This window comes from Pagrus major, chromosome 1 (assembly GCF_040436345.1).
Source record: "Pagrus major chromosome 1, Pma_NU_1.0".
In the NCBI taxonomy this organism is placed as follows: Eukaryota; Metazoa; Chordata; class Actinopteri; order Spariformes; family Sparidae; genus Pagrus; species Pagrus major.
In genome coordinates this window covers 38,121,548-38,193,636 of record NC_133215.1, presented here as the reverse complement: position 1 = coordinate 38,193,636, position 72,089 = coordinate 38,121,548, and the positions used below count along the sequence as shown (strand labels likewise).

The 72,089-nt window shown below is 40.1% G+C and overlaps 2 protein-coding genes across 4 annotated transcripts; one reads left to right on the top strand and one right to left on the bottom strand.

Moving 5' to 3' along the window:
• Nucleotides 1–24,265: 24,265 nt before the first annotated feature.
• On the bottom strand, nucleotides 24,266–54,456 carry cep44 (centrosomal protein 44). Of its 2 annotated transcripts, XM_073477633.1 has the most exons (11): nucleotides 54,151–54,456; nucleotides 53,902–53,999; nucleotides 48,871–49,018; nucleotides 46,430–46,567; nucleotides 36,973–37,044; nucleotides 35,854–36,006; nucleotides 34,276–34,401; nucleotides 33,929–34,027; nucleotides 33,698–33,769; nucleotides 27,748–27,785; nucleotides 24,266–24,341 (listed from the first exon to the last, which is right to left on the bottom strand). In XM_073477633.1, exons 2-11 carry the CDS (start codon nucleotides 53,991–53,993, stop codon nucleotides 24,281–24,283), a joined length of 999 nt encoding a protein of 332 aa, XP_073333734.1. In that variant the 5' UTR covers nucleotides 53,994–53,999; nucleotides 54,151–54,456; the 3' UTR covers nucleotides 24,266–24,280. The 2 variants fall into 2 exon arrangements, with proteins under 2 accessions (XP_073333734.1, XP_073333741.1); XM_073477640.1 differs by lacking the exon at nucleotides 27,748–27,785.
• A 264-nt stretch (nucleotides 54,457–54,720) lies between these two features.
• On the top strand, nucleotides 54,721–66,973 carry fbxo8 (F-box protein 8). Of its 2 annotated transcripts, XM_073477662.1 has the most exons (9): nucleotides 54,738–54,809; nucleotides 55,163–55,350; nucleotides 56,103–56,205; nucleotides 57,495–57,578; nucleotides 59,094–59,238; nucleotides 59,842–59,968; nucleotides 60,272–60,390; nucleotides 60,728–60,924; nucleotides 64,423–66,973. In XM_073477662.1, exons 3-9 carry the CDS (start codon nucleotides 56,103–56,105, stop codon nucleotides 64,608–64,610), a joined length of 963 nt encoding a protein of 320 aa, XP_073333763.1. In that variant the 5' UTR covers nucleotides 54,738–54,809; nucleotides 55,163–55,350; the 3' UTR covers nucleotides 64,611–66,973. The 2 variants fall into 2 exon arrangements, with proteins under 2 accessions (XP_073333754.1, XP_073333763.1); XM_073477653.1 differs by lacking the exon at nucleotides 55,163–55,350 and having other exon boundaries at nucleotides 54,721–54,809.
• Nucleotides 66,974–72,089: the final 5,116 nt, after the last annotated feature.

Sequence of the window (72,089 nt, the reverse complement as noted above, 5' to 3'; positions counted from 1 at the left end):
AGAGGACCAACATAGGCCAAGAGGTGGACATGGAGGATTTGGAGGGAGGGGGGGGCACAGGAGGAAAGGAAGAGGAGAACAGGTAGATAAAAAAGAGGAGAGCAGGAAGTAGTGTAGGGGAGGGTAAGGGAAAATAGAGGGAGAGAGGGCAAGTAGAGGAGGAGACGGTCCCCTGGTTTCCATTATTGTTTTTTGGATAGTTAAAATTGTTGTAATTTAGTTGGAACGGGGTATGTGCAATATGTTTATTATAATTTGCTTTACAGTAAGTTCAATACTCTAACAACAAGGAGTAGTTTTAGTAGTAGTGTTTAAAAAGCACATTTGTTCAATAATCAGCAATGCACACAATTTTTTTGTCAACACCGTCAGATGTATGTTTTTGGTAATTTTTTTGGAGAAAAAAAATTATTTCTTCAGTTTATGTTGTTTATGTAATAAAGCACCATCTGATCTACATCCTATTATGTCTTATTTATTGAAGGAATTTGTTTGTACAATATTGAAATTAAAAACAAAGTTTGAAAATGCAAATATTTAGAAATCTGGGTTTTCAGAATAGTGAGAAATCACAACTTAAGTTTATTTATTGTATTTTATTACATATCAGAGTAACTAAACACTGTTACAACATACTTCAGAACTTTAGATTCTTGTTGGATTGAAAGAATGAAATTGTATACTTTTTAGTGTGTCTGACGGAGTTGACACAAATCCAGTTCGGAAGGGAAACGTGTTTATTTGTTAAAAATGTGTTTTTATTTAGAACCTGTTCCTTTACATGGTTAAATAGCTAAGACATTTCTCTACAGAAACATATAACTCTAATTAATATAGTGTGCATTTAAAAAAAAAGTTTTTTAAAACGTGTTTTGTCCCAACTCTCAAGAATCAGTGACTTGCCAATGGCTGCCAGTTAGTTACTGTGAATTTCACAGTAAGTTTCTTACAGTGTGGGCTACATGATCGATACTGATATTCTGCAAATTGAGCACAAGAAATGGACTTATCTTTGTTGTATATTTTAGACAACTTTTTCAATATTTTAACACCTGCACTGAAGCCGCCATAGTTTGCCTCTTTGTTGGATGAAGCTTTGCTTCTGTGTGTTGATGCCCAAGTTCTATAGACTATAGAAGTGTCTATAGCTTAAGCTACAGTTTTGTCCTGTAAATATATAGACTTTGAAATCATAGGCTGCAGTGCTACAGCCAAGATGTGATGTCTGCTTTCTGTCATTCAGTGTACGGACTTTGTTGTTTTTGTCTCTTTCTCCTGACCTTATTGATGCTAAACATTGTTTATCAAGTCATTCAAAGTTTTCAGAGACATGACATTAACAATAAAAAACAGCATAAGAACTAAATTCTGTATAACTCTGTGTAGTGAGGGTCTGCTGCCCAAATGGTGAAAAAGTCTGTCTCATCTCAGGTAACCTAATGAGTCCCAGCCAAAAAACACAGCCACAAAAAGATTTTCTAAAGGTGCCTCACCTAGCAACATAAAGAGTGAAAACACATGTGTTTTGGAGATACTGAGCATATGAGTGATAGCCAACACATAGTTAGTCCATACTATGCTTTTCACCCTTTATTTGTTCGCTGCGATTTCTACCTGCCTCATTTACAGAATTTTCTGTAGATTTTCAGTCAAAAATCTGTAGTGTGACCTAAATTAGCTCCATAAGTAAACAAACAGTAGCTGTAAAACAATAACAGCTGATTAGCCCCAGAAATACCCAAAATGCAATTATGTTGATTCCCTAGTCCTATGGGCTACAGACTACATATTATGTGTGCTGTGGAAATTAATTTCATTCTTGTTTCCTTTAATATTATTGCAGTGCTTGGTATTCATTCTCAACACGTAAAAGTTTAGATGCTGCTCCCCAAACTGCAATTGACTGAATCACCATTTCACTAATGTTAAAGCTGCTGTAAGTATATTTTCTTATTAAAATACAGTAAGTGTCAAATGGCTTTAAATTCACAAACCCATGCCTCTTCCCCTCCTGCTCATGCACTGAAAGAGAAAAGAAATTTTCTGGTATCCCTGTCAACTTTATCCAATCAGGACAGAGAACTCCATAAAGAGGCGGTCCTGTCTGCTCGTGAACGTGCAGAGAGCAGGTTCCTCCTGTTACCTGCAATAGAGTGGTGTAGCAATGATGTATTTTTTTAGGCTAACCCAGATGTTAGCATTGCCATGGTTCCCTCGACAAAAAAACCTATGAGATTTTTTAATCGTATTTTGCAATATTGTCAAAGTTTATGATACTTGCACATTTTGTTGTAAGATAATCTTCACAGATGAACACCATTTTTGTGATAATCGCATCATAAATTAAATTACTAGAAGTAAAAAGCTATTGTTAGGCTATAAACACACTACATTGCGGTCACAAAATTTAAACGTCACCACTAAGGATCTTACTAGACTTTATTGTCATTCAGTGAGCAACAAGTGAACAGAACGAAATTTCGTTTCAGAGGCTCAGCATAGAATTAAAATATGAAAGTATATCAAAAAAATACCACAATAAGAAGAATAAATATCAAAAACAGAAACATACTGAAAGTGCAGATTATTGAAAGTGACATTGTTGAGTTAGGTAGTGCAAATAGTTTGAGGAAACAAGGTATCCAGAATAAACGACAATTGTCACTTAGAGTTCAGCAGTCTGATGACATGGGGGAAAAAGCTGTTACAGAGCCTTGTAGTCCTGCACCGAATGCTGCAGAACCTCTTTCCAGAGGCCAGCACGGAAAACAGTCCATGGTGAGGGTGGGAGGAGTCTCTGATAATATTACCAGCTCGGGACATGCAGCACTTGGGAGCAATGTCCTGAATGGATGGAAGAGAAGTCCCAATGATCTTCTATGCTGTCCTCACCACTCTCCTCACATTCCTCCAATCAGAGGCTTTGCAGCTTCCACACCACATGGAAATGCAGCTGGTCAGGAGGCTCTTTATGGTGCTCCTGTAGAATGTAGTGAGGATGGGCAGGGACAGGAGGGCTCTCCTTATCCTTCGTAGGAAGTGCAGACGCTGCTGTGCCTTCTTGACCAGTGCCGTAGTGTTCACAGACCAGGTGAGGTTGTCTGTGATGTGCACCCCCAGGAACTTGGTGCTGCTGACCACCTCCACAGCTGTGTTGTTGATGAGAAGTGGAGTGTGGCTGGGCTGCTTCTTCCTGAAGTCGACAATGATCTCTTTGGTTTTGTCCACGTTCAGGATCAAGTTGTTTTTGCTACGCCCAGCCCACCAGCTGCTCCAACTCCTCCCTGTACGCCAGGTCGTGGTCATCCCTGATGAGGCCCACCACTGTTGTGTCGTTCGCAAACTTCACAATTTGGTTGGTGGTAGCCCTTGGGACGCAGTTGTGAGTCAGCAGAGTGAATAGCAGGGGGCTCAGGACACAGCCTTGAGGGGAGCCTGTGTTGAAGGTGATGACACTGGAGGTATACTGACCGACCTGCACTGACTGTGGTCTTTCAGTGAGGAAGTCTAGCAGCCAGTTGCACAGGGGGGTGCTGAAGCCCAGGGGTCCCAGTTTGTCTACAAGATGCTGTGGAATGATGGTATTAAGCGCTGAACTGAAGTCCAGGAACAGCATCCGAACCTGAGTGTATTTCTCCTCCAGGTGTGCAAGGCTCAAGTAAAGAGTGGTGGAGGTGGCATCCTCAGTGGAGTGGTTTGGCCGGTAGGCAAACTGGAAGGGGTCAAACGAGGCAGGGAGTCTGGAGGTGATGTGCTCCTTTACTAGTCTTTCAAAGCACTTCATCATAATAGGAGTGAGTGCGATGGGCCGATAGTCATTGAGTGATGTGATTTGAGGTTTCTTTGGCACTGGGATGATGGAGGCAGTTTTGAAACATAATGGGACTTTGGCTTGATCCAGTGAGGTGTTAAAAATGTCTGTTAGGATACAAGCCAGCTGATCTGCACATTCCCTGAGCACCTGCCCAGTTATGTTGTCAGGGCCCGGAGCCTTCCATTAGTTGACACTCCTCAGAGACTTTCACACCTCAGCTATGTCAAGGCAGAGTGCCTTTTCATCCTGGTGGGGAACAGTTTTCACAGCAGGAGTGTTGTTCAGTGCCTCAAACCTCCCAAAGAAGTTGTTTAGTTCATTTAGGAAGTCCACATCATCGTCACACGCAGGAGGGGCAATCCTGTAGTTGGTGATAGTCCGTATGCCTTGCCACATATCCCTGGTGTTAGCAAGATCATGGAAAAAGTCTTGGATTTTTCAACTGTGAGCATGCTTTGCTAGTCTGATGGCACGGTTCAAGTTGGCTCTTGCTGTTCTCAGTGCCATCTCGTCCCCAGACTTGAAGGCTGAGTTCCGTGCCTTTAGCATTTTGCGTACTTCATCAGTCATCCAGGGTTTTTGGTTGGCCCGGGTGGTGATGGATTTGCTAGCGCTGACATTCTCCGTGCATTTCTTGATGTACGCTGACACAGACATGGCATACTCATATTGATGTGATCGTTGTAAGTGGCAGCTGCTTTGAACATATCCCAGTCAGTGCACTCAAAACAGTCCTGTAGTGCCTCCATAGCCCCCTCAGACGACACCCTCACCTGCCTCACTGTAGGTTTTCCTCTGACCAGCAGGGGCTTATATGCTGGAATTAGCATAACAGATAGATCATCTAAAGAGACAAGATGGGGGCGGGGGGCTGCTCTGAATGCATCTTTCATGGTGTTGTAAGCCATGTCTAATGTATTTACTCCCCTAGTTGCACAATCCACATGCTGGTGGAAATGTGGGAGAACTGACTTCATGTTGGCCTGGTTGAAATCCTCAGCGACAATAAAAAAGCCCTCAGTGTGAGTAGATTGCAACTCATGGCCATGGCCTCTTTAGTGTCAGCGCTGGGGGGTACGTACACAGCAGTGATGGAAACTAAGGAAAACTCCCTGGGCAAATAGCATGGTCTGCAGTTTACATTCAGAAGCTCAATGTCCGGTGAGCAATGGCTTGAGACAAACTTAGCTTTTATACACCAGTTGTTGTTGATGTAAATACATAGACCCCCCCCTCGGGATTTACAGCTGAGTGCACAGCTCCTGTCAGCACTAAAAGTAGCCAGTCCCTCGAAGCTGACAGCATTGTCCGGGATTGATGAGTTTAGCCATGTCTCTGTCAGAATTGTTGCGCAGCAGTTCCTCTTAATCTCTCGTTTACTTGTTAATTCCAGCTGTAGATGATCTATTTTGTATTCCAGGGAACGAACATTTGAGAGGAAGATAGATGGAAGTGGCATTTTATAGGGGTTGGCTTTTAGCTTAGCTGTTAGTCCTCCCCGACAGCCACGTTTCCACCTTCGGTCATACCGCCTCTGCTTGCTCCTCTGTCAGCTTGTGATGCTAGGAGCATCCATAGCAACTGGGTCTTTTCGGCGTAGCACTCCAAGGCTATGTAAACACTCCCGAGTAGTCGTGTCTATGAAGCCGAAGTCACTGAATGTTCATAATTCCAGCATGACATGGCGATCATATATTAATTTGTAGATATTTTTGCCGGTAATTGGCATCTTAGACGGCAGATTTTGATATAAATATTCTAAACTATCATGAGCCAGTGTAGCCGCAGCCGGACATGTTCGGTGTGATGATGTTCAATGTGCGTGACAACTTCTGTAGTCTCATTTAGCCACTTGTTTGCAATCGTCATTTTTTAAGACACGTTTGTGCTTTATGATGAAATTGTTGGAAATTTAATGATGTATTTTATGTTGTAGAAAAACATTTGTAAATATGTTAAGCCTGTGGTAAACAGAGACCTTATTTCAGGCATTCAACCAAAATTAGAAAAAAAACTCAGACTGTGATATAGATAGATAGATAGATAGATAGATAGATAGATATTATAGAGATAGAGAGATAGATATATATAGAGAGATCTCTATATATAGATTTATATCTCTCTATATATAGAGATATAAAGTATATATCTCTATATATAGAGATATAAAGTATATATCTCTATATATAGAGATATAAAGTATATATCTCTATATATAGAGATATATTTCTATATAGAGATATATCTCTATACATAGATATATATAGTTATCTCTCTAACTATATATATATGGAGAAAGAGATATGTAATCTTTATATAGAGAGATACATCACTATATAGAGATATACTGTATATAGAGAGAGTTATATCTCTAATGTTTCATGACGTAAAGTGTCTTTCACTCCCATTCAGTCTATGGCCCCGCCCCCTTCTGTATGCGTACACATGCTCTCTGTCTCACTCAAATACACATGCGCACACACACATTCCAGTCCAAGGCCCACAAATTACGCTGCCTCCCCAGGCGGGTGGGAGGGAGTCATGTGTTGTTGAGGTGAGGTCTGAACAAGTGAGTCCTGAGTATTTTGCGGAAGATGGCAAGTGATTCTGCTGTCCTGACATTGGTTGGAAGTTCGTTCCACCACTGAGGGTAGGGGTGGGCGATACTGCAAATTTTGGTATCGATCCGATACCAAGTAATTACAGGGCCAGTATTGCCGATACCGATACTTTTTACTTGAAAATCTGCATGTAGCCTATATAGGAATAATAATGTTCCTTCAGCAGATACACAAAAGGGTTATTATATTCTGCCATATTCATACTTCAGGTTTGAGGTAGGCTATATCTTAATATAAGTATATATTTTTGAGTTCCAGTAAAACAATTAAGATTTATTTCAACTGTCTGAATATATGATAATAGTTTAATCACTCTGCCAAAAATTACATCTCTGACCACCAATTACACTTTGAAAAACAACATTAATTAATGCTGGAAATAACTTTCACTTCTAGAAATTGCTACCTGGATATTGTTGAGGTTTTTGTTGAAAGGCCTCTTTCAGTGACGTCTGTCTCTGTGCCAGGGGTCTGGTTCAGGTTTGGGGAGCTCCCTCCTCCTCCTCCTCCCTCCGTTTGATTTGCAGCTCAGCATTAACTTTTGGGTGTGCTGCTTATACAAGTATTGCTTTCCTGCATACGTCACAGGTAGCAGTTTCTCTGTCTGAAACTGTGAAATAACTCCAAACAGCACTCCTCTTCCTCTCTGCCATCTCGCCAGTCTGTCTCAGGCCTAGTGAACCTGAGGGAGCGGAGTGAGAGAGGTGGAGAGGAGCGCTGCGCATAAGGACTAGATGCTGCGCTCACACAAACTCTGAGGAAATACGAGTGATTTGCTGAACTTATAGAAGAGAAACTACAACAAAAATATCGATCTCATCACGCTAGTATCGATCCGATACCAATACTCACCTTGGTATCGATACTATCGATATTTGGATCGATCCGCCCACCCGTAACTGAGGGGCCAGAACAGAGAAGAGTCGCAACTTTGCTGAGTGGCCTTTGTTTGCTCTCAGCAATGGCGGTACTACTGATGTAGTAGAGCGAAGTGCTTGCGCTGGGGCGTGTGGTCTGACCAGTGTTTGGAGGTAGATGGGTGCAGTTCCATTGATGGCCTTGAGGGCCAGCACCATCGTCTTGAATCGGATGCAGGCCGCAAAAGGAAGCCAGTGGAGGTCACAGAGGAGGGAGGTCACATGGGAGATTTTGGGTAGATTGAATGAGGCGTGCTGCAGCGTTCTGGATACGTTGTAATGGTTTATTTGCGGAGGCTGGGAGTCCAGCCAAGAGCGAGTTGCATTAGTCCAGGATTTTCCGTCATCGAGGATTACGCCCAGGTTCCTCGCAGTCGATGAAGGCGATACTGTGACGTTCTCGACAGTGACTGACAGGCCCATGTGAGGGCAGTCTTTCCCTGGGATGAAGAAGAGTTCAGTTTTACTAAGGTTGAGCTTGAGGTGATGCGCAGTTGTCCAAGCGGAGATGTCTGCCAGACATTCCGAGATGCGCGTTGCAACGTGAGTATTGGAGGATGGGGGAATAGAGGAACAGTTTGGTGTCGTCTGCATTACAGTGGTAAGAGATTCCCTGAGATGTGATTGCAGAGCCTAGTGATCTAGTGTGTAGTAAAAACAGAAGTGGTCCTAGTACTGAGCCTTGAAGGACACCAGTTTCCAGAAAGCAGGGTTTGGACAAGGAGCCATTCCACATGACCTGAAAGGTGTGTCAGGTATGATGTGAACCAGGTAAGAGCAGAGTCAAGTTCAGCCAGAGTGGAGATGAGGATTTGGTGGTTGACTGTATCAAACACAGAGGATAAGTCAAGGAGAATGAGGACTGATGAGTGGGATGAGGTTCTGGTGGTACGGAGTGACTCAGTCACTATGTCACTCTCTATATATATCTCTCTTTCTCTCTTTCTATATATATATCTATTTACATATATATGTATCTATATATATATATATAGAGAGAGATATCGCTCTATATAGAGAGATATACATCTCTCTATATAGAGATGTATATAACTATATATAGAGAGATATACAGATCTCTCTCTCAAATTCAAATTCAAATTCAAAGGGGCTTTATTGGCATGAAAGTTTCAACAACAATGTTGCCAAGCAAAAAAACCCCCCAAAAAACAACACAACTTGTCCAAACACTGGGACAGAACACAACAAACAACAACATGAACACCGACACAACACCAAGATTGATTTACATTAATTATATAGAGTATATCCTGTGTGTGTGCCTGCGTGTGTGTGTGTGTGTATGTGTGTGTGTGTGTGTGTGTGTGTGTGTGTGTGTGTGTCGGTCATTCACTGTCCCTCAGGTTGTGGCATGTTGATACATATTGGGCAGCAAGATATGCCCTGTCTCCTTCTCCCAGGAGTATTTTTAATTTTGAGAGGTCATTCGAAATCTGAAATTACAGTTGAACTTGTTAAAATAAATGTTCCTTGTTTCATTGAATGTTTTACATTGTATGAGAAAGTGCATCTTTGTCTCAACCTCACCTGTCGAACAGTGACCACATGTTCTGTTTTCTTTTGGTTGCCATGATTTTTTGTGTCTTCCTGTTTGGATTGTCAGTTTGTGGTCACTGAGCCTGTACTTGGTTAGGATATGTCTCTGCTTTCTATCTCTGACAGTAGAGAGATATTCTGCTAATTCATAATCTCTTTTTAGGGCTAGATAGCATTCTAATCTACTTTGGCTTTTAGTTTCTTCTTTCCAATGTTCCAGTTAGGTTTCTTTACATTGTGTTATAATTTGCTTTACTCTGATTGGTGGTTGGAGAGCAGTGTTGTTGTGAGGCTGGTCAGACTGTGTCTGAGAGGGGGCAGTTAGCCTCAGTACCAACTGACATAGGGGACTCTTTTCTGGGCCCAGCTCTTGAGTTTGGAGGGCTTTGGAGTGGATGGTGTCTCGGGGGCTGGATTTCAGGTGGTTAAAAAAGTTGAGCGTCCTCTTTTGAATATTAATTATCAGTGGGTATCTGCCTAATTCTGCTCTACATGCATTTGTTGGTGTGTTTCTGTGTACGTGTAAAATGTATCTGCAGAATTCTGCATGTGAAGATTCTGTTTGATGTTTGTCCCAATGGGTATAGCTCTGATGACTGAGTGGACCCCATACTTCACTACCGTACAGCGCAATGGGCTGGATGATACTATCAAATATTTTAAGCCAGATTTTGACTGGAATTTGGAAATTATAAAATTTTCTCTTAATTGCATGTAGGGCTCTTCGAGCTTTTTTTTTTAGTACATTCACTGCCATGTTGAAACTCCCTGATGCTGTAATGGTCAGGGCCAGGGTGGGTAATTGGGAGATTCGGGAGAATTCCTGGTGGGCCGCTTCACTTTCACTTCACTTCTGGGCCGGTCGGGAAAAAAATGTATATATATATGTATATATATATTTTTTTGTTTTAATCTTCTCTTAAAGTACAGTGACACCACAGCCTCTACCTGACAGCGCAGCCTCTGCATGGCAATAGATGGGTTGTACCATCTGAGGGCGATCCCCCCCTCTCAAATAGAGTTGGTTGGGTTCATATAGCCCGTGTTTTTTCCAAATAGTTTTAACGGCAATTAGCTACCGACAGCCGACGTTGCTGTAAGCGTCAGTGACTATGGAAGGTAGGAAGAGGCCAGGAGGGGCTGAAAAGGCCAGATTGAGGAAAAGGAAGGCGTTGGAGGAGGGTGCTGCCAAATGTGCCAAGCTCACAGACATTTTTACGAGAGGACAGACACAAGTGGCCGCTGGTAATGAGAGATAGGCTATAACGGATCTGTGTCACCAGTTGGACAGTTTTGGCTAACTTTTATCAAACTTTCTGTTGAACCTACAAATATAAATGATGGTGTAATGTTTTGAGTTAATTTAATGGTGTAAAACTAAAGTCTAACTTCTTATCTTTGTAACATATATATGGTTTTAACGGCCTAATGTATCTTTGTGTTAACAAGAGTTGTCAAAACGACACTAACACCAGTGAATTAGCTGTGTGCTACTCTTTGCCCTAGTCGGACATCCCGGTCAAACTGATCCGGTAAAGGGCCGCTGTGGCTGCAGGTTTTCATTCCAACCAAGCAAGAACACACATGATCCAACAAATCAACTGTGTAAAGACAATTCAGTTGATTGAATAAGTCGAGTCAGGTGTGTTCTTGCTTGGTTGGAATGAAAACCTGCATCCGCAGCGGCCCTTTACTGGATCAGTTTGAGACACCACTGGCGAGCTGCAGGTCGTCAAATGCTCATTAATGCTGTCAACACATTCAGGACCGTACTTCCTGTCCGTCACAATAAAATGACATGCTTTAACAGCTCCAAAATATACTGTAAAGTCTTCTTAATTTCCATTTTTAATGTAAACCACCAAGTGTTGCCCCAAAAGTTCTTACTGCTTTCTCTCATCAAGGTCACTTTCTTTTACTAATCAGATGTATAAATGCCCATGTACAAATATGAAATTTCACTTGTAGATTCTTGGAAGTGTGTAAGTTAATTCTACTTGAACTTTAGTGGCGATCACCCAGTAAAAGCACCAGTCCTAATCAGTAGCATCGTAATTATTATGCTAATATCAGCCATTGTAGTGTTGTCACCCTTTTTGCAAGCACAATAGCAAATTTATTGAAATATTAAACCATTAAACCATTTGTATCGCCCAATATATGGCAAATCACATAATTTTAAAATATTGTGCAAATAGTGATTAAAAAAACTCCAGTAAATCCAGTAAAATGACTCTTGATGTTTTTTGTGTAGCCTCTGAGCAGCAGATAAGCCAGTCCACTGCTGAAAAGGATGATGAGGAGGCCATGACTGCACAATGGACAGGTAGGATAACAGAGTAAACAATTTGAAGTTATTTCATGTAAGATTAGATAACACACAGCAGAAGTGATGATAGATTCTATATGATATCCAAATATTCAGAATGAAGTTAACATTAGGCTATAGATTCAGAGGTATGCTAGACTAAACAGAGTTCATTGTGCCGCATAAATGCGGTCATGACATCACAGTGTCTGTGCCCTTCTGCCTTTTTATTGCCATGCAATACAGATGAGTCAGATGCTGAGAGAGGAGATAGTGAGACCATATACAGGGAGACAGCAGAAGATCCCAGAGGCTCATGCGGATGCTAGTGTAGATGAGGAGACCGATCATTTTGATTATTTTGCTCATCCTCAACCACAGGATCTAGACATGTTTTTCAATTACCATCCTCAGCAGCCCACAAAACACCCCCTACTGGCTAAAGTTTTTCACAGCAAGCTTGGTACCAACCGCAAGTGGTTGACATACAGTGAAAAAACACAATCACTGTATTGTTCTGTGTGTTTGGCATTTGCACCTGCTGCAAGTGATAGTCCTTTCATAAAAGGAGGTATGAAAACATGGAAACATGTTCATCAGCGGATAGAGGAGCATGAGAAAAGTAATATCCACAGAGATAGTGCTGATGCTTACTTTCTGTTGGCTAAAAGGGCAGATGTAAAAGGCCTTCTGGCTGGCAAACAAATGTCTTTACATCATGAGCAGGTGAAGAAGAAGCGTCAGGTGATGGAACACATTGTAGATGTGATTAAAGTCATAGGCAAATGTGGACTTCGTTAAAGAGGAGATAAAGCAGAGGCTGCTTATACACTCGAAAATACCGCTGTCAATCATGGCAACTTTCTAGAGTTAACACTTTAACACTTTTGAGCCGGTATGATCTGTGCCTTCAACAGCACATGAGCAGTTGTATTGAGCAAAGCAAGAGGCATCATGACACTGGTGCAAAAGGAAAAGGTTCTCTTGTGACTCTTCTCTCAAAGGACATTGTTGGTAAAGTTGTGGATGTTCTCAGCCAGGTGATAAAGAGCACGATTGCAGATGAGGTTAGAGAGGCAGGAATGTTTTTGGTTCAAATTGATACAACCCAAGATGTCACATTAAAGGACCAGTGTGCTATCATTGTCAGATATGTCCCAAATGCCATTCATGAGCAGTTGGTTGCTGTAGTGGACTGTGAAAAATCCACTGGTATCTACAAGTATTTGACAGAGCTACTGAAACACACATTAGAAAAACTCAACATTGACATTGGCACATGTGTGGGCAACTCCACTGATGGTGCAGCAAATATGCAGGGACAGTATAAAGGGTTCTCTGCATTTCTCTCTGAGAAATCTCCGACACAGATTCATGTCTGGTGTTACGCACATGTTCTCAATCTGGTACTGGCAGACACAACAGGCAGTGTTATAGAAAGTGCATCTCTCTTTTCATTGCTTAATGAAGTGGCAGTTTTCCTCAGAGAGTCATATCAGCCTGTGCAGAGGTGGGAAGAGACAAGTGAGGACAAACATCACAGGAGACTGTGCCCAATAGGGGAAACAAGGTGGTGGGCTAAGGATCAGGCTCTCACTAAAGTCTTTGGGTGTTTTGGTAATCCCCAGGATGCATTGTATGTTAACCTGCTGCTGACCCTAGCCTCTGTTGATGGATGGGAGTATGAAGCCAACAGTGAGGGTCAAAGCAAAGGGATACATTGAAAATCTTCAGAAATATGAGATTATCCTCACTGCTCAAACCTTCCTCCGCATTTTCCAACATACATCCCCACTCTCCAAGTACCTACAGACACACGGAATGGATATTGTGACAGCTCAGCATCTGGTTGAGGGGACAGAGGATAACCTCAAAAAATATGTCAGGGACTTTGAGGGAGTGAAAGGAGCAGCTGATGAGTTTGTGAATTGGGCCAATGAAAAGCTGCAAGAGATGGACAACTGTGAGCTAGCTGTGCAGACTGCACTTCCAGAGAAGCATGTCCGAAAAAAGAAAAGAATGCCAGGAGAGCTTTCAGATGATGACACAGTAGCCTCACCTGATGCTGCCTTTGAGGTGAACATCCATAATGTCATTCTGGACACTGCGGCAGGTAGCATAAATAGGAGGTTTTCAGCGAATGCAAAACTTGCCTCAGATTTTGCTTGTCTTGACCCTAAAACCTTTCCTGAAATAAAGGCAAATGGGCTCCCCAACTCAGCGCTTCAGGAAATCAGCAAATGTCTGCTTAGGTTCGATGACAGAGCTACTATTAGCACATCCCAGTGGGAGAGACTGAAGAAGTCCCTGCTCGAAAGTTACACTGTCAGGACAGGTAGTGAGATGGAGAATGGTCAGGAGGATAGTGATGGATGGTCACATATGGAAACAGAGATGGAACTTGAGAGCAGGACCTGTTCTTCCTGCAAAAACTGTGCCATTTGTGTACATCAAATCCTCTGACAGTATAGCCTCCTCACAGGTGCTTACCATGTGATTGGGCTGGCATATAAGTTTCTGTTGACACTTTCCATCACTCAGGTTGCCTGTGAGAGAAGCTTCTCAACCTTAAAGTTTGTCAAAAATAGGCTACGAAGCTCAATGACACAGGACCACATGGAGGCTTTCATGCTAATGTGCACAGAGAAGGAAATCCTTATGTCTATAGACAATGACAAAGTGATAGACAAAGTTGCAGAAACCAGTGCATTGCTTAGGCAGCTATTGATGCTGTAGATACTGTTGGTGCTATTTGCAGTTTGCAAGTATAAACCAAAACAACTTTGCAATATGCCTCTCTGTAAAGAAGAATGATTATACAACTTTTTATTTCAAATGTTTTATTTCAATTTTAAGCCAGCATATTCTTTTAAGTGAAATGGGCTATTGTTTTTTGTTAACTTGGTGACATAATATTTAACTTCTATACATTTCAAACATGTTATGAATAAAAACTACACGATAGTAAGAGCTGAACTGTTGCCTCATTTATTCAATTTCAACCATGAAAAAAGTGGGCCGGTCTTGGGCCTGGAACTCCCGGGCTGAAAAGTGGCCCCACTCCGGCCCTGGTAATGGTTATACCAAGGTAGATATAACTCATGCTATGGTAAATTGGTGTTTGTTCTCCTGACATCTGGGGCGTTTTTGAAAGATCATGACATTAGTTTTCTTCATATTTACTGCCAAGGCCCAGTTCTGACAGTACTTTTCTACTATGTCCAGCTGTTGCTGTAGTCCTTGTTCAGTAGGAGACAGTAGAACAAGGTCATCAGCATAAAACAGAGACTTCACCTCTCTATCTAGGAGGGAGAGGCCAGGAGCAGCACATTGATCCAACTCAACAGCAAGTTAATTTATATACACATTAAAAATAGTCGGACTTAAATTGCAACCCTGGCGTACACCTCTTCTCTGGGTGAAGAATTCAGATTGTTTGTTTCCAATTTTAACAGCACACATATTTTCCAAATACATTGATTTAACCAGATCATACATTTTGCCCATTATACCACAGTGTAGAAGCCTGTAATAAAGCCCTTCATGCCAAATAGAGTCGAAAGTTTTCTTGAAATCAATGAAACAAGTGAATATCTTAACATTTTTTGTTTGCCGTTGTTTGTTGTTTACCGTAGTTTCATTTTCTGGTCAAAATCACTGCTAACTCACGTTAGCAGTAGCAGTAGCCATCCTGCCAGTCGAGAAGAGTCGATCCCCAAGTGCGGCGTAACATGGAGCTTTCTCCTCCATGTTACTCCGCACTGGGGGATCGATGCATCTCGACTGGCAGGACGGTGGCAAACGGACCAAGCTACTGCTAACGTGAGTTGTTCAAAAACCTTCTTTTTAGTAAACTTTGTGTACACAAACAATCTTCTCAATGCTCATGTTCATGTGTAGAGGCCCTGGTGATACTACGAGCAAAGTTTCATGTTGTGTCGAGTCTTCTTAGTGTTTTAAAAATAGGGATTTTGATGCTACCATACAATTGCCCCAGCATGCAATTGAAAATGATTCTGACCCGAAAACTAAACTATGGTAAATCTTAAAAGTGGCTTTTTCATCGTAATTATGCTTTTACACGAAGGTTTGACTCGGGTACATTTACAAAAAAAGCCTAGGTTGCATTTTGGTGAGCGTTACACTTTAAGACCTCTGAGACTGTCCTGTGGTGTCTGGCACCAAGGCGTTTTATAGTGGATCCTCTGGGTCCTGTATGTTGGGGGGTGGGCCTCCATGGATCAGACCTGCAGTGTTTGCAGTGTGTCAGGGCACATTCTTCTGTTGGGGGGCCACTGCCATTGGGTAGTGTTGTTGTGATGAGGGGGTGTACGTGGTCCACAACAGTGTTTGGATGTGTGTTGCGTGTCAAGTGGCATTCACATGAATGGCAGCACCCAAGGTTTCTCAGCAGAACATCGCATTGTGATGAGATGATCAATGTTATTCACGTCATCGGTGTATATATTTATATATATATAGATATATATATAGAGAGAGATGTGGGTGTGTGACGTGACATGGCAGTTTTGCTGTCTTCAGTGTCAAACATGTATAAATAAAAAATATATTTGTCAAAAACCTTCTCAATATTGTGCAGAAAATTATGCTTTATGTGAACATACTCAACATTAAAACAGTTCATCACTCATTTTTTCAGAATTTTCAACCAAACGTAACAAAACTCATATGGTGTGACTGTCCGACACTTGTTTCTCAAAGTAAGAACTTGAATAAAGCTAAGAAAAATAAATGCAAAAATTCTCAAAACAATACAGAAAAATAATACAGATGTCTATTTGTGAGCCTACTCTTTTCAAAGTCTAAGCATAATGTTTTGAGTCAGTTCTGATCAAAAAGATTTTGTCACACAAATCAAAATCATATGGTGTGACACTATTTTGGGATATTTCAACGGGCAACTGTTTTGACATCCTTGGGAATGAGAGGTCCTTCTTCAGCAAGGTTGTTCAGTACTATTAATACCAGACCATGACAGGTTTCTGAGGTGAGTTATCATTTTTACGTTTTCAATAAATCAGATTTTGTTGGCACTCAAAGTTGGACAAAAGTCCCACTTCCAGATGTCTTTTGGTGTGACACATTTTTCATAGAAATGCAAAAGAAATTATATATTTTTTGTCATAATTACATGTAAGTCTGTCTATGCTTTGTTATAGCTAGCATCTTGTTAGCATGTTAATGTGTAGCTACAAGACATGTGTGACATGTCTGCCTGTCACGCCATATGATTTTGATTGTCACACCATATGATAGGAATTGTAATTTCCTGCAGATATAACAATAAATAACAAAGTCCAATGTATGTTGTCCTTTTAAACATTTGTTTGCATCCATCATCACATAAAAGCTGTAATTATCCACAACAGATTGTGTTTAGTTTAGTTGAGTTTTATTCAGTGATACAGATTTCTAGTTTATCAGACAGACACAGCAGACCCCTTCACAGAAACCTTAGAATGCTGTTTAAGTCTAAACAATGTTTTGTCTTCGTCTTAAACCATACATTCCCTTTTCTTTTGTCAGCTTGAGGCAAATAATGACACCCTGCGAGGAGAGAGGAGTTGCTGAGGCAAAGAAAAGAAAAGTAAACGACAACTGTCTGTTTCCATTCGCTGACCAATAGGAAGGTCTGAGGGAGGGTTTTAGAGGGTGCCTTCATTGTTGATTCAAAAGGCCTTGGGGCAGATTTCTTGAAGCCTGGCAATACATGATATATAAAATATCATTGGACTAGAACACTGTAGGCAGTGCAACAAAGAGAAACGCAGTTATGAAATGCAGAGAATCTCATCTCATCTCCAATCCAATCCAATCCAATCCAACTTTATTTGTTAAGCACTTTAACACAACCAAAGTTGACCAAAGTGCTGTACAGAAGAATAAAATTACATATAAAATACAAAAATAAATTAAAAGACAACAAAAACATGAGTAAAAAATAATAAAAGCCACGCAATACAAAGCAATAAAAACCCAGTCCCAGTGGTGCCACCGAAAACCATCACTTCAGTCTTTTTATCATTGAATTTTAAAAAGTTATTTGCCATCCAGGCCTTTATGTCGTCGAGACACTTAAGTAAGACCCTGGCATCGAAATCATCTTTCTTTTTAAGAGGCACATAAATCTGAGTGTCATCCGCATAACAATGAAATGAAATGCCGTGCTTCCTAAGTATGGAACCAAGCGGGAGCATATAGAGAGAGAAGAGGAGAGGGCCAAGAACTGAGCCCTGTGGGACTCCACACAAGAGAGGAGCAGAGGAGGATACAGAGTCACCAAGGCTGACACAGAAAGTTCGATCAGTCAAGTACGACCTGAACCACTCCAGTGCTATGCCCCTGATGCCCACCCACTGCTCCAGTCGTGAGATCAATATGTCATGGTCCACTGTGTCAAATGCAGCAGTTAAATCTAAAAGCACAAGGATAACACAGTCACCAGAGTCAGTAGCTAAAAAGATATCATTAAAAACTCTTAAAAGAGCTGATTCAGTGCAGGATTTTAAAACCAGATTGGAAAACCTCTAGAATATTATGCTCTTCTAGGAAGGCCAGTAATTGAAAGTGCACAATCTTCTCCAGGGTTTTTGAAAGAAAAGGCAGTTTGGAGATAGGCCTGAAATTAGCAAGAACGGCAGAATCTAGACCAGGTTTTTTAATCAGAGGTTGTACTACTGCATGTTTAAAATTTTCAGGGACCACACCTGAGGACAGACGGCTATTAATGACTGAAATAACAGATGGCCCAACAGTGGGAAAAACCTCTTTAAATAGTCGAGGAGGGACAGCGTCATTTGGGGAACCTGAGGGCTTCAAGTGACTAACAATCTCCTGTAAAAAGGACAGAGTCTCAGGCTCAAACTGGTCGAAGACAGCAGAGCAGGGGACAGAGATTGAGGGGTCATAAGCCGTAGGTGAGACAATGGCTCTAATAGCTCTAATAACCTTATCAATAAAAAAGTGAAGGAAATTGTCACACACAGCAGGGGAGGCCTCTATACAGACAGTCTGCGGGGCATTAAGAACAGAATCAATAGTGTTAAACAAAACACGAGGCTTGTGACAGTTTGACAGGATAATATCAGAGAAATGTTTTCTTTTGGCGTCTTTCACAGTTTCCTGATAATGACGCCAGCAGTCCCGTAATATTTGAAAAGACACCTGTAGTTTGTCCTTCTTCCACTTGCGCTCAACTCTACGGCACTCACGTCTGACAGCATGAGTCGTGTCATTTAGCCAGGGCTCAGATTTAGTTTTAGGCTGCCTGTTTTTTAATGGAGCCACAGTGTCTAAAACAGTTTGGCAGGTGGAGTGAAACCAAGAGCTAAGCTCCTCCATGTTGCACACAGACTCAGGAATGATGGAGTTCTGATTGAAAACAGCCGAGAACTGAACAGCAGTGTAAGGGTTAATAATGCGACAGCTCCGAGCAGCAGCGCGGGGTTTAAATGTATCACAGGCAAGAACAGCCTCAAATAATACAGGCATATGGTCAGAAAACACTGCGTCACATATCTCTAGGTTAAGAATGGGCAAACCATAAGATAAGACAAGATCAAGTGTGTGTCCCCGTTCTTGTGTGGGACCAGACACAGATTGGACAAGATTAAAAGAATCAATGAGGTTTAAAAAGTCCTTTGCCATTGGCTTATCAGGACAACACACATGAACATTAAAATCCCCAACAATAAGAACACGGTCATATTTAGGCATGATTTCAGCCAGGAAATCAGAAAAGTCATTTAAAAAGTCCTTATTGTACTTGGGAGGCCGATAAACCACAGCACACAACACTGTGTGAGAGTGACCCAGCTCAAATAAGCTCAGTTCAAAACTGGTGAAAGAGGACGATAGCAATAGCTGCTTACATTTATAATGACTCTTATAGACAGTCGCTATTCCTCCTCCTCGGCCCGACGTCCGCGGGGAGTTAAAATAGCAGCAATCATGAGGTAGAAGTTCGGCGAAAGCGCTGGACTCACCAACATTCAGCCATGTCTCAGTCACACAGAGGAAATCCAATCCTTGTGAAGTGAAGAAATCCTTCAAGACAAAAGTTTTGTTCGCTAGCGATCTAGCATTTACCAGGCCAATTCTGGCAGGAACCGGCGGGTCCGCGGCGTTGGCTGTCCGGGGGGCCCGACACAGAGACCGCAAGTTGCGGTGATTCAAAAGCAGGGTCCGCGGGGCTGGAACACCTCTTCAGGGCCGATGACAGGTACCAGCCAGGCGTCGACAGGTTCCAGCGAGCGTCGGGGAATAACGAGGCCAGGCACGGCTCCAACCTCAGACCAAAAAGGCGTAGAAAAGTACGCGAGACGGGCCTTCAGCTTCACCAGCCGGCCGCTGCGTTTTCCCCGGCGGTGGGGGCGCTTACGCCGAGGAGGTGGAGCCGGGACGCGGAAAAGGTGAGCCGGGACCCTCGCCAGGAGCGGAGGCAAACTTTCACGTCCACCATCATCCAATTTTACTAGATCTTCGGCAGAAAGTCGAAGATCCAGTAGTGTTAGGCGATCATACACCAGTAGAGAGTCGACATCCAGAGCAAGAAGTAAAACGAACAGCATAAACACACACAGCATTGGCAGTGACAGACGGCAGGCCACACACACTGGCGCCATCTTCATCAACACCTTTCAGAGTATCACGTCTCCAACCCTAATTCAATCACGTCTCTCAACCCTAATTAATATTTCCTGCCATATGAGTGATCAGTACTCACCAATAGGTAGGTTAATACATGTTTTGCATTGACACATGGCGACATGATCATATGGTGTGACACTATATCATGTGGTGTGACATTCCAAATTGTGAAAATAACATACCTTTATTAATGATAAAATGTGAAAATGTTCATGTAATACATAGAAAATAGTATGAGCAAGAGTCACAAATATTTTTATAATTTTACAGCAAGGTTTGTCACAATAAATAGAAAATACGTTGAAAGACTGACGACATAGGTCTCACATTGAGCAATGATTTAGAAAATAATACACACGTTTAATTAATTTTCACAAAACTATAATGGATCACAGTTTAGTTATGATAAAGGACTTTGATAAAGTGAGTAACTTAAGAAAGGTATAATCCATTTTCATTTTATATACAATTATTTTCATGTCACACCATATGACGATTTTAGGCACTAATACAACAAATTGTCACATAAATTCTGATTCCAATTGAAAATCTAAAAATAACATATGTTTCTATAAAGATGAGTTAGTAGAACAAAAGTCAATCATTTTTATGCCTGTTATTTGAAGTTTTTGAAAAAACACTTTTTTCTGGTGTATATGTCACTGACCCATATCTCTATGAATAGAGATATACATATCTATATATACAGAGATATATAGATCTCTCTGCAGTGAATAATCGTGCACTTTAACTTGTTACAGGCATTTTGTATTCTTCAGTTAGACAGATATTGTGATGTATCGTTATATGATTATCTTGCAATACATCGATTATCATAGAATTGCTGTATTGTGATATAATCGGTATTTTGGGCCATGTATCGCGTATCGTATCATGCTGTGTGGTACCCTGTAATTCCCACCCCTATCCATGAGTTACTGTAGCATGTAAAAATCCTGTAAGTGGTATTTTCTCTTCAGAATACGTGAGCAGAATCACTGTAGGCTTAGCAAGTTCACATGTAGGAAAGAGGGTCTGGTATGTACTCACTGGAGTAATAGAAATAGATGAAACTGTATCCACTATATGCTCAACATCTTGAAAATGTCCATTTGCATCCAGATGCAAAGTACAAAGGATTTTATCCCGCACATCAACATTCATGTAAAGCAGTCAGTTCATTTATCAGTACCTCAATTTGGCCAGACTTTGGAAAAATGTTCCACTTTTCCACATGAGTTGGATGTTGCTTTAGCTGCAGAGCATGATGACTTATTAACCATATGGCTGGTAGATCCACAACGGTAGCAGGGGTGATAAATACCTGCATTGTGGCCTATGGCGGGGACATTCTTTGAAGCAGGTTTCCTCGGTTGCTCAGTGGTTGTGTGTATGGCTCTCACCGGTGCTGCAGCAGTAGTAGTAGTATCAGAAAGGACGTCAGCGTTTCATAGTCCGGTTTCGATCTGTAAAGCCATTGTAGTAGCTTTAGCCAGATTTAAGTCCAGTTCCAGCAACAATCTTTCTCAAATGTGTGAACTGGCAACACACTCTATCAGTTGATCACAAAGCATTTGCTCCTCCATGTTGCCAAACTCTCATGCTCCGGCGAACTCACGTTGTTGGGCCTAAAAACTGAACTGGTCTATGTGCCCTCTGGCAAAATGTGTGGCATTCTGCAACCACATTAACTTTGGAAACAAAGTGCTTCTGCAGTCCTTCCACAGCAGAAGTGTATGTAGTACCTATATCCGGCTAGGTGTAAAACCATTTTTTTCCTTTTTTGCCAAATGCATGGAGAAGAATGGCATGTTTTCTTTTCTCAGGCCAGCTGTCCCCATAGCAGCAATAACTAGCATGTAGCTTTCAAACATATTTAACCAAATGGGAAAGGCAATGGCTGTGTCACCTGGGCAGGGCATGGACCATGCAGGTGAAGGCACAGAAATGGCCATCCTCATCACAAAATAGTGATATTTTGTACTTGTAGAAAATAAAATGACTAGCTGGAGAAACTGGCTCTGTGCTTTACCTCTTCCTTTATTCCTCTCCTTCTCGTACTCACAAAGCAACTATCACAGTAGATCACATCACCATGTCCTGTAGCGCCCTCTGTCTGTTTCTCATTGTAGTAGCACACAACACTCTTCGTTTTGCTTGACGCACCGTCACGTCTGTGAGGTATCTTTCTCTGTGCAGAGGACTATGGGTCAGAATAGCCAGAAAAGCATGCTGGCTTGCAAAGCCTACTGCAAGTTGTTACCAGGTGGAGTAGGACAGTAGTATAGCTGGCATAAGGAGGAGCACAGGAAGTACATCCCAATTCCCTTATTTGTTGTTTCCTCACTCCTCCCTTAAACCAGAAGTCGTTCTTGTCCTCCATCTTACAGACCATCTCAAAGCTCTTATTTGTGCTCTGAGAAGCGAGGATCGAGGACTTAGGAGCAATCTCAGAGGAGCAATGAGCGAGGACACGCAAGAGCAGACTTCACAGAAGTCTTTTTACCAGCCGACACACCCCTGTAGTGGATATCAGTTATTGATTGGACTTAACTCATACATACCAACATTAGTAGATTTTCATAAGGAGTAAATACAGATAACAGGTTACAGTCAAGTGTATCACCATCAAGTTTTGTTTGCACAAAATGAATAATTAGGATATCAACAGGTGCATCATATCCCGACTAATATGTCCTACAAGGGATTAAGGTTGTGAACATGAAATAGGAACTTGAGTTGCACAAACTGCAAAACCAGACAGCAAAGCAGATGTAGATCCCAGCTGTTTGAGTTTGTCCAGAGATGAGCCTGTGAAAAAAGTGATTATCCAGCTAAACTGTTGCTGTCTGCTTTTAAAAGTATTTAAACTTGTAAAAAGCACAGGATTGGTTATGATGTAGGGCACAGACAGCAGGTAAAATAATGCAGTCATAAGAATTATTGCAATAGAAATAATTGATTTAAAACCATCTGTAAATCCAAGTCAATCACAGTCTAATTTCCAAGTGGAAACCTAAACTATGTTCCTTATAACTTCAATGACATAAATGTCTTAACTGACTATACTGTAAACTGCAAACATAGACACGTTTGCTTTACCATGGTAGTGATGGCAGTGAGTGGCACAGATCACATATCTGGGGCCACAGCACAAAATCTGTGGATTGGGCGGTCCAGGTCATGAAAATAAACATTCCGATTAAGATGGGTTGCTGGTAGGTGAAATAATACATCTTGTTATTGAAGAACACATTACATAACCTGCACCAGAAAATTACATCACTTTACTGTAATGCAGCCTTTAAAACCAGAAAAATACAAATATTCCATACAGCATTGTGATAAAACAGTATCCAAAATCTCAGATAGTATGTAGTTTCATATCACAACAAGAAAAATGTATTGTATATATTGCCCAGCTCCACTTCATGCAAGTGGCTATGTGCAGACAGATCATTACAAAGTCTCTATGACAGCTGATCTAGCTGTGCAGGACCATGCAGAGACCACTGAAGGGGCAGGTGCTCAGAGTTAAAATTACATTAGTATTACTGTATGAAAATAATTGTTTAAACAATTTATCTCTCTTGTGGGTTAGGTTTGGGGTTAGGGTTAGGGTTAGGGCTTGAGCATGTTTGGGTGCTCGGGTCCACTGCCACTGAACAGTGACAAGCTGCACACTCCCTCAAAACATGTGGCATTGTTTTGTGATGAAACGGCACAGTTTGAGAGTTAGACATTTTAAAATGCTAAATCTGCCAACAGCGGCTGGAGCCGTGAGCACTGGACGAGACAGCCGTGGACCGAGCCCAGAGCATCTGGAGGCACACCAGGAGTTGAGTTACTTTTGGGATTAAAAAGTGGATTTGTCTTCACCCTGACCTGCCGTCACTAGCCACACAGGTTCTAAAATCCACTGTAATGTACTGTTATTCTCTCTTAACTGACTGAGGTTGAATGTACTTTAGCCTTCTTAATGACTGTACAGAGAAGAGATTGGGAGAAGAAAACACTTTTGATAATCTGAGTGCTGACTTCAGACTCAGATTGAACACAAAACACAGACAGACACCAGTGTGTTGCCAGTTTTTTACTCGGTATATTGCAGCTAATGTACAGTTTAGTACTGTATCTGTTTGGGGCAAATAATCCCAAGGTCAGACTCAGCGACTAACGTGAGGCTAAATTGGCTAATCTTTATGAATGAACACAGATGGCTTGTTACCCATAGCTAGCTTTGTAATGTACAAATTAAGGTGAAAGGTACATAATTGTAATAATGGGCTTTAATAAACAACAATAGCAATACCACAAATACATAAAAGTGCACCAGAATTGTGGTGTGACATTACAATAAACCCAAGGACAGATGATAATCAATTATTATAATTTATTTGCAGGGTCTTGTGGTGGATTCAGTGTTCTTCAGCAGACAGGAGGTGCTCCGCAGCCTACAAATTTCAGACCCACAAAAAAGCACGCACGCACGCACGCACGCACGCACGCACGCACGCACGCACGCACGCACGCACGCACGCACGCACGCACGCACGCACACACACACACACACACACACACACACACACACACACACACACACACACACACACACACACACACACACACACACACACACACACACACACACACACACACAGAGCTAAATGAATTGTATCCGAATATGTTCTCTCTGACAAGTACAAATCAACATATAAGTTAAAAGTATAATACAGTATATTAAATATAGCAGCTAAACCAGTCGGCAGAATTTTTTTGGGCTGCCAAATAAGTCTGCATTGTTTTTTCCATAGCATTTTATTTACAACTTATATGTGCAGTAAACATTTGAGCCACAAGATAGCTTGTTGGTATATCCAGTGCTAAATCAGAAGCTCTCGGAACGGAGAGAGGGTACTGATCTGGTGGGTAAATCACAAACAGAACATTATTTGTACATTTATTGATCAGAGCATTCACAGTAATCACTCAGTAAGCAGGGAGAGGTGCGGAGAAAACAGCAGTCTACAGTTTGCAGTGTTCTTTCTCTCGGTTTCTCTCTCTCTAATTGACTGTTCCTTCTCTTAATGGTGGGGTGAAACAGAATAACAGCCAAGAGTTTTATTTACAATCATTAAAAGGAAGCAGCAACATGTGAAATGTTCTGTCTGTCCGTCAATTGATTTCCACTGTCCTATGGACAGAATCACACCTGTACACACATAGCCTAAAAACCAACAGAGCCACAGAGGATGCCATAATACATTCAGTCTCAACACACCTTGAAAATCATCAACAGCTATCAGAATAATGTTTTGTTGACTTTGCTCAGCATTCAACACGATTCCACCCATGAAGGTGACTGATAAACTTTACACTCTGGGCTCGACTACAACACTCTGCAACTGGATATTGGACTTCCTCACAAGCAGACCCCAGAGAATTTTGACTGCCACTCACACCTTTTCTACTACTGTGCTCAAAACTGGAACCACCAAGGACTGTGTGACCAGCCCCTACTATTTACTGTGGACACTCATGACTGTACTCCCAGACATTGAGAGAACTCTATTGTGAAGTATACGAATGACACAACCATCATTAGCCACATTACAAACAATGATGAGAGTTCATATCGGAAGGACAGAGTGATGCACAGACGTCAGCAAAACCAAAGGGCTGACTGTTGATTTTAGAAAACAGGACACTCCTGTCTACATCAGTGGAGCTGAGCAGCTGAACAGTTTGGGGTTTTCAGAGAACCTATCATGGTCATCACACAAAAGGCTCTACTTCCTAAGGAAACTTAAGAAGGCTCAATTCTGGAGAGAATTCTTGTCAACTTTTACAAAAGAGCAATAGAAAGCATCCTGACTGAAAACAGCACAAAGTGGTATGGTTCATCACGACCCAGGACAGGAAGGCTTTACGGCGGCTGATTAAAACCACTAGAACATCACTGGTACCCATCTATCAATATCGGTGATATTGGTGAAGTGAGATGTCTGCACAGGGCCCAAAGAATACAAAAAGAAAACACCCAACCAAGCCGCAGTTTGTTCACCATGCTGCACACTAGGGCTGTCAACGAATATTCTAAATTCGAATATATATTCGAATATTTTAAAAAAACGGAGATTCGATTGTGAAAATTAATATTCGACTGTGGAAAAAAAACACATCAGCGACTGCTTTGCGAGTGGGCGCACTGCATGATGGGTCAGGGACAGGTCACTTGCACAGCGTCACTCACTGCTGAAAGTGAGACGCGACAAAAACCGTGGCAGATGCAGATGGCAGAGATATAAACGAATCGGCAGAAAGTAGGGAGTTTGCGCATAAAGAGAGAGGGGGGCGAGTGAGAAAGAGGTCTATGGTCTTAAAAGTTTTACGGTATAGGCCATTAGTTCATTTACTTATTTTGTAACGTGTAGGTATGTTTTCAAAGACATGTTAAAACTAAAATAAAAATACCTATACAAATAGTTATGTCTCGTTGTATTAGTTTGTCCTCCTGTTATTGACATAATGTGCAAATCTAGATATTCGAATGGTTCGAACCTATGTGTTTTTATTAGAGGGATTATTCAAACGTCATTTTGGAGCAATTTTGACAGCCCTACTGCACACTGATAAAAGATACAGGGGTATCTGCTGCCGTACCACCAGACCAGAGCAGCATTAAACCACATGCCAGCATAGTTCATGTGACATTCACAGAACTCACAGCTTCAAGCATGATTGAGTGGTCTGACCGCTCTCTCACTTCTGAAATTAAATAAAATTCATAAATGCAGTAAAATGTGCATTGTTTTACTGAAGAAATTAAAACCTGCCTGTCAAATATGAAGCATTTAACATGTTTATATGTTATCTATCCAAGACATGAAGTAATGTGGAAATGGCAGTGAAAATGGCCAGGGATGTTAATTTGTGCACAAATTCACTCTTCTGGCAATTATAAGGCCTATTGTAAATTGGGTCGAGATGGTTTGTCATTTCATAAACAAAGTTCCCCACAAAAAAAGTTTGAGCTGCACCACCACCTTCTTTGCAAGATCAAGAAATATTCATTCAAAATTTAAGGTTGGAGGGGCAACCGTGGTTGCTATTATCAAGCAAGCTGGATGTAGCAATAAGAACAATGACTAAAATTCCTCTTGGTGAAAGGAATCAGATCTTAAACAGAACTTGCTTTGTATTTGTGTTGGAAGGCCCAAAGACCATCTGACACTGACTTGGAACAGACGTAGGGGTTTAATGATCCATCGATTTAGATTGATACATAGATATAATGATCTAATACTATAAATGCACAGTAAAAACATGGATCCATATCATCATCTTTAGCTTACACCTTTGTTTTGAAATTCCCCCGAGCAATTCTGCATCACCTTTTCCGTCTAAGCACACCTCCTTCCTTAACATTCACACAGATCTAGGCACCAGGCAGGTAATGGCAGGCAGCCCAAAAATAGAGATCTTTATTTACAATTATTTATGTGTTGTTATTTTCTTTATAACCCAAAAGCTGAAAAAATGAAAGTGGTGCCAGCTTCCTCTGTAAGTGATTGGGTTAAATGGGCATATGATATCGTCTCATGTCGATCAAAGGCTCCTGAATTGAACTGAATAGAAATCATATCGTGGTAGACTTTGTGATATTTGCAAATAGCGTATTGTTATCCAAATAATCAATATAATATCGTATCTTGATAATATAATAAGATTATCCAGAATAAAATTAGCCAGATTTTGCTTCTCCTGAGGTCTGCTGAGAAGAACGTTTTCAGAAAGACTCAGACCAGTGCTTAGTATAAAGTATCAAGTGCTTAGTAACAAATTTAATTCCAAACTTACATGTTAGTGATTCTGTCTACCCTGTCCATGAGGTCCTCCTAGAAAAGAAACAGGGGAGACAACATTTTTTTGTTTTTTTTGGGGGGGACACAACACTTCATCATGTGGTAGGGCTGGGTGGTATATCGACTAGATATAGTTTGAAAAAATACAGTTTATATTAATAACATTAACATTATATTAACATTAATGTTTAATGTGTGTTGCACTATATAACCTTATTTTGTAAAGCCATTGCAGTTTATATCTTTCCTCTCTCTCTCACACACTCACTTAGACACCAGTGAGTGCACCTCACTCACAAGTTTTCCTGTAACATTGGGATAGATACAGCACCGCTTCTCTATTTCAATCAGGCTGTTATGTAGCCCACAGTGCACGTTGCAAATGTGTTTATAAAAATGCAGCACAGTGATAAAGCTATGTGAAATAATAATAAGTAATAAGTAGATCTGCAAGTAGTAATCAAAGGGGCCCAAGCTGCGTCTGCGCGAGTTGGACACGCAGCCCTACAGGCGTGGCGCAAGTCAGAGGCTGAGAGCAGATTATCGTTAACAGAGACTCCAGTCTACTGTGTACAGTAGACTGTATAGTGTGAGAATTTCCTCCCATAGCCATCACTTGCAAGAGCAAGTTTATTGTAATTAGGTGTAGGTTATCATCTTATATAGCTGTAGTTATTATAGTGAACATTATCAATGGGACTAGTATGATCAGAAAACTTGGGGAGGTGGGGTTTGAAAGGTATAAAAGCTGGGGAGACTCAGTTACAGAATGGACCAAGAGGGGAGTAAAAAAGTGTAAAATAAAGCAGGCCAGGATACCCTCTACAAAATTTTAAACAAAGTGTAGTTGTAGAGAGCTGATGGGAATTTTTGAGGTGACAGAAGCTCAGCAGTACCTTTTAGAGAGGAGAGTAACTAAGTGAGTAAGTTAGTATTCAACTGTTGTTGATAAAATTCTGAAAATAATAATAATAATAAAAAATAAAAAAATCACATTATTTTGCTGGTCTCAGGTCCCACATTTTTTGTGATCCCTAGTGGCTTTTTGGTGCCAATGCTTGCACAGGCCCTCATTCAAGATTGGCCAACTAAGGTCTTGAGTTTCGTATAATCCAAGTTAGGCTGGTTTCAGACCAAATCAGGTGGTGCGGCAAAAACACAGGTCTTTCCATTGACTTTAGTGAGGGTAGTCCGTTTTGGCTGCGGGGGTGCTTGCCACAGGGGTTGACAACTTTCGGAGAAACACAGCCCGAAGTCGTAGAGGTAGCCAATCACATAAGCTGGCAACCAGACTGCATGACATGAATGACTGAAACCACTGTGGCTTTCCACAGTGGCTTTCAGGAAACTGATCAGAGGGGGTTCCCAACATGTCACATACACGAAACCTGGAGTGACACTCCCACACTTCCAGACCAATTGCACAACCCTGCAGCGTTTCGCTGCACCAACTGATTTGGTCTGAATGTACCCCTTAGTGTTGGGAAGATATGCAATACGTCGTGTTTTGAATGCTAGCTACTGAAAGTTGCGTGGATTATTTGTGCATTATCAAAATTAATTTAATAACTTTGTGTTGTAAGGGCCCAAAGATTCTATGAAAAGTTTCGAGATCAAAAAAGTAGATTTCGCACATTTCACTATTTTGCAAAAATAATTTCTTGGCGGGAATGGGAGTGGCCTATATCGTGATTCAGCTGCATTCAGGGAACGCGTACATGTAAAGCTTTTGAAGGTGAGCTTCAAGGTGGGAGTTGCTGGCCAAAATGTCTTGCCTTGATTTTAGCATCACCTGCTGGCAGACATTTTTGGTGACTGGGGTACGTGCAGGGTTTTGTTGCAGTCCTGAAAGTTTTGCTCAAATAACTTTTAGTGGTCAGGCTGCAGTACAAGTTTTATATAAGGAGGAAAAAATGTAATAAAAATCCTAAGGAAAACAATAGGGTCCCCCGCAGCCCCAAGCCTCCTCCAGCTTGGAACCCTAATAAATAAAGATATTAAAAGAATTTAAAGAATGCATTTTTCCAGTACTATGTTCATTTGCAAGGCAATGGGAAATGTCTCTTTAAAGTCTTCCAACACAGAATTTAATCATCTGAATCATCTATTTGATAGCATTATACTCATACTACCGTTCTCTGGTGATTGTGAAAGGCTTTTCAGTCATATTGCCCAGGCTTAATAAGAAGTTGATCCAGTGGTTGATGTGTAGTGATTGCTTTGATTTCTTGAACTGTTGCCTTGGCGACAGTTAAGAGACACAAAACAAATGTTGTTTTGTCGAATTGTTGCATCAGAACCCTTCTAAGATTGTGCCGGTTTATTATTATTATTATTATTAGTTGTCTGCCGCTTGAGCTCAAATTCCCGTGAGCTGGAATGGGCCAGAAACTTGAAACTTGGCCCAATGATTGGAAATGATGTGCATCAACTTTTATTAAAATATGAGCCCAGTCGGCCAGATGGTGGCACTGTAATTAAGGCTTGAAAATGCGTTTTTCACAAGGCCACGCCCCTCACACCGAAGTCTGATTGACTTGAAATTTTATACACAAGTCCAGCTCAATGTGCTCTACAAAAAAGCCTCTTGGACCATAAAGGTCCGCCTGACTAGATTTTTTGCTAATTTGCATAATGTGAAAAACAGTAAAATGAATAGAACTTTTGAAAGATTGACTCTATCAACACCAAATTTGGTATACAGCCTCGGGGGATGAAAATACAAGTTTCTATTACAAATGAGCCAGATTGGTCAAAAAACATGGCCACCACGGACCAATGAATTTTCGCAATGGGCGGAGCTTAGTAATGATTGGCCATAACTTCTACACCCTTTGCCCTATCATCACAAAACTCGGTGGGCAGGTTCACAACGGGACTGGGAATCTGCCTACCAAAGCATTTTGAGCTCAACCTATAGGGGGCGCTATAAATGCCACACATGCGTATCTCAAAGACCATTGGAAGGAATTTCACCAAATTTGGTATGCATGCTCTAGGGGTGACTATTAACTAATATCTTGACTGCCATGTTGACAGGCGTGGCCTGTTTGTCATTAACCATCATTGTTTGCGTTTTAATAATTTACGGCGAGCTGGAAGGACCTAGAGACACGCAACTTGGTACGTCGAGTATAAATGACGTCCAAATGCTGCTCAAAACATTTGATCCCAATCGGCCTAATGGGGGCGCTATAACATAGAGTGTAAACTTGGAAAGGCTCTCCCCGCCAAGCCATGTGCTATTGACTTGAAATTTTTCGTACACTTCCTCCTGATAGTCCTCTACAAAAAAAGCCTCTTGCACCATGAAAGCCGCTATTACAGATTTTTGGCTGGGTGGCTGGTTTGGGACGAAAGAGGTTAGAACCCGCAGATTGCTGCTTGCGGCTATATTTTTTAAAATCTTTTTTGCCATGATAGATTGATAAGATTGAGTCTATGGGTATTGGATTTCTGATAGGTTCATAACTGGAAGAGTACAAGTTGCTGTAGAAACTATGATAAGTTTGATTTCCTCTGGGTTCTGAATAGTTTTCACCTTGGAATGGAATTATATATTTTTTCTTTTTTGTGTTCGATTGGCTAATTATTTCCCTGTTTTGTTGCTATAGTTAAAGTTGTCATTTATAAGTTGTCGGATTAAAAAATGTGGGTTTTTGTGTGTGATATTGTGGAGTTGTGGAGCAAGTTCATCTTTTATTTCTTCTTTGGGATTGTTCGAGCAATGGTTTGTAAATTGTTTAATCCCTTGTTCTAAACCATTTTCCAGTTTCTGTTGTTTTTTCTTGTAAGATGAATGGGATATGATTTTCCTCAGATAACTGTTTTGCCTGTTTGCCATAGTAATGATGATGAGGTGTTGCATGCATGTAGGTGTGCTCGTGAGAGAGAAAGCCAGTTGTCATCATTAACCCTTCATGTTCATTCATACAACACAGATAAGCAGACGAAGAGCTGTGCGATATGACGATATATATCGTAGTACGATATAAAAATGTCTACCGTAGGATATAACCCTCTGTTGTTTATATCTTAATTTTAACGTGTAGGCTACTTGTTTAGCACTGTTGCTACACTAATGTTAACGTACACTACGGTTGTGATTTAATACGCCGTATAAAGCACAACTCAACGTCGGAATGACCATTGGATATCCAAATTTTGAGTTCAAAACAAGTTCATTGTATGAAGGCGATGTAACTGCAGCAATGCTACTGCTTTGTGGTAGCATTTTTACGTCACCCACAAGGACTCGTTTACGGCACCGGTCGCCCGGGAGTAAACAGAAAGCAGCATGGCGGAGACGGAGGAGAGCGCAATGGAAGACGAAAATAACGTTACTAGTTGCGTAACATCAGACGCGGATACAGAAGCAGAACCCAGCCGCGAGGCCTACTGGCTGTCCTACCCGGTAAAAGCTCGTAATTTTTTTTATATTTACATAAAAGCTTGGAATAGTTTTTGTTTACATATTCTTATTTGTTGTGACAGTCCTGCAAAAGTCACGAATAAAAGGAGAAAGTGCCATTCATTTGCCTTTCATTCACATGGTTATCAAAAATAGTGCTGGGATGTGATTGATTTGAATATATATATATAATTCTAAGAAAAAATACTATATCGGGATATATATCGTTATCGGGATATAAAATTAGCTATATCAAGATATAAAATTTTGTCCATATCGCACAGCACTAAGCAGACGTTAACCCAAAGGAAACTACAGTGAGGTAAGAACAAAAAACACATACATAAATGAAAAGAGTTAGTGGGCTCACTAGCTAATGCATAGCAGTATGCTGCTTGGATAGGTAGGGATATAAGTAGAAGACATCTGTCACAGTTATGTATTATTCTAAGTATTATTATTATAAGTCTGTTCAGAAGAGCCAGAAGAGTTGTGACATAATTGTCCATCAAAATACAGTTTGTCAATCACGAGGACTGCACGTTTGTTGTTCTTCCTGTTCTCCATTAGGATGGGGTACAGTACTTTTCATCTTTTGTTTATTTCATAGGCATATTGATCATTGAGCCCTAAAGTTGTGCCCTTCAACCATTTTTCTGTGCTCTGCCCCACCAAGTCTTTTTTTTGCTTTTATGTCTGTTTCTGTTTTGTTTTTTTTGTTTTTACAGTTTTTGTTTAGTTATGCTATTCTGTTTCTCTCTTCAAACCTGTTGTTATTGCTCCTACAGTTTGTGTATTCTCTTTCTTTCTCAATTGTCTTGACTTGTTTAAGTCTAGTTCCCCCTCTTGATAAGTTGTTAGCCTTAGCTAGCTTTGTAGTTTCTGGCAAGGTGGGCTTGTGAAACTAATTAGGTTAACTTCAGCTCCACCCACATTCCACCTCTTTGACCATTTTTGCCGGAAATTGTTTCTGATGGCTCTTCCATTGGTGTGAGTGAATGCGGGAAAAACAAAAGTACAAAAATGAGGAGGTTGGCACCCAGCATGCCAGCCTCTGCCATCAATGTATGAATATGTGTGTGAATGGGTGAATGTGACCCATGTTGTAAAACACTTTGAGTAGTCAGTTCCATAGAAAAGTGCTGTATAAAAAAACTCCATTTACCTTTTTATTAATGTAAGGAGGCCAAAATCTGGATGGCTAGTTGAATCCTATGTTTTCTGACCTATGCATTCCACAAATATTCTGACTGGATTATCTTGTTTCACAGTTTGTGGGTTGGTAGGCACTCTAGATACCCAAATATCAGTGCAAAAGGACTGAGTTTTTCAAAATATGTCCTCTTTCAATGCACTGCCAGGGGAAAACATCCCCTGAGATTTTTACATCACATCACAGCACAGCAGAACATAATAATACAACCAATATTTCAACTTCAGGCAACAAAATAAGATTTTCATTCAAAAGCTGAAAAAGCTTATGCTTGTTTTTCCATAATGACAGGGGAGTGGTGGGCCCTCGGCTGTGTCTCACCTTTGAAGAATCATACATGGAGCTAGCAGAATAGGAGGAGGCAGATGATGGACATGGTGCTGGGGCTCTTAACTGAGATAGAGAGATGAGACGCAACATTAATGGTTATTTTATATAAAAATAGGCTGAGTCTAGGATTGTTTTAAATACTGGCTTAGTGCAAGTTCAAGCTCAATAACTACATTTTACATTGATGAAATGAAAATGTCTCTACATGTGCACTTGTCCTACCTGTGAATTGCTCAGTTCTAATTTAGTTTCCAATAATACGACTCTGCTCATCAGATTTTCCCAGCTCTCTCTGGATATGGTAATGACTTGTTCTTCATCCTGGAATAGAATGTGATAATTAGAAAAGGTGGCTGCAATTGAATGTTTTATTAAAATGTGCTGTATTTCTGTCTAGTGAATGTAAACTAAGGTAAGGTTAAGGTTACTTTATTGGTCTCCCCCAGGGAGAAATTTGTCTCAGAGATAGGGAAGAAGTTGCAGCACAAAAATGACTACTACTACTACTACTAATACTTAAAAAAGGGGACAAGATTTCAAAGAAGTAGAGAAGAGAATGTATTGTCTACCTTGTCTGTGTGTCTCTGTCTCTCAAGTTCCTCAATGCGTTTCTCCAGAATACTGAGCCTGTGTAGCCCAGGAAGATTCTTTATTTGAGCTTCCAGTGCTGAGAGCCTTTCTTCCACCTCTGGTGACTGAGTGACAGGAAAGACAATAATATTCCATTTTATATTGACATGTGTTCAACCTCCCCTGGAACATTGGGTGGGGTGGATCCAATGGACCTCAGAACTTTACGCATTCAAGTGTTTCGGTACAGAATTTAAACCACATTTCTACAAGTCACAAAGGTTCTCTCCTGATGAATGTATATCAGACCTGGACATTGTATGGCCTGCTGGCTGGTTCAGGCCTGCATGATGATTCTGTCTGGCCTGCAAGATTGACGATGAACTACACCATTTTACTCCTAAAAAATGTATGGAATTACCTAAATTGCTTTTTATTTTGAAGCCTTTGTGTTGTGATTGTGCTTCCTCCTGTCACAGTTGAGGCTGAGACAAAGCTGTTCGCTTAGTTTGTAATGAACATGTGGCTGTATTAAAAGACTACAATGTGAGCCGTCACTTCTGAGACAAAACAAGAGAAATACAGAAATCTGTCAGAAGAAAGGAGGGTGAGGAATTACAAAAGCAGCAAGGGGGCTTTTTTTCATTAATAAAATTAATAAAGATTCATGCAACAAAGGAGGGCCAAAAGAAGCAAGCCATTTCAGGACTTTATCAAAGACTTCACTGTGAATTCCTTGGCAATTCTCTGCCTGGAGAGGACAGAATATTTTCAAAATCTGTTCCTTCTAAGATGAACTGTTACAAGGAGGGTTGAGGACGTCGTGGGAAATCTGGAGCAACAGCTGAAAAGCAAGACGGAGAATTTTAACTTCTGCTTGGCCTTGGATGAAAGCTGTGATGTGCAAAACACAGCCCACTGATCATCATAAAAGAAATGACAAAAGACTTTGAACTCATGGAGGAACTGGCTTCCATGCAATCAGTGAAAGGGACAACAACAACCTGTAAGGATTTATTTGTAGAGGTAAATACATGCATGCAATACAAGTTACTGGCTGTGGTAGTGGCTGCACTGACTCAGTGCACTTCAACGGTAATTTTCCATCCTATGTCACATTTTTAACATGTTTTATTGTTATTTTACGGTCTAATTTCATGTGAAGCACTTGCTGCATGTAATTTAGTTGTTGTAAAGTATTTTGAGTTGCATTACTTGCTTGAAAGGCACTGTACAAATGAAGATTATTATTATTATTATTATTATTATTAAAGTTGAAAGTTTATCCTTGCAGCGGTCAGTGGGTGATTCCAAGATGGGCATGTAGATCTGAAGTAGTACTATCTCTGGCTGTCACCTATTTCAAGCAAATCTTGTACACAGCCCCGTCACGACCTTGTCATTCGGTCGGAACCCACATTGCTGGGGAGACAGACTTGCTTGTGTTCACCAAACGCAAGTGGCTTATGCCGTAGTGAGCATTTATACATGTCTAAACTTCAGCTATACTGAATCTATTAACTAACATCTACCGCAAGATTTCACTTAATCTGTATACTGGTTTAGTAAATGCTTACGTCAAGAAAGTTATCCTTGTCCTCCCGGCATTCTGCCCGCTTTGTGAGCCCTTTACCAGGAGAGCTAGAGGAGAATGCTTCAGCATGGGGGGTATTTGTGGGAAATGTGGAGGGATTTTCTGCGTGATTCACAACAAATGGCCCATCAAACACCTGAAACATATTAAACAAAATGTCATTCAACTGTAGGGTGACCAACCATGTGAACTTGGGAATTTCTTCCCCAGCCTGGCCAATATGGGACCACACTGAGTCAAAAAACATGACTTAACAAACACTCTCTGAGGACATAACAGGAAGATTTATTTTTCAGTGTGTCGTGTGAAAAGTTTCATGAGTTTTTAAGCACGTTTAGCCTTGTGAAAATGAAATTCATTTGGACAAAGAAAAAGAAAATATAAATATGAGCAATTTCAATATGTGCAATATCACTACTTAATATAATTTGCAATACTGCTTCTCATTATTATTAATATTCAATGCATGTCGATTATCAGGTGCAATATTACTTTATTTTTACTACCTTTAATATCACTGCCAATTTTAATGTAAGTGTCATTGCCAATCAGGGGCACCACCAGGGATTTTGGGCCCCATGAAAAATAATCCCACTGGGCCCCATCACCACAGGCCACGCAAACCCTGCGCAACTGCTGTGCTGATGTTTACTGCCAGTGAACTGTGCAAATATAACACTGTGCAGACATACATGCAACAGTCTGCATTCAGTTTGCATACATTTTTTGTTTTGTATTCAACAAGCTACTCAAAGCCCCTCGTGGGATTAATAAAGTCTATATCTGTAGATGTCATTAAACGGCCATAATTCAGTCTACATCAAAGCATCTGACTCGAAGGTATTATTTTAGTAGTGGCTGTGACTTTAATACAGACTGAGTCACTCAATGCTTCAAACTGTCAAACATCCAGTACAGACTATAGGCTGTTTTTGTTTCATATAATTATCATTATGTCAAATAATAAATTGCATGATAAACAGTGTTTGACTGAAAAAGATTTAGTTTTCTTTTTTCGTAATAGTAAAAAAAGAAAGAGATAAATTCTAAAAGACCCAGCAGAGATGCTAACTGACATGTTATTCAACACACTGTTGCTCACCTTCTTGAGATGGTTCATTGGGTTGGGGAGAGGTATGGGGACACAGGGCTGCAGATGAAACTGTTGTTGAGTCTGGTAGGAGGGGAAAGGACAACTGATTTAGTATAATTAGTTTGCTAAATGCCTACCTGCACTGATTAAATGTAGGTTAAAAATGTAACTGTGAAATGTAGCTTATTTCACTGTAGACATCAAGCTAACAGGTTAATTTCAACCACTCACAGACTACACCAACCTTTCTTCAAGAAAAACTGGGTAACATACTGTCGCCCTTTCTTTTCTCTCTCCTGTCTTTCCTTTTTTGGAAACCAGATTTCCTTTTAGGGAGCATGACCGCGGTGCTTCTCTTGGGGCTCACTGCACAACTCTGGCAAGCACCATTGCGCTCATGCAGGACCGTACCATTTCATGCAGATACAGGGGGTTGGTCAATATAGATGTTTACTTTTTGCCAAAAACAAGTAAAGACAAAGAGACTGAGTTTAATTACTATATTTTTAATAAAATATTATATTAATCATGATGGGTTAATACTTAAAAAAAAATGTTTTACCTAATTTTTGGGGCCCCCTGTCAGTCATGGGCCTAACTTTTCCTAACTTGTCCCCCCATACTGCACCAGTGTTGACAATACTACTTTTTTCTTTTTTAGTTAATTTTTGGTTTACTCTTGTACTCAATATGTCCTACTTCTATTGTTATTGTAGTAGGCATTCTTTTTCGATTTGACTCCATATTTCACGAAAATTAAATACTCTTTTTGTCTCAAACTGGGCCCAGGGAACCCACTGGTTGTTACTCATTTTTCTATTGACCTGTACATTTTTGTAGCAATTTCTCGCACATTTTCCTTCGTGATGAATAAAGTTATTTCTTATCATATCTTGTCTCATCTTATTTTATCTCTGAACTTTGTCCAGATGGCAGCAGGGTAAACGGACTGTGGCTGGGGTGGGTTCTGTGCAGACATCTCATTTTACCAGTATCACGGATGCTCTTTAGATGGGTGCCAATGATGTTCTGGGCAGTTCTAATCCAATCGCTGCAGAGCCTTCCTGTCACTGGCTGTGTACGAGCCATGCCAGTTTGTGATGTTTCTAGTCAGGATGCTTTCTATTGCACCTTCTAAAATCAATAAACAGTCAACTTAGCTCTGATGCCAGCCCCACTTATCTCTTGTCTTGGGGCAACTGCATCGCTTTCAGTTGTGTTTGGTCCAGCTCGTCTTGCTGGCCCCTTGGCAGATGCCGCTTGTGGTTTGCTGCACCCCAACGCTTCCTTTTCCGATATTGATGAGTGCATCTCTATCATAGGCAAAGTGTGTATCAGTAGAATGGGGCATAAAGGCGAAAAAATAGAAACATATACCAAAATGTAGCAAAGATTAAAGGAGCTACTGGCCGGTGGTTGGTGTTAATGATCTTTTTCTATGATTTATACTGGGCTATATTGTAAGTGAGGTATATATCTCAATGTATTTCCAAGTCAAAAAGATACTGTATAAATGAATCTCAAATGGACATGGTAACAGAGATAACAGAGATTAAGGTGTAGTTCTTTTGTCTTTGCTTGTTTTGTTGAGGCTTTCTTCAAACATTACAACAAAGCCAGAGGCCTCGCTGACTTGGTTAGTCTTAGTGATGAATGAAGCCAGACCACATTTGGTGAAGTATACCATCTTCTTGCTTCTCCATGCAAAATTAGCCACAAACTCAGAGTTGAGAAACATAGTTTGAATATTGCGGTCATTTCCAAGTATATGAGTGGTGGTCCAAAATGGTTTTCATTATTCAAACCACCTCTGCTCTAAGAGTAGGCATAGAGCCACAATAAGCTTGCAGGTTTCATGGGCACTATATTTAAAAGCGTAAAGAAATACACGAATGTTATGACAGTACAGTACAGTTATTGTTTACATCAAAGTCACACCAAACAGAGTAAACTGTAATGTTAAACACACACACAAAACATTTTATAAATTTGATAGTTATTTATGCAACATGTATTTAGTCCTACAATACGATGAAAGAAAATGTAAGACTTTTTAAAATGAAATTCAATACTTTCTTTTGGGAATATTAAATTCTGTTATTTTTAACACTTTTAAGATCCTGCAGGTGCCCTGCTTACTGTGTTGTCTAGATCGTTGAGTTGTGTAATACTATATGGTACCATTAGTGGTTATAGCAGTTTACACTAAATACACTAAATCCACAAATCTTGTGCATAATAGACAAGGTTTGTTATGTTGAAAAGTAAAATATCAAGTATCAACATGTAACAGTGTCCCGTCTTCAGTAAGTGCGTACATCAGAATCAGAATTCGTTAATTGTCATTGCACAAAAGTAAAATTGAGTAAGCAGTCCTCCTGATGGTGCATTCACACAACAAATTAAAGTGACAGGAGTAGGGCTGCAACTAACAACTATTTTCATAATCGATTAATCGGTCGATTATTTTTATGATTAATCGGATTAAAGGAAAAAAGCAGATTTAAAATAAAATAAAATATTGCTCCTACATTGAATAACAAAGAAAAACACAATATAGGTTTTTATAAAGTGCACACAGGTCTTTACATTTGTTCTCAAAACAAAGACCTGTTCCTGTCTTAAGTTGAAAGGAGCTGACCAGCAACGTTTAAATAATAATAAGAAAAACATCAAACACAAACTTAGTCTTGAACAGGCTTTGCTATACCAAATGGTTTCAACATCAGGCCATGGAGGTGGAACTGGACTATGGAGGAATTGTTGTGAAGGAACACATGCACTCAGTCCACTCACAGGAGCTTTGCATTGCTATGCAAAAATGTAAGCATGTCCACATGCTCTGCACTCTTCTTGGAAGCTTTGTTACCTGCTGTAGAGAAGAGGCACTCAGATGGTGTTGAGGCACCAGGGATGCATAAATAGGACTTTGCCAACCTGGCCAAGGTGGGTTATCTATTCTCATTATCCCTCCACCAGTGTAAAGGATTTTCTTTCCTGGCAATGGGTTTCTCTCCAAAGTATGTGAGGACTTCATGCCTCACTTGGCCATTAGGGTTCCTCAGCTTCTCCTACTCTACTCTACTCTACTCTCTTCTTCACTGCTGGATTCAGAATCGAGGAATGAGTCAAGTAAGGAAACAGGAGTTGTAGGTCCAGCATCTGTAGTTATGGTGGGGGTAGCGGTGGCTATGGAACTGTTTTGGTCACAGACACTAGCCGTTTTTATACTGGACAGCAAGCCGCCAATTTGGCTGTCCTTTTTGCGGCTAGGTCCGCGAATTTAGACAGAGCGCGGCATATTGGGGGTCTGTTTTGGTCCGCCAATATGACGCCTTGGAGGGTACACTTTTAGCCACCTCCATTGCTATGTAAATCCAAGGCGTCGATGTGCCGGCAATTGCGTGACATGGGCGGAGGTGTCGATGACGTGTGCACTGTTGTGCGACCCACAGCCGGGAGTTTTAAAAGCAGGAAACAGGTGACCACAGCTGTCAGTTCATCACTTCATCCGCGGACGTCAAGATGAGCAACTGGAAAGCCGCTGAGATCTGGGAGATGCTAACCATCACAGCCGAGAGAATCATTAACAACCAGATCACGGGGACTGTGAAAGATGGTATTTTGTACGAAAAGGTCGCCGAGGAGGTTAGCCGACGTGGCTTTCGCCGGGAGAAAAAGCAGTTTTTTACGTCACTGTTCACGCCCAACTTCGTGCTTCACGTCACGTCACATGTTTACGCCTACCCCAGTTGCGGCTTTTTTGCAAAGGAGGAATATTACACCTCCGTTTCACATAGACAAGTTGGCAGATTGCAGCCTTTACCTGCCCGCAAATGTAAATCTAAAAAGGGGCTACTGTCACGTTGCTGCCGATTCACCTCCCTCCTCAGTCCAAGTTCTTGTGTTTGCAATTTGGCTTACACATTTAAGACTTGCGTGGGTGTCAGAAACTTCCGTTTTCTGAACCTCAGGTCCAGGGCAGAGGAGAGGATCACTGTGTTCGGTGCCATGTCTGAAAAAATAGTCTCCTTCTTCCATCGCTGTTGAAGCTGCTCCGTAGCAGTGACTTGGAAAGCCTGCACTGCTGCTGACTCCCAGAGAGAGGCAGCACTCTGGGTGGACTTCAATAGTCCCTTCACAAGTGGAGGTACTGCAGAGATTGTGATATATTTCTCCCCACCCTCGATGTTGCGCTGGCATTAAAATTGATAATTTTATAGTTTTCCCACAGAATACCCTTTTATCAGAACATTATTTAATAACTTTTGAAGTCCTATTAGTGGACTTTTGCTTCTACTGTAGATATCTCTCTGATAATGCTGTAGCTAAATTTAAGGAAATAATTCCATCAGCTTTTAATTCAGTGTCATGTCCCAATATAACAGGAGACTCTTATGCTAACTCTAGTCCCTCCTAGATTGATCATCTTGTTGATTGTGTTGCAGGGTCTCTGCGAATGACACTTGACTATTGACTCTACTCTTATAAAGAAAAAAATAAAGCATAGAAGATTAGCTCCGTGGTACAACCCCCAAACTCTCATATTAAAGCAGACATTGTGAAAAATTGAAAGGAAATGGCATTCCATCAAACTGGAAGACGCTCATTTAGTCTGGTTAGAAAGCCTTAAAATTAAAGAAAGCCCTTCGTACTACCAGAGCAGCTTATTATTCAGCATTGATAGAGGAAAATAAGGGCAACCACAGGTTTCTTTCCAGCACTGTAGTCAGGCTGACAGATAGTCATAGCTCTATTGAACATTGTATTGCTCAGTAGTAATAACTTATGTGCTTCTTTAATGATACAATTCTACTTATAAGAGACAAATTCACCACTTTCTGTCCTCAAATGCCAACCTACCAATTTAGCCTCCAACACAGAAACCTTAGAAAAGGCTGTAAAACCAGTTATCTATCTAGACTGCTTTTATCCCATTGGCCTTTACCACCTAACTTCATTAATTTCTTCATTTAAATCATGAGCATGTCTCTTAGACCCAGTCCCAATGAAATTGCTTAAAGAAGTTCTACCCCTAGTTAGCACTTCTCTACTAGACAAGATCAAATGTAGCTGTAGCTAAACCTCTTCTTAAAAAGCCCACTCTTGATCCAGAGGTTTCAGCCAATCATAGACCCATATAGGGATGTAACGATACCAAAAAGTCACCAAAGTAGTCCACAATATGATATTTATAAAGATATTAATAAAACAAAGAAAAAGATGACTTGAACAATGTGCTTTAGTAATAAATCTGATGTGTACAGCATTTATTATTCGGATATAAGTTGGTTGTATTTTTTACTTGAGGCAATTCTGATTTGCTTCTATAGTAAAATAAAAGTAGCTGGCCATGACCTAAGTATGTACAAAAGGTAGCTATAAATTATCTTTGGCAATAAATGATTGGACTTTATAAAATTGCAAAACAATACAGCAGCCAGCAGCAATCCCTCCCTCTCTCTGGTTGTACAGCAGGACTACCAGAGCACCCAGGGGGGTGTGGCACAGGAGGACAGCCAAAAACACGCACTTCGCCGCAGGTCCCACCAATCTCCCTCCCTCTTGTTGTTCAGCTGACTACCAGGGCAAGGAAAATCTCTGTCAGCATTGCGGACAGCCTGCCTGTCCGCTCTACCTAACAGGCATAGAGACACTCTCTTGCAGCGAAGAGCAGTTCCAAAGGATTAGTAACCCCGACAGGGGCAGCAGAAGACCATGAGAGAGGCTGAAGAGCAAAACTACAGCTAAAACGCCACCGAAAACAGACATTACCGCAGCTACTGTGCAAGTTCACAGTTTGAGTCACCTGTAAAGAACACAACCAACCACACAAACCAATCAGAAGCAGTGAAGGGCAGGTCTTATGCGAACAAGTTTGTCTTCCTGACTAGTATGATCAGATGACTAGATGACCTCTGCTGCTCAAACAATACAATGACAAGGATAAATAGTAGAGATTCAAAGATTAAAGATTCAAAGATTTATTTGTCACATGCAATTGAACAAGTACAGCAGCAGTGAAATGAAATTGCAACCACTCCATCAACTGTGCAAAAAAATAGTGCAACCACAAAATAAAATTTAAATAAGAAAATAAAACTGAAAAAGAGATAAAATAAGACTTAAATTTAAATATAAATATATAAATATATATATATATATATATATATATATATATATATATATATATATATATATATATACATACACACACACACAGTTGCAATCAAAATTATTCAACCCCAATTGAATTTCAGGTTTATTGGCAAAATTTAAAATTTTCCAGGTGTTTGCAATAAACAAATTACACAAGAACAGTTTAACTACTTAAATGACACTAATATAACAAGGATTTTATCCAAATTCAACACTAAATCCTACTTTCAATGACTACTGCAGTCTCAAAAATATTCAACCCCCTGAATAGAATTCCTCATAAGAGCACACATTTGCAAATCAGGTGTGGTCTCAAGTACACCTGATGCAAGCAATCAAGGGCTTCATTGCTTGCATCAGGTGTGCTTGAGATAGAACACCTCAAATACCTGGACTGTTGACGGTGACGTTTCATTGCATGTTAGAAATATGGCTGAGTCAAGAGAATTGTCCAAAACGTTCAGAGAAGAGATCATTGCCTTGCACAAACAAGGAAAAGGATACAAAAAAAATAGCAAAGGCACTGAATGTTCCTAGAGATACAGTCGGAAGCATAGTTCGCAAGTTTAAAGTTAAAAGAACAGTGGCTACACTACCTGGACATGGCAGAAAGAGGAAGCTATCAACGGCTGCCACCAGGTGGTCAAAAACCCTCGCTGACTGCAAAATACCTGCAGGAAGACTTGGTGGCAGCAGGCACTGAGGTTTCAGTTTCCACAGTAAGGCGCATACTAAACGCTGAAGGGATCCATGCCCGAACTCCAAGACGTACGCCACTACTACTGACAAAAAAGCACAAGAAAAGTCTGCTCCAATTTGCTTAAAACTGTATAAATAAGCCAAAGAGGTTTTGGGATTCTGTTCTGTGGAGCGATGAAACAAAACTGGAACTTTTCGGGCCTATGGATCATCGGTATGTCTGGAGGAGGAAGAATGAAGCATACGCTGAAAAGAACACCCTGCCTACAGTGAAGTATGGCGGTGGCTCAGTGATGCTCTGGGGCTGCTTCGCTTCCTCTGGCACTGGAAACCTGCAATGTGTGGAGGGCAAGATGGATTCAATCAAGTATCAGGAAATCCTGGGAGAAAATGTCATGCCGTCTGTGAGGAAGCTGAAGCTTGGGCGTCATTGGACCTTCAAACAGGACAGTGATTCCAAGCATACCTCAAAGTACAACAAGGTTTGGTTTCAGAAGAAGTCCTGGATGATACTAGAGTGGCCATCACAGTCGCCTGACATGAACCCCATTGAAAATCTCTGGTGGGATTTGAAAAAGGTGGTTGCAGCACGCAAGGCCAAGAATATTAGTGAACTGAAGGCCTTTGCCCATGAGGAATGGGCTAAGATTCCTCAGGAACGCTGCCAGAAGCTGGTTTCTGGCTATGCATCACGGTTGCAGCAGGTCATAACAGCAAAAGGGTGCTCTACCAAGTACTAAAGATGCTTGTCATGAAGGGGTTGAATAATTTTGTGACTGCAGTAGTCATTAAAAGTGGCATTTTGTGTTGAATTTGGAGAAACCACTTGTAATGTATATATATACACATATATACATATACACACACACACACACATACATATATATATATATATATACATATATATATATATATACATATATATATATACATATATATATACATATATATATATATATACATATATATATACATATATATATATATATATATATATACATATATATATATATATACATACATATACACACACACACACACATATATATATATACACACACATATACACACACATTATATATATATATATATCTATATCTATATATACACACACATATCAGTAGTAGAATGTATCTATATTGATATCCCTTGTTAGACAAAATAACCCTGTGATTAGGGATGTCCCGATCAGGTTTTTTTTACCCCGATCTAAGTCATTTAATATTTAGTATCTGCCGATACCAAGTCCCGATCCGATACTTAGCCCTGACTAATATTTTCCTAGATAATACAGCTGCATTAAGAAAAAAAATCACCTGCATCCAAGCTGTTCTTAATAGCTTTTATATTTTGTTGAAACAAAGTAAATACTTTCATATGGCTCTTTCTTATTCTGCATATCCTATGGCAACATTGTTTTTTTAACAAAAACAACAAGTAAACAAAGTCAGTAACTAAACCCTGATCCTCTACCACAGAGGTGGGCTGGTTATCCAGAGCGATGAATTCAATGACCTTCTCTGTAATATTTGTGGCCATGTCGCTGACTCGAGGATATTTCTCTTTCCTTTTGAAAGTATCCACGATTTTTTTATGCGATGGTCATATTAAGAGCCAGCTTTATGAAATTGACAACCGATCCAAAATGACAAATGACAACCTGTGACCCCATATTACTAACAGAAAAAGAAACGAATGTGAGAAATTAAATAGTTTTCCATTCAGTAATCAATGTACTGTAAAGACCATATCAGGATGTGAGAGGAGGAGGGGATAATCCTCCTTAGGTGTAAGGGTCAAAAAGTCACGTGAAGAGCAATTCTCTCTGCCTGAGGTGTTTACAGGAAGGATGATAAGATGACATTTACATTTCAATAAAACAGCAAATGGTCACTGCCCTGGGAAAGACATGATCAAAACAAACACCAGGGGGTCATTGTTTTGGGAAGAAGTAATTCATGACTGTCGTAAAGTATGCAACCACTGTATTTAAGGCAGAAACATTTGGAAGACTGGAGAGAACACTTCGGGTCTTCTCTCCATGCAGCATGTATTAAAGAGATCTGATTCATCATGCTGAGTCTACAATTCTTCTGAGATTTAGCAACTCTCAACCTCACAAAGGAGAATTTCCACAACACGTACAACTTACAAATATACAACATATACAGATCTAAACTTTTATCTGTTTTGTGTGCATTACTCTCAAAAAGCAGACCATTTGATCTGGTATTAGTTTGTTGAATTTATTGTTTGTTTTTTCATATTAGGTAATGGGACAACAGTCTACTGAACCCCTGTATACTGATTAGCTTGTTGGGTAGATTTTAAAATGATGCTCACTGCAGATTTGCACATTCAGTGATGTTACTGCTACTTACTTTTTTTTTAAAATCAGATGATTTGTAACATTTGTTTGGTGTCACCAAACAGAATTGGCAAAATGAGTGGTTTAATGTGTTTATGATACAATGATATGATACAAAATCTTAGATTGTTCAGTATTGAAAACAAGAAATGTTTTGCTGCCTTTATGCATCCTGCACACAGTGCAGTCCTCAAGACACAACAGTGACACATAAAAATAAACAATTAAAAGGCTCTGTACCTTCATCAGCTGATTGTGTTTCTGCAGGACCAAGTTTATGACATCACAGATGACAGAGATTTTCCTTTGAGAGAAACCCCACTGGAGGAACTGCTGCTTGGTCAATATGGGTTTATAGTGGAAAATATCCCGTAGTACCTACACATACAAAACATACACAAATACACACAGTGGAACAGACCACTACAGGCTATTATATTAATTTTAAGCTTATAGTAAAAATCCACTGTACACAAGTATGTTAGCATGAATTGTGCTCCATAGAGAGAGGGGATGAATGGGGATTAAGAAACTTGACAGCATTTTGTAGCCCTGTGTCTAGGGCTCTTGCAGTAACCGCAAAAATTAAATACTGCAAAATTAACAAGCCAATCGCTGTGGATGTTGTGCAACCATCACCTCCACACCTCATGTTCAGACAAAGGCAACTGCACTGGTGGCCAAACCGAATGTCACTTCGCCCCTCCAGGAATACTAAGGCATTCAGCCAAATGAAAAAGGGGAGCGAGCTAATTTAGGTAAGGCAATATGTAAAATCCGCACCAAAAAGTCTTTATAGAAAATTGCAAACTACCCTCCAGCTATCAAGGTAAAAGGGCTTGCCGAGATGTTTAAAAATTTGTTTTTGTTGTCAAGTAAAAATAAACTGAAACAAATACTAAAAATGTAGCCTAGATTATTTCATACAAAATTGATATGAAATATTGCGCACTCTGCAATTTTTTTTATTAAATTACTTTTGCTTCATTTAAGAGCAATAGTAATATACAAAAGAGAAAATAAGACAAACTTCTTAAACAAACAACTAATTGGTTTCTGTTTCAGAAAAATCAACATTTTTATTGCTTTAATTGAAATAATATTTGTTTTTGCAGTGTGGACTCAAACAGTTAATAAATCACTATAAACTCTATAATATGGATCTCCATATATATCTCCATGGAAACAGACCTAATGTATACCTGACATCAAAATACTAAATGAAGTTTAGAAAGAATGAAGAACACAGGTATCAGTCAGTATCAGTCCCCCTTCCTCTGCTGATTGCCTACAGGTACTGCTGGTGGAGGGAGGAGTGGTCAGTCTGTCCTAGCCAGCAGCTAAGTTCACAAGAGTTTGCCAAATTTTAAAATACTGGTATGGGACAAGCTAAGCTAAACAGTAATTACATACAAACTGCTTTCGTTTCAGCGTACCGCTACGCCGTTTGTAACATTTCACTATTAGCCGAGCTAGCATGCTGTGCTTGTGTAAAATAGTAGCAGTGGATAAGAGACTGCAGACAAAGTATATTAAAATATCCCTTTCTACATGTTTACATGTTTATGCTTGTTGAACAGGTGTGTTGATAAAGTATTGGCTTTTTACATGTGAAGTTTTTATTGCACTTACACTAACGAGTGTTGTTGCCGTCAACTCGAGCAAACTGCAGGTAATCATCACCTGGTTCACTTCACTGTCTCTCGCCTCTCTGCTCTGCTGACTTTGCTCCGTGTATGTTTGTGTGGAGGAGCTCAGCAGAGGAGAGACACAACAACGTGGTAACAAATTACACCAAAATGTTAAAAGTATAGATAAATGAACTATTAATGTTGGAGCTGATCAATACAATGGCATTTCAACATTTGGCCCCCGCGGCCTATTTAATACCGCAAGCAAGCTGTGCATCAGAAATATTCATCTGTGCGAAAAACAGTGTGCTGTATAGTTAACCATGATTGAACGAAGCCTCAAGGCAAATAATTTGTGTCGACGCTTTTTAGTCATGGAGTTACTGGAATTACTCAAGGAATTGTTTCAGCCCCAATATTTCAACAGCCAATATTCTGTGCAGGACTGTGCTACCAGATGAGGCACCAACAGAAAATGGTGGACAGAGTCTTGGAGCAAAAGAGTTCTGGATGACCGGTGGCATCAGCATCTAATTCCAGGCTGGCAGGACATCGCTGTCCCTGAGTCTGTGAACACGGCATTAATACCTACAGCTGAGTGTAGAGATCATCAGTAAAACCTATACTGGAACTCCTGACTGAGGATGTTTTGAAACCATCAGACAAGGACACCACACTGATTTCAGACATCAAGCGAAAGATGTGCAGTGTTCTCGAGGAAGCTACAAACCAGCTGCCCTCCAAAAACGTTTGGCAAAGGTCTGCTTTGTCGACCCTAGCTATGGCGGGAATCATGTTGACAATGACACAGAGACTGAAGAGTTATTAGGGGTGGAGGATGGAGGGAGTGGTGCCAGTGCGTCAGCTGTTCCAGAGAAACAGTTCTCGGCAAAAGTGAAAAAAAATAAATAAATAAAATGGCCATAATATAGCATAACGCGCTATTGAGCTGCACCAAATTATTGCAAGGAGAATTCCTTCACTGCGATAGCCCTACATGTGACAGCCTTTTCTCACCTGTGAAACCAGTGCTTAGAATGTATGACTTACCTTATAAAGAGTGTCAATGAATCTGAGGTCAGTTTTGCAGGTTAGCTCAAGTCCAGTTACAGTAAGTTGCTCAGCCAAAGGTGGAGAGAAGGAGATGAGGGTGAAACTCATTATTGGTAGAAAAGCTGAGGGATCTCCTTTGGAAAGGCTGGTGAAAAAACAAAGAATATGGCGCAAGAGTGAGAAAACTACAAGTGAGAAAAGGAGATATTAGTTTTGTTTAGTTTATCTCAAAAATAAAAGACATGAGTGTCATTGAATGTAACAAATAATTCCTATTGGTGAAAAATTGACAAATGGGCACATGAAGAATGAAAATAAAAGAGTTATCAGACAGTATATAATGCCTTGAATTGAAAACTAATAAGGGTCTTGAATGTCAAGTTCAGCTCAAAGCCCTGCCAGATGGTTCTCTCGACAAGAACAAAGTTATTTGCATTTATTGTCGATGTGAACTCAGTTGGAGTGCTTCCAGTCTCAAATACCACTTGCTGGCCAAGCACACAGCTGATGCACAGAGCCCTCCTCCCCCTCGGCAAAGGCAGACCAGGCTGGATAGTTTGCAATGGAGATGCCTAAATGCTAAATGGGTGGCTACAGCTTGCAGGCCGATTAACATTGTTCAGTTAACTTTTACAAGTGTAAAGTTGGACACTACATTGTGTTAGTATTACTAAGGAATGTTACATTGTTAAAGTCCCGGCTTGCAGCAGATAATGTTAGACGTCTACTTCACGTCATTGACGCTGCAACAGATAACAAAACACCCATGTCTGTACTTTCACTTGATGCTATGAAAGCCTTTGACCGATTAGAATGGTCGTATTTATGGTCTGTTTTGAAGGCAATGGGCTTTAGTAACACTTTTATTGGTATGATTAAGACACTATACTCAAACCCCTCAGCACAGGTACTAACTGGTCAAACATACTCCTCCCTCTTCTCAGTTTCCAGGTCCTCACACCAGGGCTGTCCGCTAAGCCCTGCACTATTTGTGCTCTCCTTGGAGCCACTAGCTCAAACAATTCGCCAGTCCGACTTGGTCTCCCCCATCTCTATTTATAACACCCAGCACCAGCTGTCGCTATATGCGGACGATGTTTTAGTTTTCTTGGAAAATCCTGCTCAGTCGGCACCGCACCTTTTGACCATCTGTGAGGAGTTTGGTAATATGTCAGGTTTTAAAATTAACTGGTCCAAATCTGCTCTCTTACATCTGAATGACACTGCTAAAAAATCTATCCTTCCAGCCAAAATTCCCATAGTACAACACTTTAAGTATTTAGGAATTGAAATATTTTCTTCTTTAAATCAGATTGTTAAGCATAACTATTCATTTGTCCTGAATAAGATCTTGAGGGACATGGACTGGTGGATTGGTCTCCCTATGTCTTTTCGAGCCCGTATCTCTATTATAAAAATGAATATTCTGCCCCGGATCAATTTTGTAAGCTCCATGTTTCCTCTTCCCCCGCCATCTGATTACTGGAGCAAGCTCCAATCTGCAACCTCCAAATTCATTTGGAACTGGAAGCGGCCACGTCTGAAATTGTCTGTTCTTCAGAGAAGGAGGGAGGATGGTGGCCTGGCAGTTCCTAATTTTGAACTTTATGCTTGGTCGTTCGTGCTCAGGCCCCTGCTCTCCTGGTTTGATTCTCATTCCTCTGTCTCTTGGCGCATGCTAGAGAGCAATATAGTTCAGCCTTGGACACTTCAAGATATTCTCTTTAGCAACATTTCTAAAAAACAGTGTCAACTATGCCTTGGCCCCATTATCTCCCATCTTGTGCTGGTATGGAGATTAGCTGAAACACACTGTCATCTTTCCTGCAAGTGGCACACCTTTTCTCCAATATTCAACAATAAGGCACTTCTGATTGGTGGAAGACCTAGCTCGGCTTCCCAGTGGGAACAGAGGGGTGTTCACTATTTAAAAGACATCTATAATGATTTTGGATTACTCTCTTTTGCTGATATTAAGGATGCATTCGATCTGCCAGGTTCCACTTTTTTCTTTTATTTACAGCTAAGGTCAGCGCTTAGAGCACATGGCGTACCCTGGCAATGTTCTCTACCTACCCACCCACTCCGAGATCTTTTTACTAAACAAAACAGAGCTAAGGGTATGGTATCCAAATTGTACCATTTTCTGCAGGTAACAGACCTTGTCTCACTCCCTGTGGAGAGGGTCTGGAGGAGAGATTGCTCAGACCTAGCTCAGGATTTTGATTGGGATGCGGTGTGGTCCAGCATTCATGAAGCATCTCGTAATCCAGACCATCAACAAATTCACTTCAATTTCTTACACCTCACCCCTGTTAAACTCCATCACATGAAAATTGTTAATGAGCCGTGTTGTAATCTGTGTTCATTGAAAGCTCGGGGCACGTTTATTCACATGTTCTGGGACTGTCCTCCTGTCAGACAATTCTGGGGCAATGTTGCATCCAAACTGTCTGATTTGATACATGATTCGGTGCCTGTGACTACATGTGTGTTGATTTTAAATGATCTGTCAATCCTCAATATTTCTAAACTCAAAAAGCGAGTCATCTTTGCTGGACTGACAGCAGCCAAGAAAATGATTGCAACTCGATGGAAGCCACCTCATTCTCTAACTATTCAATCTTGGATTCTCTCCCTTTTGGACGTCATATACATGGAGCTTTCAACAGCTCGGATTAATGGTGCTAATGAAACACCCTTAACACCTGGCGTGACACCGCTGACTCTTTGAAAAACACGCTGTAAGTTGATTCTGCCACTGGCTCTCTCACCTTAGTGCCTCTAGATGTCAAGTCCCCTCTGTCTTGTCTATATGTTTGTGAGTCTGTGTGGGTTTGTGTGTATTTTTTATAGCTTATGTATGTAATTTTATTTTTATTTTTATTTTTACTTTTACATTTTATTTATTATTATTATTGTTATTGTTATTATTATTATTTTATTTATTTATTTGTTTATTATTATTATTATTTTGTATTATTGTTGTTATTATCATCAATACTACCCATGACACGTTCTTTTGTCCTGGGCTAACTGTCTTTCTCTGTGAATTCATTCTAATAATATTGTATCCCCTGAAATATTTCTGTTGAACTTAATGAAAATGAAAATAAAAATAAAAATTTGATCACAAAAAAAAAAAGGAATGTTACATTCAGGTCAGTATGCCCATCTGTTGTTATTTGTTGGGCTTGAGTTTGCCGTGTTATGCTTTCAGCATATTTTTTTAGCATGCAATACCTTGGTTATTCTGGAGAATATTCTGGACAGTATTTGTCAGTGTTTTGGATTATTGCAATAATAATAATAAACATACATTTGCATAAAGAAGCATATTTGTTCACTCCAGTTTTGATAAAAGTATTAAAAACCTGAAAAATATCCTTTTAGGGTACGTTTAGAACAATGTGTGTGTGAGTAATTTGCGTTTAATCACGAGTAAACTATGGACAATATTGCGATTAATCACAATACTTTCATACTAATACTTTAATCGATTGACAGCCCTAATATACATATGTATGTATGTGTGACGAGATCTCGTGCAACGATATTTCTCATCGAGGTGAAAAGCTGCCTCACGATATCAGTACATAACAGAGGCAGAGCAGAAGCCAGCATGTAATATAATGTCTTTGCATTGGACTCAAAATTCACATAGAAGATGCCCCTGCCATTTGTAAATCATTTGTATGGCAGCATTTTGGGTACCCGTGGGAAACAATAAACGGTGAGAGTGACACACAAGACACGAACAATATGTAAGCACTGTAAGAAATAGTGCCGTACACTGCGGCTAACACGAGCACTATGCATAACACCTACAGAACCACCACAGCGTTCTACTAAAATCAAAGAAAACACTGAAAGGCCAAACAAGGTTGACAAATGCCTGGGGAATGGTAATGTTGTAATGCAGTCTCGCCCACTTTTCAATTCCCACACAGGGGCAAACACAGCTGAAGTTTTTACAAGCCGCTGTCACTGACTGGAAGTTTAAAAGGCCAAACCATAGCATCGCTATTGTGACTGACCATGTGCATAACAGCCTAGAATATCTTAGGCTGGGCAGTGCAGTCGTAGCCAGCTCTCAGCTCTCTATCATGCTTGACTAGAGATTTGGTCAGTCTCTATTTGCACTTCAAGTATTGAGATAGGACTACTTTGATTATGGTTTGCACTTAAAAAAATAAGATCAGCGCTTTTTCCAGTCTACTGACCGCTCTAAGTACACATTCACAATCCACAAACTGATGGCAGAGGCTGCCATGCCAGGTGCCGACCTGCTCATCAGGACATTCGGTACCTTGCTCAAGGATGCTTCAGCGTGCAGCCGGGGGATCCAGGGAATCAAACCAGCGACCATCCAATCACTGCTCTACCCGCTCTACCTCTCGTAGCTAGTTGAGCTACAGCCGCCCCCATTTTACCATTATTAATATTAATAATTTTTAAACAAAACCCCTTTTTCTCTTGTGAATTATATTATCCATTGCTGCCTGGACATCAGTAACTGTATAACATGAACACCAATAACCAGGGATGCTGGAAGTCAGTCTGAGCAGTAATGATAAGTCTTTAACGAGACACCGCTAAAAAAGTTAAGCGGTGAAGCATTGCATTTGAAGAGCCGATGCTAGCAAAGTAAAAAGGCACCGTTAGCCAGTGTTGAGCTGTTTGACTACAGTTGAGCTGCCACTTAGTTTTAACCACGGCGTCCCATTGCTTATTATCAAACACTCTCAACATTGCCTACACACATTTGAAACCATAAACCTTGAACCTTTGCAGGCAAAACAAGCCAACAAGAACTTCAGCGACTGAACCAAACCTGCTAATCAATTTAACATTATTCAAGAAGATGGGAAGAACGCAACGTTACATTACAAATCTTGACATTTGGAGTATAGGGCCTGCTACTGAGTGATGTGACTTTGGGGTGTGTTCACAGCGTACAGACCATCCATAATACTCCTTTTTGTGTGTGTTAAGACTGTTGGCGTTACTGGCAGTTTAATGGCCTACCCACTGTAGTCGACATATCCTGGGTACTTGATCACCCGAAGGAGAGTTTCCAGTCGACGAAGACAACCTTGGACATCTCCAGTAGACAGCATATTTTTCTGTAAAAAAAAAAAAAAAAGAGAGAGAGAGGGGAGTGGCTATTTTCATTAATTTACGTTAACGAGTAGCTAATGTAACGTTAGCAAAATATTAGCTAGCGGTATCTTTTAACCGAAGTCTCTGCCAGCTAGCTATACTAATGTTACAAACCTGTGCTTTGGCAACACAAATGACGCAGTAGACTCGAAAGTTGAGATTCAATTAGATTAATCGTCTTTAATTTATTACTCTACAGTCACTTTGTCCCTGTTCCAGAAAGTGCAATAAGATTTATTTCTAGTTAAAGCTAGCTGACGAGCTGGAGCTTGTTTGTTTCTGCCGGGTGATCAACAGCGCGGAGCGGGATTGGCTACTACACCACAGTGACGCACGCATGTTTTTCCACGTAATGTAACGAGTTGACGTCGGTGACGTAGCCTGTACGCAGCGCACTCTTTTTTCCGCGTATACATCGAACTTTCTTTCGTTGTCTAGTTCTGTCAGTTTGTCGTATGCAGCGTCTGTTTCCATGGGAAATTAATGCGTTTGACACATTATTGTAAAAGTCCAAGTTTTCTTCCACTTCATCTGTTTCTAATGACAGGCGAAGGAGAGAAGTGGGAGGGACAGAGGTGACAGGAGAAGGAAGACAGTGAAAACACACGATATAACGTTATGTGAAAGGTTCACCTCGATACAAAGAGCAACTGCTCTATTTTAATTTGTACTTTGCAAAATGAAATGACAGCTGGATAAGTCTAATAGCCGGACACCGCATTCCCAGCTGTCCTTGTGCGCAAATCGGTTATCAGAGGAATATCTAAACTCAGGTAGGTTAGGAGCGATTACGGTGCTGTTGTACTGAAATACTGCACACTGTTTGTAAAAGAAACACTATAAATGTCCTTTAATATGGCAGCAAAATCCACCAGTTTGGTTAAACGCTGTCTTCGTCAAGTTAAACTAGCTCGGTAAGCTAACTCTGGGATTAGTAAAAAAAAACAAAACAAAGATTGTGCGTGATTGCTAACTCAGCCAATGACATTGTAGTGTGAATGCTGTTGTGATAATTACGGCCAATGGTATTTAAGAGAAGGTGGGACTACAGGTCAAAGTACCTTGCTCGCTCGACGTTCAACGTTGTTGTTTACAACAGTGTAATGGATTTGTTTATGCAACACAGCTGACGTTAGACAGACTGAGAGGCAGAGGACGGCTGGGCAGCGTCCTGCTGCTGGTACTGCTGCTGGTACCGCTGCTGTGTACCGCTGCTGTGTATTGGCACATAGGTCGTCTACTGTGCGGGGTACATACACTCTGTATGTCAGTGGTTGATATAAACTCCTAAGTCAACAGGTTTTTCAGTTACACGTAAGTGCTTTCTGCTATATAACTGTAAGCACTGTGCAATCTTGTTTAAACGGTGAAAACATGATGTTATAATAATGTGATCATAAACTTGTGTGACTGCCACTGGTCATCTGTTTACAAGATGGACTTCATCCTTGTGCAGACAAGAAAAAAAATTGGCACCCCAAACACTCAGTAACCGAATGACAACTCACAGATCAGTATATTTAAAAGTGAATTTCACAAACATAATGTTAAATAATTTTAGCCCCTAAAAACACCAAAGCAGCGTACAATCAAACACTTCAAGCCAAGATGCTGTCTGCACATGTTAACAGCATGTCTGTACACAATAAATAGCTTAATCATACTTAATCTATTAAATGATGTTTATCACATATCAAATGTCAAAAGCAGTTATTTCTTTCTAGTTATTTCTACTAGAATTGAATGCAAAAATAGCAAGAAAACTGTAGCTGCCATTAGTAACTACAGTTGATACAATTATAATCTGCCTTTTTAATCTCTGCGAATAGTAGCTATATTGTATTCAATGGAAGGGTTGGTGTCAATATACAGAATCACTTGACTTTTATATAGACATTTTATTTCTGATGTTGGTCACCTATTTTTCACATCCCTGTGTCGACCAAAAGAGCTGATTCTGATTCTGAGCATCGAGCACTTTTACTTTGGGGTATGCATGAGAAAAAAAAAACATATATCATCATCTAAGTGACTTTCTTCTTTTGTGATACTGTGATGCCATATAGATGGGTCAGGGACTGTGGAGGCTGCCTCCCAGACAACAGCAGCAGCTTCAGGAAGAGCTTGCAGACCGACTGGCTGACCAAGGAGGAGGAGGACGAGAGCAGGGTAATCCAAGCATTAAAATCACTTTTGGCTCAGGATTTTGTAGTTTAGGAGGGACTGCTGCTACAAGAAAGGGTGGACATCAGTGCAACAGTAAAGACACTTTCCGTTCATTATCAGCACAGCAAACACCAACAAAAAAGAGTACACCTGAATAAATGTGATGTTATGAAACTCATCAGCTTCATTTCAAATGTTCCTGTTTATGTTTGAGGTAGCATTGTGCACATTCGATGTGAATAAAATGAAGGCTATGGATTTAGTAGTTCGACTACACTTTTTACGTCTTCAAGAAACTGAAACAAGTTGCCTACAATACAGCACCTAATCTCAGTATGATGCTTGATAGATTCCACCAGCCGCGGAAGACTACAAATTTTCTTCAGACTGATAAATGTCAGAGATCAAAGACAGTATAAACAACCAACTCTGTTAAAGTCTTTTGTTCAAACAGCATTACCTTGTTTGCAGTGTGAGTGATGTTTTTGGACAAAAAATGAAAAAGATACAACTAAAACTATGCTGTTTCCACCCATGGTAAAATCATTGCTGTGCAGAGAAAAGTAACACAATGCACTGAAAACATGGACAACATTTCAAGTAACATAGTACAGGTTAGACCCACAGTTTACTGCCACAGTGAGATTGATCAGATTAATATCATAGATGACAACACACTGGATGTTTAGCACTTTATTATTCAAATAAGAAGTGGCCTTACAAGGAGTTTCCATCAGTAGTTGTTACATCCATTTTCTTGCTCAGTTTCCATCAGCCTCAGTTTTCCAATCTAGTCCTTTTGTCCTCTATTAATTTGATCTAACGAGGCTATCATTGTGGCTTCTGCATTTTCTGCTCAAATCAGTTTGCCATGCTGTTGTTATGCTCCTAGGACATGTGGACATGTGTTTGGAGTTCTGTCCTAAGTCGGAGGATAATCCTTTATAGTTTTTGACTAACTTAATAATTCATTTTATATATCTAAATTTCATGAGCACCTTACAGTATGGTGAATTAGCCAGTTTTCAGGTTTTTACAATTTAGCAAAAGAACAAATAATTATAAATAATAATGATTTTGTAATAAATAAGTCTTTCTAATGTATTTATTTATTTATCAAGTTAAATGATGACAATAATGGAGTGTGCCTGCTCAGTCTTTGGCCACACATTGCATGCTGGGATAGTTTCCAACTACAACATAAAGCTAAGTGGAAGTAAGCAAGTTAAGAATGTTTGAATTAATTTTTAAAAAGATAAAAATGATTGGATTTTTTTGCTTTTCTTTTGCAGGGAGAGATGGAGGTCTCCAGAGAAGAGCCCCTCAGCACTGTTATGGCCCTGATATCTACCATCTGCTGAGAACCCGCATGGGAGGTATGAACACACAGCACAGGTGAAGCACATAAATAGTACTATTAAGGGTACATTCAGACCAAATCTGGTGTTGCAGTGAAACGCTGCAGGCTTGTGCGGCGATGTGGGATTGTTACTCCATGGTCCGTGTGTGTGTGACGTGCTGATCAGTTTGCTGAAAGGCGAAGCTGCTATGTTGTCATGCTACCAGCATGCTGGTCTTACTAGTGATTGTTTGTCCTCATCAATGCATTTAAAATATCAGTAAAACACCAGGATGAGGCAGATCATTACTGTGTGTTTTAAACTGGGGCACAAGACCGAACAGAGTGACCACTAGTGGAACATCACGCTACACAGAGAAATGTCTGTTGTGGCCCTCTGTCACCTTCAGCCATGCTAGATAACATGCCCTGCTACTGACCCGTTCTGCTCTGCCTCTGATCTGCGGTCATGCCTCTGCCACAGTAGATTAAACATGCCGGTCCTACAGTGAGTGTCGGTATCCATGGATGTGTTTTAACTGGTGCACAAAGCCAAACTGAGTGAATACACAAGACACATTAGGTTAAAATCCACTGTGGATGTAGTCATTCATGTTGCTGTTCGGCAGCTCATGTTATTGGCCTGACGTCAGGCTGTGTTTCCCCAAGAGTTGACTCAGTTTTATTTTGCTGAACCCCCTGCGGCAAGCCAAAACAGACTACCCTCATAAAAATGAATGGGAAGACCTGCGTTTTCGCTGTACCACCAGATTTGGTCTGAAACCAGCCTCACTCTGTATCGACACTGTAACTACACTGCGTGCTCTTATTATGTATTGTGAATATAGTCTTTGGAGGGTTAGTCATCTTTGGTTGCCCCTCTTCCTCCTAAAGTCAGCATAGTAGAAATGACTGAATTATGTATGAATTATTAGACATTATAATCAAAAAATGTCATACCCAATAACTGTCCACATGTAATGGTGAAATACAAAAAGCTACATGAAGTGTTAAAAATGAGATCTAACTTAAAATCTCTTCAACAGGCATTATTATACAAGTGTATCTAGCTATATATTTAAATATTACAAAAACTTTGACATCTTGTTGATTGTTATGCTATGTAATATTTTTCCAAAACCAGCAGTCCCCATCTGGGATAACAAGTAATTTGAAGCAGTTTTTTGTGGCATTTTTTGACATCTTATCAGACAGGATGTTACACAATCAGGAAGACCCTGAAAGATGACCAAATAATAGGGACTTGAGCATATACCTGAGGACACTGGGTGAGTGGCACTGTTCATCACTAGACTATCATAGGGTAAACATGTATACAGATTACAACACATTCATACCCCTGGCCCATGGGATGAAATCACATTGAGAACATCGAAGGACCATCCTGCTGTAAGGCATCACAGTTACAACGAAGCAAACAACATAAAACCTGACTGTAAGAAATTGAATTGTGCTTATATTTTTGGGGCAGGTGTCACTTAGCCTGTTTTCTATTTTTTGTCTGTCTCTTCATTTTTCTTGGCAACTGTAGGTAAAGAACAACATGGTTTTATAGATTTGGAGATGTTACCACCTGAATTAGGCATCACCATACTGTCGTACCTGAATGCTACTGATCTGTGCCTGGCCGGCTGTGTTTGGCAGGATTTGGGAAATGACGAATATCTATGGCAGGGGTAAGGAGCTTCTCCTATAGTTTATATAGTTCATGAATGCTTCTTTGTGACCAGCCGCTGTGTTGTGTGATCTGCTAAACTGACATCCAAAATAAATTATGACAGCTCGACTTAAAGGAGACAGAAAGTTCAGTGATTGATAATAATTGACATATTTTACCAAAAGCTGACTACACAATTGTTACAGTCTTTGTCTTTTGTTTTCTGGGGCGGCAATAGCTCAGTCCGTAGGGTGGCCGGTTTCAACTCCCACTCGGACCAAAAAAAAAAAAGTATGATGTGGACTTGTAATGGAGAATACTAGTTCACACATCCTGGGCATTGCCGAGGTGCCCTTGAGCAAGGCACCGACCCCTAACACTGCTCGTTGGGCGCCGTTGCAGATGGCTGCCCATTCACTCGTTCTCCTCTATACACTGTGGGTGTACATGCGTGTGTAATGTGAGTGATAAAAAGAATTTCCCCTTGTGGGATTAAAACAGTATAATACATTAAATTAAATTTCTATGGCGCACCTTTTTTTGTTACATGTATACAGTAAAATTCTGTTGTGTTCTTAATTAATTGATTCTCTTCTATAATCCATGTGTCTCAATCCACTAGGCTGTGTAAATCCACATGGGGACACTGCTCCATCTACAACAGAAGACTACCTGCTGGTTTTTCATATAGAAGACTATACCTAAAACTAGATGAAGGCAGCCTGACATTCAATGCTAACCCACAGGAGGTAACACATGCCTAAACATGTCCTAAACATGCATACCTCATAGCTTCTGCAGTGTGCATATGTGAGTGTTGAGTCTGCAACAATGATATCACTACAAAATTCAGTGTTTGATGTCACGATCAAAAGCTACTCGAGTTTCATCAATCAATCACTTCAACATCAAAGTTTGAGTCTGTGTGTCTGGATTAAGACTCTGTTAGACCTACCCTCAGAAGAGATATGATTTTATCTGTGTGTGTGTGTGTGTGTGTGTGTGTGTGTGTGTGTGTGTGTGTGGGTGGGTGGGTGTTTGTGTGTGTTTAGGGTATCAGTTATTTCATGTCTAATGGTATACTAGTGGATCATCCGACTGAGCTGGCTAAATTCATCTTCTACACCAGACGGCTCAACTGGAAGATGCTGAGGATTTACCTGGATGAGAGGTTAACATATAGACGCACAAACACACAGAATACCAATGACATTGACATTTTTATACCCAATACTTCTGTGACAACAGCTGTATGTCTGAAGAAAGTCTGCCCTTAACCTAAAGTGATCAATGCCAATCTGGTTGTAAGAGGTTTAATTATACCACTGTGGAGTGGTGTTTATTTAGTGCGTCTACGATGAGATTAAATACACATTTATTTTTGCCCTTTATTCTTTGATATTACAATTCTACATCACACAATTTAGCAACTTTCATTATCTGTGTACATATTAAAAACCTTTGCTTCTATAATGCCATTTAATTTGTATTTGTACACGTGTGTGCAGGCGGGATGTCCTGGATGAGTTGGTGACCCTCCATAACTTCAGTAACCAGTTCCTCCCTAACGCTCTGCGAGACTTCTTCAGACACATACACGCACCAGAGGAGAGAGGAGAGTATTTGGAAACCCTCATCACCAAGTTCAGCCACAGGTTTTGTACCTGTAACCCTGATCTTGTCCGAGAGCTGGGCCTCAGTCCTGGTTAGTACTGTCACACACACAGATATACTGAATACCAACTGTGACAACTACGACTTCTGCCATCTGCCCGTATCCTAAAAACACTATCCTTTTGGAGGAGTGAATGCTACAGCCAGCTATCAGGTCGCACCTAAAGCTCCCCTTCATTCAGTGTTTCTTCCTGTCAACAGTCAACACTCTCTCAATCACAGAATGGGGCTGTGGTTAATAATACAGAATTTCACAGTTTCAGAGCGCTCTAAGCGTTCTCTGATCGTACATACTTTTGGTCATAATTAAAATTGAAAGTACAAATAGAATTAAAAATGAGAAGAGATACAGTGACATTATTTTTTTACATTATGAGAAATAGTTAGGTTGTAATTCAACTTAAAAAGAAGAAGGAAATTTAAAAAGGACATTTTCAAAGGATAAATGGAAATGATCAAACTGAAAGCAGAAAATGTCATTAACTTATCCCTCCCTAATTGAATTAAATATCATTAATTTAATTTGGGAGAAATAATCAGTACAACTTGGCAATTTTGGTAATTTTCTGTAACTTAAGTGAGAAATTTTCATATCGCTGTCATGTAATGAATAAAATGTATCTGTTGATATAAACCCCTAGGCCCTGCGAAGTATGGTTCCCCCAGCAAAACCTGACCATTCCCACCACTGCCTAAATGTACACAGACAATTTCATGACAGTACTGTTATCTAATATTTTATGAAAGTCCCAGATGATACTTTGCAAATTAAGAAACAGACAACCATATTTTGGAAAACATTTGTTTTTAAGGATAAGGATACATTTAATTTGGTCGTTAAAGACAGAAAGAAAGAACTCATTTTGAGTAGGATAAATATTATAGGAGAAAATCATCCCAATTGTACATAACTGTGGACATAAATTACAGTCCTGCTCACCATTATTGGCACCCCTTCATTTTTTGCATAACCTCTACAGTATCGTCAGAAATAAATGGAAATGTACCAAATTTATATCATCAGGATCTTTTAATCGGAGGTCCAAAGTAATTTAACAAAGAAAATTGTTTTTTCAACTTACATATTGTAATTTCAAAGAAGAAACAGAAAAAACAGCATGTGCAGCAATAATGGCACCCCTCTTTAATATCTGGTTGCACACCCTTTGGCAGTGATGACAGCCTCCAAACGTTTCTTATACGCTTCTATAAGCTTCTTGCACTTCTCAGCTGGTATTTTCTCCCACTCTGTCTTTGCAAATTGTTCAAGCTCTTGAACGTTTGCAGGTTTCTTTTCCCCAATGGCAGATTTCAGCTCATACCAAAGATTTTCAATCGGATTGAGATCAGGACTCATGGCTGGCCATTTTAAAACAGTCCATTTTTTCCTTTTCAACCATTCCTGCGTGCTTTTGGATGTGTGCTCTGGGTCTTTGTCTTGCTGGAGGACCCATGATCTTCGACTCAAACCAAGTTTTCTTACACTGGGTAGGACATTTCGCTCTAAAATCTCTTGATAATTCTCTGATTTCATGATTCCTGTGATACGGTCAAGGCCTCCAGTACCAGATGCAGCAAAGCAGCCCCACAGCATTATGGATCCTCCACCATGCTTAACTGTTGGTAGGGTGTTCTTTTCCTTGTAGGCTTCATTGTGTAGTCTATAAAAAAACTGTGGGTGTGCATTGCCAAAAAGCTCTATTTTTGTTTCATCTGTCCACAGAACATTTTCCCAGAAGGATTGTGGTTTGTCCAGGTACTCTTTGGCAAAGATTAGTTGTTCCTTTTTATGTCTTTTCCTCAGCAGTGATGTCTTCCTTGGCCTTCGCCCATGAAGCCCTGTTTGGTTTAGTGTGCGGCGTATGGTACTTGTTGAAACCATGACTCCAGACTGTTCCAGGTTGGCCTTCAGGTCTTTGGATGTTTGACGTGGTGTTTTTTCCACCATTCGCACCAACTTTCGAAGACTTCTCTCATCAATTTTTCTCTTCCCCCCACGCCCAGGGAGGTTCTTGACAGTTCCATGCTTGGCAAACTTCTTAATAACATTACGCACTGTTGAAACAGGGACACCAAGGTCTTTGGAGATGGCCTTATACCCTTTGGAGGTCTTGTGTTTGCCAATTATCGCACTTCTGATGTCCTCAGACAGCTCCTTTGTCTTCACCATTGTGACAAAGGAACAGGGGATAACAGATGGCTTTTTAAAACAGGGAAGTCATCATTCATTGGCTAATTCATGTCACATGGGCACAGACAATTTATCATAGGTGATTTCTCATTTGTGAACACAATGTGTTTCCATACTGATTTACAGCAAAGGGTGCCAATACCAGTGACACGGCAAGCTTTAAGGTTTTCTATTTTTTCCTCCCATTGTTTATTGTTTTAAATTGTTGTTTATCATTTGCTCTTTTGTATCAAACACAAGTTCTCTATAGAAAAGAAATGTTTCACTTGATTCATTTTTTTCAGAAGATATTCCACATTATGTACTTAAACTTCATGGGTGCTAATAATGGTGAGCAGGACTGTATGATCACAGTGTACAGTGGCAGTTTGACCAGAAGGTGGCACTAGAGGAAACCTGTGGGCTTTGCCCAAAATGAAAGAGGCTTTATTCTCCTTAGACCATGAATACGTTCCGTAAATTATGAGGTAGTGGAGTTAGATTTCAAACATTCTGGTATGCAGATTAAAATTTGGAGTTGATGGTGATGACCGTCAGAAACATCCTCTTTGGACCATTAATGGCTAATCTATCCTGACCCTAACCACACATCACCATTAAACCCTGCAGCTAGAGGGTCAAAAACTCTAGTGTGAGTAGAAGTGGAATTGAATCAACTGCACCTCTGACCCACTGGCCCAACCACAAAATGAGGGGGAACAGTCAAGGTTTTATTTTCAAGTAATCCCTGGCTTCAGTATTATTAATGGACCGTGCATTTACCAGCTAAGGGCTTTGTTAATGTCAGCACACCATACAGAAACCCATTCCTGACTCAGTTACTGTTAACTCCTCAGACCTACTTGTATGATTAGTAGGATTAGTGTAATGGTTCCGAGCCCAAGGCTAGAGATTGATGGATGGCTGCCTTTCTGCAGTCAGCCTTTTCATTTCACTGCTACTCTACCCCTCTAATCCCTCTGGAAAAGATTGGGAACAGAAGTGGTGAGCAGTTTAGTATTTATTAGTACATACATTTATACACCCATCTGCCGCAACAGTCAAAGGACTAACTAGAATAATATTTATCATCTTGTTTCAGTGCAATGTTCTCTGGGAATCCCTGGGTCCTGGTATTCATGTGGATGCCATTTTGTCACCAAGAACATTGCATTGTAACAAAATGGTCGTAATTGTAATGTTGTGCCTCTCAGTGTCTTATTCATCATATTTAGATTTGATTTAGATCTTGAGACTTGTACAGTACAGCGCTTATTTCTCTGTGTTGTCTTCAGTGCCACAAAGCTGTGAGAAACAAAGAGCCCTGTTTGATCACGGTTTACTATTATCTCTCTGCAGATGCTGTGTATGTGCTGTGCTACAGTCTGATCCTGCTTTCCATTGACCTGTCCAGCCCCCATGTCAAAAACAAAATGTCCAAGAGGGAGTTTATCAGGAACACTCGCCGAGCAGCACATAATGTCTCGGATGACTTCGTAGGCCACCTCTATGACAACATATACCTGATTGGTCACGTGGCTGCATAGCTCCACCTGCCTGCTGTCCAGTAGAAATCTTCATACTGGACTGAAGAATAGAAATTGGTGATTGGGTTCCTATTAATGCCTGGAAATTATGGAACATTGCGGAAATGGATTTTCATGTCCTTAAAGAAATACACCCAAAAAAAGTCTTTACAAGAAAGATTAGAAAACTAGTCAAATTCACCACTGCACCACTGTGAGAAAGACTACGCTACCAAATATTGACAATGTTATTAGATCTTAATCAAAGGTGTGAAAAATCTATATTGTCTTTTAAACCAAGTCACTGTAAAGACTGAGGTTTTATGTGGAACCATGAAGGCAAGCTCTGATACTGCACTGACAGACTACTACTGATTGTTGGAGGGATGAGGAGGAGGAGCACTGTCCTCAAACGGTCACAAATGCCAGGACAGTCATGCTGATTTCCTGTTGGACAGGAGCCGTGTCACATTCAGATGTAAGACAAACACTGGTCCGGTCTTCTAGGAAGTGTCACGGGATGTTAATACAAGTCTAACACAATATCACTCACTGACATCACTAGTCGCATTTATCAATGTAACTAATGACAAAAGGTACGTGTGAGATAATCTGCACATCAGTTGACCTTGATACACTGTCCAGTGGTAACAAGCAGAATGTGTAAGGGTTGTGATTCAACTAGACCTGGGGCCAAATGCACAAAGCTCTGTGTAGATTCACGACTAAAACTGCGTGTACGTGCAAAGACAGAAATTAGCTTGCACGTGTTTTTTGTCAGATTTATAAAGCTGTGTGTACGCCTGCTACTGTTTTATAAATGTAGAAGTACAGGTGCTCAAGCTTTGTTTCCACTCTCACAATTATACAGAAATGGATGTAAAATGCCCCTAAAACATCTGATTGTTTATGGATACTTGTGCCCGCTGTTAGTGGGCCTTTGAGAAAAATGTGAAAGAAGAAAGAGTGAATTTCAACAAATGGTGTTTCATCAGCGACGTTCTCCGTCAGAACAGCTGTCACGCCACACGCCGTTATGCACAGCTGTGGCTATTTATAGTGCCCGAACCAATTCTGCACTTGCACCTGTAAGCTATCATTGTGGTTATATCTCAGCCATCATTATTAAATGTCAGAAGGATGATCAATGGTTAATCTATAAGAGCTCATTCTGAAATAGAATTCACAAAGTGCTTTACATTCCAGGATCAAATGAAAGTTAATTAAGTTGGACATAATGGCTCCAGTGTAAACAGAATGATACAATTCAGTGATATTTTACTGAATAGACTGCAGGATAATAAAACAATCAGTGAAACTTTCAAACAATCGAAACAATGTTTTACTCTCATGTCCACCTCGTCATCTTGCAGCCATCTCTTGAAAACTGTATACACTGCTATGAAGGATGCAAGATAGGCACATTGTCACTGCACATTCTTCTTTTATAAATACCAATTTAGGAGGTATTATACATTGGGCCCCTGGTTTTCTGCTCATATTTTAAAGGTTTTTTTCTTCTCAATTTTATACTTTTTTCTGTGAGGGTTTCTTGTATTAGAGTTCCAAGTCTGATTTACCAAACTGTATTAACAGCACAAACTTCTTAGAATTTAAATTGCTAGTTTCAGCCTGATGAATGTCATGTTCATGAATAGGTATGTACCTATGAGACTTAATCAGTAGAATCATTAACATCCCTAAAATATAAAAAGAATGCCTGTTCTGCTCTGTTTGTGGACAGTTTCTTCACTAAAATGTTAGCAGAAGAAGGATTTCACACAGCGGAACTTTGAGTCCTATTGTCAGAAATTGACAAAACATTAGAAGCAGAGTGGTCCAACACTAATGTGAGAGGCAGATAAGGGGACCTGACATAGATGAGAGAATATAATTGCTGACAGCAGGTGAATTTACACTGTCAGGTGAGGATGATACGGGACAAAGCCTTGCATAAAAACAATGAGGTAGCTGTGAGACTGAGAGAACATCAAAAATGTGCCCAAATATGCCAGTAACAATTCCAAAATCTAAAATATCACTCAGTAAAAGTTACAGTAAACAGGATATACATTTGACATACATTTTGTTGTATGTATATTTTATTTTAGTTATTACAGTTTCATATTAAACTCCAAATCGATTTAGATTATAGCATTGTTCTCATGTTAAAAGTTTTTTTCCTATGTTGAGAAAGTCAAACTACCTTTATGTGGCTCATATGATCTGGAACACTTGTGAAAATTCAAAGGACTGCTGAAGGCCACAAATTTAAAATCATTTAACATACAGCACATGAAAATGATTAAAACTGCATAAATTCAAATTGATTGTTTCATGATATGGCTACACAGGTAAAAGCAAAGTAAAATGAACATGTAATATTTCTTTGTCCAGATTATGACTGAGACTGAATGCAATAGAAAGTTTCTTATACATGATAATAGGAATATGTTTCATTACAGTGCTTTGGAGGTGGCATGCTTGTGCAGGAGTGGGAGCGCAGTAGCTACCATATGCTGCTTTATGAAGAAAATGGTAAATAATAGTTTGGTGATGGATTCTAATTCTGCTATTATTATCAAGTAACTGGCTGAAGTGAAGTGTAGAGAGAGATTGTGTAAAAAAAGAAAATAATAACCATAACAATAATAAGGATTTCCATCTAGTAATTTAGCTCTTGAATTTTTAATAGAAGGACTGAACCAATGTCTGGAGTCTGAGAATGTCTGCAGTATATGAGATTAATGAAGTCCTTTTGCTTTAAGAATAATATTTCAATAATTTAATATTTTTGCACAATGCACTTGTATTTATCTCTAATTCTGACAGGTTTAGCTAGAGCCTCTTAATTCATAATTAAACGTTTTCAAAAATCCTTGCAGTATAGATATATGATATATATCCAGGCCTATATTCGTATGGAACACTATAATGAGCACTGTGGCAAAATAATAAGTAATTATAAATGACAGATTACATTTATTAATACATGAATGTGTGCTGTTTTTAATGGATTTTTGAAATAGTGGAAGTTTATTATTATTATACTTAAGGAGAAGTAGCAACCCTACAGGATGTGGCATCCAACTAGCTAATACACACATCTAACTCATGCCTCAATGGCCATTACAGTGGCAGTACAGAAGAGTGTAAAAGCCAATGTGGAGAAACGGAAGTTTAGCTTAGTTTAGTTTTTTATCTAAGTAAATCCAGTTAAAAGAGCCTCTTCATGAGACTATAAATCTGACCATGGCTCAATCTATTGAAGATTCATTAGTGCCGATGATGCACGCTGATTTCTTATTACCAATTATGAGAGCAATTATGATGATAATTATGAAGGACATTCACTTCCTGTGTTGTTGTTTTTTCTTTGTGGTTTTAAGAAGACTTAACAACTTAGAAAATGTACTGATAAATTGTTACCAATATTTTAATGATTAAATCTTGGCTTGATTTTACTGAATGATTTCAGCCACCTCACCTCAGCTCACAGTAAAGCTTGGAAAGTCATTAAAAGATAAAAAATGGATGTGAAAGTGATTACAGATTACAGAAAGATTGTCAGCTCTCAGTTTAAATGAGAAGGATTAAAGGAATAAATGCCTCAAAACTGATATTGGGAGAGCAGTTCTATCCTTTATTGTCCATTCTAAACTATGAAGTCATTTAATGATGATAGTTGGGTTATTTTAACTAATGGTTAATGCTAAATAGTGTCACGCTATATAGTTAATTCTACTGCTATTGCGTGAGTTAGATGCTGCAACGGCAACCAGCCACATGACTGTCTCATCTGGTTTGTCAGATTGGTTTATGGGGCCTCATAAACCAATTTTGATCTCAAGTATGACTTAGGCAGAAAACCACATGTAAGTAGTTATTTATAAAACCTGACTTTGACGTAGAAATAATCTTATCTCTAACCAAAGTATAGATACGTGATTTTCCTGCTGGTTATGTAGTAGTAATGCAGTCTGGGACACGTATGCATCCAAGCCTGTAGTGGACTTGAGAGCTTTATGAAAAATATGTGGTGGTAACACACTCCCAAGGAGTGCGTGTGGCTTTGTTTGTCAACCTACCATTTAGGTCTAATCCACATGTACACGAGTGTTTTTGTGAACAAGGGTTTAGAAAAAAAAAAAAATCTCCATTGGCAAGCGTTTTAGCACCGTTTCAAAAATAATCCCAGTCCATACAACACCTGAAAACGCATATCCCATGGCCAATGCCAATCTGTCCCCTGCTGTACGCAGGGAACATATTGTATACTCCGGTCTGTTGCTTAGTTACAGAAAATACAATGAACAAGGCAGGTTAAACGTGACTGTATGACTAAACATTGTAAGCACAAATTTTTGTATCTCTTTTCCATCATTGCATTATTAATTTGTCTAAACTTTCCAAATATAAAGTTAAACAATATAACCATTCATTCCGTCAATGTACAAACTCAAATACTCCACTATGTAACCCATAATCCAAGTTCACATTTGCTCATCTTTTTCCAAATTGTCTATTTCTGCCCATCGAGACGTGAGCACTGGAAAAGAAAATGAATCTTCACTTTGGAAGGATTTTTCCAAAAGACCTTTAAGCTGTTTACGTGTGCACAGAAGGCCAAAATGCATAGAAAAGCATTGTTTTAAGAAATACCTGTTAGTCCACTAAAAATACATGTGTTGTCCTCTACCATCTCTGTGATCTTGTCTCCCAAAAAGTTTGATTTTCTGTTTTGGCCTTTCTCTTTTCCTCACTAAACCCTCATCTGTGTTAGCACTAAGGGGAAAGCACAAAGCAGGTGCCGTCAGTTTAAGTTGATTTGAGATTTATGGATCATAGGTGCTTACGTTACAAATGGGATTCTTCGAACCTGCTTAAGCAAGATTTTTTTATGCTCAACATGTTTCTTGAATCAAACTTAAGCACACTGTTTATGTATATACATATATATATATATATATATATATATATATATATATATATATATGTGGCATATGCGTGTGTGTGTGTGTGTGTGTGTGTGTGTGTGTCTGTGCTTGTGCGACTGCGCTCAGCATGTGCATGTTTGAGATCAAACACTCAAAAAAGTAAATCCTCTCCAGACACAGTGTGACCTTTGACACTTGACCTCTGTGTGTGTGTGTGTGTGTGTGTGTGTGTGTGTGTGTGTGTGTGAGAGAGAGAGAGTAAATGACCTATTCCTGGGTGGTGTTTGTTTTATGAACTGCAAATGAAGAGAAGGCAGAGGGCAGAGATTCATGACCTATCCACACACAGATGCAGACTCACATTCTCTGATAGAGGTAAAAGTCACAAAGTGACCGTTCATTTTAATCCTGTATATTTTTGACTATATATCTGCAGTGAAAACACAACAGACTACTGTAGTGGTTCAGTAGTGGTGCTGAAAGGAGCTCCCTGTTAGTAATTTGTATAGGCTGTATCAGATATAATTCAGAAAAAAGTATAATACAACAATACAACAATTTCTTTTGGGTTAATTTTAGCCTTCCTGGAGCTTGAGAAGCAGTGCTACATCAAGTATGATTGTTTTTATTCTTAATTGATCATTTCCTTTACTAATCAGATAAACTTATAGTGCACAAAACCATCGTCTTTTGTCTAACAGTCTAAAAATCCAGAATACAGAGTGGCATGAAATCAAAAAGTCCCAGCCCCAACACTTCATAGATTGCTTAAATAAGGAAGAAGTTTTCAAAATTGATATCAATAAACTTTCTGTTTGTTGACTAGTTCCACACCATTTAGTTCACTGAAAAATAAGCTTTACTGTGTATACGCTGGGAATGCACTATTTATTATTTGATTGTGTGTGTGAAAAAAGGAAAACCAACTGTGCCATGTACGTCTCTCTATGTGACAGCAATTCATTAAACATCAATAAAACACAATAAAATGAACAACAGATACTTAAAAATATATTGTGATTTATTTATTTGTGACAGCTGTCTTTTTCAGGGATTATGTGAGCTGAGCCCAGTGACTGATAAAGCACATTTGACAAAGAAAAGAAATATCTCTTGTATGTTTGCATGGATGTGAGGAACCTTGCGCACAATTCAATGTTCCCAGGATGTAGAATCAGAAAACCACCTCCTCTCTCTGTGAGGATGATGGTGAAGGGGCTGGTGTTTATTTAGTTCAGCTCAGACCAGTGGGCCTGGGTCATTGTCTGATGGTTTCTCAGTCCAGAGAGCCTCACTTAAGCCTGATGGAGATGATGGATGGCCTCCTGAGCCCAGGAGCTGCTGCACTTCATCAGCATGAACAGCCACTGCTGCTGACACACTCACTCACACACAAACATTCTCTCTCTCTCTCTCTCTCTCTCCTACACACACACACTCTCTCTCTCTCTCTCTTTCACACACACACACACACACACACACTCACTCACTCACACACACACAAACATTCTCTCTCTCTCTGTCTCTCTCTTTCACAACCAAGAAATAATCTCTGTTATTAAAATTATTTCCTAACTGCATGTCCAGTGGTTGTCCCGCTATAATAGTTTGTGCTTATATTTTTCTCGTGGTGGGTTTGCAAAAACAACCAGTCAGTGGCAGAGCTAATGCAGGCGGATTATGAGAACAGGCCGGATTGCGGAGGTGCCTTGCCCTGCTGCTGCTCTGCCATCCAGCCTGTATCCTCTACCTAACGAGCCCAGAGACACTGCACATGCAGCTAAGAGTGGAGGAGGATGAGTGACCCTGAGAGAAGGCTGGGAAGAGGGCCTAGGAGATTGGTGTGTTTATCCACAAAGCCACAACTCGTTAACTGCCATAAATAGAGAAGTTTATGTGCCAGACCTACTGTGTGAGTCAATAAAGTCATAATAATTCATTTCTGGGTGACAGAAATTGGAGAAATTAAATACGACAATTAAATTCGGCCTGTGGCCTGTTTTTTTAATCCCTTAAAACAAAGCTTTATTTCTTTTTAAACAAATAGCAAATTATTTTTTCATTTTCTGATTTTGGATTCTCAATTCAATATCAAATGAAGGAATGATGCAAGCACTGCAATGCTGGAGCAAAGCATTATTTAATTCAATATGTAAAACACAGGACAGGGTGGAGTTGTCCGTGGTGCTACATCAAATCTTGTGTATTGGTAAAATAATGTTGTGAAAGGATTCCTCCGCAAGCCTGTTAGCAACCAGCAGCCACTGAAAGTGGTCCAGTAATATGCAACTTCTAAATAAAAAGCACAGCCACATGAAACAGAGATGGAGAATCACTAAAAGCTCAAATGAAACGCAGGATTAAGACAGAGTATGACAGAGAGGATATTAACCCATATCCAATGACACAACGGAGAGGGAGACACGCTGATGCAATTAAAGACATAAGAGACAACAGGATTTACAGAGTGGAAGATGGAAAAAAAAACAGGATTAAAGGCAGTAACAATATCATGTTATCATGCACCTTCTCAATATTGTGCAGAAAATTATGCTTTATGTGA

Coding starts and splice junctions, on each gene's coding strand:
- cep44 (XM_073477633.1), bottom strand. CDS start 53,993: ATGCTGTCTACTGGAGATGTCCAAGGTTGTCTTCGTCGACTGGAAACT. Junction 46,568..48,870: donor TCATTGACACTCTTTATAAG/GTAAGTCATACA, acceptor TTGTATGTGTAG/GTACTACGGGATATTTTCCA. Junction 34,402..35,853: donor ACAAGGATAACTTTCTTGAC/GTAAGCATTTAC, acceptor CCTGTCACTCAG/TCACCAGAGGTGGAAGAAAG.
- fbxo8 (XM_073477653.1), top strand. CDS start 56,103: ATGGGTCAGGGACTGTGGAGGCTGCCTCCCAGACAACAGCAGCAGCTT. Junction 59,969..60,271: donor TCAATGCTAACCCACAGGAG/GTAACACATGCC, acceptor GTGTGTGTTTAG/GGTATCAGTTATTTCATGTC. Junction 60,925..64,422: donor AGAGCTGGGCCTCAGTCCTG/GTTAGTACTGTC, acceptor ATCTCTCTGCAG/ATGCTGTGTATGTGCTGTGC.